Raw genomic sequence first — 59,006 nt, 5'->3', positions numbered from 1 at the left:
AGGGCACAACCCTGGTTTTGCTTGATCTCCTCTGCTTTCTTGAGGAGAGGAGTGTGGGCCCCGCATCTGTTTTCTCTCCTTACAGTAGAGGTGCTTTTGGGTTATTGCTGTGTGTCCCTCTGTACTGCCCTGGGGTCCCAGTATCCCTCCCTCTAGTCTGGTCTGTAAATTCTTATACCACAGCCCATGGGATTATCGGTGTTTGCCTAGAGCAGTGGTTTTCAACCAGGGGTACATGTATCTACCCCTTGGGGTACACAGAGCTCTTCAAGGGGGTATGTCAACTCATCTAGGTATTTGCCTAGTTTTACCACAGGCTACATAACAAGCACTAGCAAAGTACACACTAAAAATTCATACAGACAATGACTTGTTTATACTGTTCTGTGTTCTACACACTGAAATGCAAGTACAATATTTCTATTCCGGTCGATTGATTTTATAATTCCCTGATAAAAATGAGAAAGGCAGCAATTTTTCAGTAATACGGTGCTGTGACACTTTTGTATTTTTATGTCTGATTTTGTAAGCAAGTCATTTTAGAGAAGTGAAACTTGGGGGTACAGAAGACAAGTCAGACTCCTGAAAGGGGTACAGTAGTCTGGGAAGATTGAGAGCCACTGGCCTAGAGGCCGGTGAGGGTATGTCTACACAGCAAAAAAAACCCCATGGCTGGCTCCTGCCGGCTGCCTTTGGCTCTCATGGCTTGGGCTGTGGGGCTGTTTCACTGCTGTGTAGACTTCTGGGCTCTGGCTCTGGGACCCTCCCACCTCTAGGGTCCTGGAGTCTGGACTCCAGTCTCAGCCCAGATGTCTACAGAGCAATGAAACAGCCCTGCAAGCCTGAGTCAGGTGACACGAGCCAGGGATGGGTGTCTAGTTACTGTGTAGACATATCCAGAGTTTATTGCATGCACAATAATGGGCCTTTCTCAGTATTTATCCTGTGCTCATCCTACCCCTGCCCCACTGAGTCAGTCACCCAGGGAACAGCCAGTCACAGGGAAACATGAGTCACCCATACGTGACTGTGCAGAATTTGAGCAGGGGGGAGAATGGGAGACCCTGGTCTGGGGGACATGGGGGATCTGGGGGCACTCAGAGCCCCTGGCATGAGGGACGGGGCAGTTGCAAGGAGGCGTGTCTGTGCAATAGAGACGGGGAATGGGGGATGCACGGAGGTGTGGCCTTTGGTCGGTCTGGAGGGGAGGGAGTTAATTGGAGTCTTGCTTTGTTGTTTATATCGCAGCAGGATACAGCGATTGGCTTTTTTTAGTTTTTCTTTCTGCGGTTCCTGGCTCAGCTGACCTGCAGATGGTGGTTTGTTTGCATCGCTGCTCCTGCAAAGGCTCCTTTCCCACCGCAGCGGGTGAGTTTGCTGCGGGTGGAGACGCCCCGTTTTGCTGGACTGCGGTGCGGGAGGTGGTTGCGTCTCTTCCGCGGAGTTCAGGAGCTGAGGCTGCTTGCTGGGGGGAGGGCGCGCTCAGCGACCCGCGCTGCAAGGGCGGCTGCAGAGCGGGGGTGTCTGCAGCCCTGACTGTTGTGTTTTGCAGGTAGGAATTTGGGGCACTCAACATGCTCAGGAACATCTGCGGAAGCCACTGCCCTTCAGCCTGCGCTTGGTAGCGGGAAGATTCTGCGGGCTGCTGTTGACAGGGGCTAAAAGGGGGCAAATCGGAGGAGGGGGGTGACCGGGGTCTGAGCAGGGGGCGGAAATTGACTGGGGGGGGTCAAGCAGCTGGAGGCAGAGTTAGGAGAGGGGCTGAAAAGCAAAATTAGGGATGTGGGGGGAGCTGGAGTTAAGTCCAGGGCGAGGCACTGGCAGAGGGCAAAACCCTGGCACAATGAGGGCAAAGGGGGTAACAATTACCCCGGTGGGACTGAGACACCAGTGTTTGCAAAAAATAGGGTGGGAGGAGCAGAGGGATTTTTTTATTTTCCCCCCCCTCCCCCCAGACAGCACCTCTCAGCATCCACTTCCCAGGGCTGGGTTCTTCAAGGCACAGGCATCCCAGTGCCTGGTCAATGCAGCTCCTCTTTGATGGAAGCTACTGAGCTGCTGCAGCGGGAGACTTAATGCAGTGAAACAGGGCCTGCCCTACACCTTCCCCCCCAGGGGGCTGTACACCCCCTGCCCCAAATTTCCCCAACATGAACTCGCCTACTCTGCCTAGGGATCCAGCAGACTGAGCTGTGCTGCCCAAGTGATCAATTTTGGCTGGTGTTGGGAGTTTCTGTACTAAACATTTTTATTGTATTATAATTAATTTTTACATAAGAACGACCACATTGGGTCAGACCAATGGTCCATCTAGCCCAGTACTCTGTCTTCTGACAGGTGCTTCAAAGGGAATTAACAGAACAGGGCAATTATTGAGTGATCCATCCCCTGTTGTCTACTCCCAGCTTCGGGCAAGCAGAGGCTCTCAGAGCATGGTGTTGCATCCCTGCCCATCTTGGCTAATGTCCATCAATGGACATACCCTCCATGAACTGAATTTTTTTTCCAATCTTGTTCTAGTTTTGGCCTTCACAACAGCCCCTGGCAAAAAGTTCCACAGGCTGATGGTGTGTTGTGTGAAGAAGTACTTCCATTTGTTTGTTTTAAACGAGCTGCCTATTAATGTCATTGGGTGACCCCTAGTTCTTGTGTTATGTGAGGGAGCTTTTCGCTTTCTCCACACCCATCAAGATTTTATAGACCTCTATCATATTTCTCCCCCCTCCCTTAGTAGTCTTTTATCCAAGCTGGAAAGTCCCCCAATCTTTTTAATCTCTCCTCATATGGAAGCTGTTCCATACGCCTAATCATTTCAGTTCCCCTTCTTTGAATCTTTTCCAACTCCAGTATATCTTTTTTGAGATAGGGCGACCAGGACTGCACACAGAATTCAGGATGTGAGCATACCGTGGATTTATATAGTAAAAGTGGAGGAGCTTGGTTTGCCAGACTGATCAGCAAAGCCAATGCTGACAAACTATATGAAAAGGCTGCAAAACACCAATCCTCTGAACTGCATCAACATGCAGAAAGCCTTATAAGCCAGTCACCGTCAAAGCCAATTTTAGAAGTACTTAATGAGGCTGATAAGAATGCTGGACACACAACACAGTTTGTGTGACCAAACATGGCTGTCACATCATACTTCCTCTTTCAGCAAGAGATACCAGACACTACAAACTGGAGGCCGGTGTTAAGTGCACTGCCATTTGTTAATCCATAAGCTGGACACTGGTTCTGGCCAAGACCAGCAAATGCTCGCTGTCTTTCTGCAAGAAACTCAACTGACTGGGGTAGAAGCATGTGGTGAAACAGATTTTACAGTTGAAAAAGTGAAGAACTCTCACCACATTCGGAGAATGTGCATACGCGGCTGATGAATGCACTGATGCAAATGAGTCAAGTAGTAAATCACTGCCTGTGTCATCTTGATATCAGTGGTAGGTCAGTAGATGAATTTCTAGATCTTCAGATTATAAAAGACACATTGGCTGCACCTCTGAAACCCATGTCTTAGAGTTAAATGTTTGTAAATTGAACCCCAAAGAGATGGCTGCTTGTGCGGTTGATGGAGCTGCAAACTTCTCTGGAAGACGTAATGGAGCACAAGCTCTGCTCAGAGAAAAGTGTAACTCTGATCTCTCCAATACATACTGCAGAGGCCATCTACTCCAACTAGTAAAAGCTGCAGAATCTTCAAAAGGCATTTAAAAAGCTATACATTTAATGTCTTCATTATACTCTTTTTCAGCAAGAGTCTGAAAGGACTAAACGTCTTGGAAAACACAGATGATACATTGGGACAGAAGTTCAAAGTAGTCCAATCTGGGAAAATCCACTGGCTTTCTCATGAGGGATCCTTGGCTGTTGTCTTCAAATGACTGCAACCATTTTTATTGGCTTTGGAAAGTATCTACCGAGATGGGACAGATCTAAGTAGTGGGGCTCGTGAATTACTTTCTCTGCTAAATTCAGTGAAGACTATTGCCATTCTCTCTCTTTGAAGTCTACTGTTGAAACCACTTGGGTCATTACACAATGCCATCCAGGCATCTGCTGCAACAGCAGTAGATCTCTGTCCCACACTGGAAGCTACACTTGAATCAATCAGAGAGAGGTCCATTGAAAACGTACTGAAAGAAGCAAAGATGTCAGTTCAGAAGTTGACTAATTAGGGCACTTATATTAACTCCTTAAATGAAGAAGACAAGAAGTGTGTGTTAAGACAGCTGAAAAAGTGAAGTACACTGACTTGATTCTTACAGCTCTACAAGAACACCTTTTGGGTTCCATCGGCCTCTACATACCTTTTACAGATGCCTGTCTTACAAAACACCGACAATTGAGTGGAGTGAGGCTCTACCAGCAATGGGGCTGCCATGTGATCAGGACAGAATAGAGAATTTGAACACAGAGTGGAATTTCCTACAATGAACAAACATAGATTTGATTTCAACTTCTTCTTTATCATCACTAATGGGTCGATCCAATTTTTGTGCTATGTTTCCTGCAATGAAAGAAGCAGGAATTCATCTCTTTCTGCCATCAGTCACAACAGCTACAGCTGAACGTCCTTTTTCCTCATGGACTAGAATTTTGTGTTTTGAAAGAAGTCGCCTTCTGCCTGATCATGAGCATATCATGAGGGACTGGAAGTACCGGACACTTGAGAAGCCACCAAAAATGAATGCCCTGCATTTGAGAAGTTCATTATCAGAGTTGTGCAAAATTACAACAAAAACCAAGAAGGATGTGGACATAGTGCTTCACAGTGGGCTTGTATAGCCAACTTTAATTTGGGTGCTGATTTAAAAACGTGAGTTAAATCTAATAAAATGCTTGTGGAACATTTTTCAGGGTTTACTATGGTGCCATCGAGCCCACCTTTGCCCTAACAGTCTCATCCCTCATTGGTTCTCCCCTTGTATTTTTGAACACACACACACCCCCAATCTCAATTTCTGTGGAAAACACTGCAGTGAAATATTTGTTCTGTGCGATACTGGTTTATATCCCATTCTGTCAGCTGCAGGATTCAGCATCAATTATCCTCCCAATGTAAATAGCAGGGTAGGTTTGTTTATTCTGCTAGGCTGCTTCACTGGTTCGTTTGTTCACGGGAGAAGCCTGAACCTCTAAAGAGCTATTCACCTCCCCAAAAACCCCATGTCAGCTTTTCAGTAGAACTCTTTGCTGCCTCACTAAGGTTTGTCTGAGTTCGAGATCCTCAGTAGGAACAGTTCTAATCATCCTGCATCATGTTTTACAGAGAGGAGGAGAAGGTGGTGCATCTTCAAGCAGTGGTGGTAGGAGTGGTGTTTGTGCTGGTGGAAGCCAGGGGAAGCCCTTGGGCCACCAGGAGAACTGGGGAGTGAGTGTTTGGGGGAGGGAAAGGACTTTTTGGCCCTCTTCTCACCTCTACCACCACTAAGGCCTCTGCGTAATGGCAGCCATATTTTGACCCTGTAATATAATAGATAGAAACTCCTCCTGCCAGGAAAAAAGTCAGGTGAACATAGATGGCCCTCAGTCAGGGCAATAGGAAATCCAGAATACTTCTCTCTCCTTTCTACCCAGAGAATGGAATATAGTTGCATGGAGACAAACCCATCAGGCTCATCTAGGGTGACCAGATGTCCCAATTTTATAGGGACAGTCCAGATATTTGGGGCTTTTTCTTACATAGGTGCCTATTACCCCCACCCCCATCCCAACTTTTTCACACTTGCACTCTGGTCAGCCTAGGCTCATCTTTACCCTACAGATTTCAAGATCTCTTGCTGAACAAGCCTTTTCATCTCTAATGAGATATTACTCCAGGGGCTTGCAGGAATCTACAAAACCTTTGTCAATCAAGACAACAGGACAAGTGTGCATTGCTGCCTGGGTCTGCCTCCTGACCTGATGAACTGTAATGGTCAGAGATTGCACCAGCACAAAAGTATACTGAAGGTGAACCCTAAGGAATTAAGAGTTTAAATTATCCTCCACATGTCCTGTGTCCCACTAATATGAATCCAGGCAAAGTCGTTTGGAAGCTGGACACTTTATGCTTCCATCCCACACCACTGTCAAGTTTTAGCAAATTAGGACAAGTCAGCACATAACAACCCCTATGTATCAGTAACTGCTAGTGGTAACAATTTACTACCTCTCCCTGCTACAGGTAGCACATTCCTACAGAGAGCAGCTGGGGGGAGGAGGGGGGGAGTGGGCCAGTGTTCCAGGCATTATATGATCCTACTACACTTGTTATGGTGGGTAAACTGCTTGTCACTGCCCGCATGATTGTTTCCCTCTAGGGATTGTCTCCACGTGGAATAACTACTCTGGAATGACTGCTTCGGATTAGCTACTCCATGTGTGAACGCTTGGCTGTCACGTTCGAGAATCTACTTTCAAGGAAGGCAAGCCCTTCCTCCCTGCACCCCGCTCCCAAGGAAGCCACTCCTGGGCTCACTTTACTGCTTTCTTCCTTGCCTCTCCTCTGTACAGGTAGCTGTGGAGGGGGTGCTCTCCCCTTGCAGTCAGGGTCAGCATGGCACTAGGGGGTGCTGTGCTGCAGGGAGCAGGATAGCGGGTTCAGCAGGGGATGCTCTGCCTTGGCAGTCAGTGTTGGCCCCAATACCCTAGTGCAGCGCTAGGGGGCGCTGTGCTGCCGGGATCGGGGTAGGGTGCTCAGCAGCGGGTGCTGTGCCTTGGCAGTCAGTGTTGGCCCCAATGCCCTAGTGCAGCGCTAGGGGGCGCTGTGCTGCAGGGAGCGGGGTAGGGGGCTCAGCAGGGGGTGCTGTGCCTTGGCAGTCAGTGTTGGCCCCAATACCCTAGTGCAGCGCTAGGGGGCGCTGTGCTGCCGGGATCGGGGTAGGGGGCTCAGCAGGGGGTGCTGTGCCTTGGCAGTCAGTGTTGGCCCCAATGCCCTAGTGCAGCGCTAGGGGGCGCTGTGCTGTAGGGAGCGGGGTAGGGGGTTCAGCAGGGGGTGCTGTGCCTTGGCAGTCAGTGTTGGCCCCAATACCCTCGTGCAGCGCTAGGGGGCGCTGTGCTGCAGGGAGCGGGGTAGCGGGTTCAGCAGGGGATGCTCTGCCTTGGCAGTCAGTGTTGGCCCCAATACTCTAGTGCAGCGCTAGGGGGCGCTGTGCTGCAGGGAGCGGGGTAGGGGGTTCAGCAGGGGGTGCTCTGCCTTGGCAGTCAGTGTTGGCCCCAATACTCTAGTGCACCGCTAGGGGGCGCTGTGCTGCAGGGAGCGGGGTAGGGGGTTCAGCAGGGGGTGCTCTGCCTTGGCAGTCAGTGTTGGCCCCAATACCCTAGTGCAGCGCTAGGGGGCGCTGTGCTGCAGGAAGCGGAGTGGGGGTTCAGCAGGGGGTGCTGTGCCTTGGCAGTCAGTGTTGGCCCCAATGCCCTAGTGCAGCGCTAGGGGGCGCTGTGCTGCAGGGAGCGGGGTAGGGGGCTCAGCAGGGGGTGCTCTGCCTTGGCAGTCAGTTGGCCCCAATGCCCTAGTGCAGCGCTAGGGGGCGCTGTGCTGCAGGGAGCGGGGTAGGGGGTTCAGCAGGGGGTGCTGTGCCTTGGCAGTCAGTGTTGGCCCCAATGCCCTAGTGCAGCGCTAGGGGGCGCTGTGCTGCAGGGAACGGGGTAGGGGGTTCAGCAGGGGGTGCTCTGCCTTGGCAGTCAGTGTTGGCCCCAATACCCTAATGCAGTGCTAGGGGCGCTGTGCTGCAGGGAGCGGGGTAGGGGGCTCAGCAGGGAGTGTTTACACCTGGGGGTGTGGAACAGGTGCCCATGGGGTGGAAGGGACTTTCCCTGCTGTGTTCTGGTGCGCGCCTTTTCTTGGCCGGAACTGCCAGCAGAGCAGACTCCATCTTGGCCACAAAGATACCACAGCTACGTTAAATTGACTTTCAAAATTTATCTAGTTATGCTGAGACAAATACCTAATGTAGGTGACTGGGGGGGGCAGGGGGCCTCCCCCCCACACTTTTAAAAGTGGGAGGGCTATACTGACCCACTTACAGGCTGTAAGGGCGAGTGGCAGGGGGAAGGGCAGAGAGGAGCAAGTGGGGGGTGGGGTTTCGGGGAAGGGGCGGTGTGAGAATGGGGGCTTGGGGGAAGGGATGGGGCCGTATGAGATGGGGTGGTGCAAGGGTGGGGCTGTGGGGGATAGGATGGAGTCTTGGGGTAATTGGCAGTATGAGGGCAGGGGCTCAGGGAGAAGGGGTGGTGTGGGGGTGGAGCCTTGCACAGGGGGCAGGGCCAATGTTCAGGTGCCTGGGGCGGGGGTGCGGGGGCATTTAAGGTGCTTCTGCTGCTCCTGGTAGAGGCCCTAAAATGGTTTGTCTCCCTTGAGTGGGTTTTGTTTGAATTCCAGATTAAACCAGTTGAAGAGCATCTACATTAGGGATTCCCACTAGTATAATTAGAAGATCAGTGTTAAAACGGATTTAGTTACGCTGCTACAACTTCTCTAATATAGACAAGCCCCTAGATTAGCAATACAGCATATTCCGCTTCTTAGGAAGCCCCCGGTTGACGACTGAGAGTTGCCATTATCTGACGCCAGCTGAGAAGCGGAAGGCAGGGTTGTGGTGCTGTAGCCAGGAATCAGTAGGACGTGATTCCCTGCCTCCAGCCCCGCAAACGGTGGTGCTGGGGTCTGTGGGGTGCAGGGTTTTTTATTTGTTTGTTTTTGTTTTTTTAAAGCTCTCAATAATGCAAGTCTCTTGCCAATAGCCAGAGCAGTTATCTTGATAGTCAACTGGGCGGTATCAGTTCCAGGCAAAATGTTTCTATTAACTGTAAGTTGTGGTGAGAGTTGTTATTATTAAGCAGCATCTACAGTAAATGGAATCTCTGGCTGCTTGTGGTTTCCTTTTCTGTGTCACCTGCCTGAAGAGGAGAGGGGTATTCCAGCTACCCTGGTTCCCTGCATGGGAACCAGCTTCCTTGAAATCCCCCTTTAGTTGCATGTGGTCAGGAGCAGTTCTCTTCTTGTGGTGGGTGAACCGTGTATAATTACTGTCTATCCATTTTAGTTTCTGAATCCCTTTGAGGTCCGGTGGCAGGGGGGAGATCCAGGATTCTGAGGCAATGTGCGGTTGTTCATTACACTGCTAATGCCTCTGGATATGCGGACAGGGCTGGGGAAGGAATTGGGTGCAGAGAAAACCAGCCAACCCTTGAAAATTGGGACTATTTCTGTCTCTTGATTTCAGTTCGGTCCAGTAGCTGCCAAAGGCAGAGGATCTGGCACTGGGATCTCTGAAGTTGATTGCTGCCTCCAAATTGGACCCAATTGCAGCTAGAGAGGAACTGGTCAGAGCCCAGGGCCTGTACCCCAGCGTTCATCTGTCTTGGTGAGAGAAGAGAGGTGACAAAAGGTGTGGGTCCCATGGATTCGGAGCTGTCACCCGATGGAAGACAAGGTAACTGACGCTTGACTGAGCAGGAACAGCGTGAAGGCAACGTCTGTATGTAGGGTGTCCAGATGCCTGGTTTTTGACCGGAAAGTCCAGTTGAAAAGGGGACCTAACAGTGTCCAGTCCGATCTACTGACCGGACACACAAAGTCTGGTTATTGCTGGTGGAGGAAGTGCCGGGTCATTACCTGCACCAGCCCCTACTCAGCCGGGGTCACCTCCTACCTACTAGAGAGGGGAAGAGCAGTGAGCAATGGTGGGGGGGGGGAAGAAGAGCAAATTGGGATGGGGCCTCGGGGCAGGGGCGGGGCTTTGGGGGAAGAGGCGGGGCTTTGAGGGAAGAGGTGGGGCAGGGGTGGGCCCCCGGGGAAAAAGGAGAGTCAGGGGAGGTTCCAGCACTCCTGCTGGAGTGTCTGTTTTTCAAGTATTACAAAGTTGGCAACCCTACCGATACTGCCAGTTGGCATCAGGAGTCCCAGGTCCCAGGCTCCTACATGCAGGCCCCGCAGTTCGTACGCACAGCTGCTGTTTTCCAAGCGCAGACATGAGATGATGGTTGTGTAGCGGGAGCGCTCGCCTTTTGAGGGCTGGTGTAACCCAGGTCTGCTGGGTGTGGTGCTCTGTTGCCCTCTGATGGCACCTAGACCACCTAGAGATTAATGAGTCTGCTTCAGCCTTAGCTAAGAGGCAGGTGGCTTTTAGCTCAGGCACAAAGGCTCGTGGTCAGTGGTCCCAGGTTCAATCCCACCGGCTGACGGTTTGTGTTACACTTGGCTAGTGTTCCTATGACTGACTGGATTTGTTCTTTCTGTCTCTGCTTTATGCTACTGTAATAACCTAGAGACATTAACCCTTAGCTATCTGTTTATGACAGCTACGGACAAGTGAGTCAAGTTTGCCATCGCTGCACCTGTTTCACCCAGAATCCCACCCTGGGCATTGCTGAGACCAGCTGTGTGCTGGGGGGAGAGTGAGGACTGGATAGCTTGTTTATGCAAACACAAGTTTGTGTAGACCTGCAGCAAATGCACACCTGCTCCTGTGGCTTCATCCGCTGGGCCGTCTGAAATGCTTCTGTCTGGAATATTTTGACATTGGTCGAGCATTCTGTTCCGTGATTGAAGGGATTTCAAAGAAACCATTAACTGCTGCCCAAAACAGTTTTCACTGAACGGACACAGTCATTTATTCCAACAGCACAACGGCATCCTCCATCCAGGGGTCTGCACACCCCTTACAAACAGCCAGAAATTATCCTGACATTGAGGGTCCTATGGGTGTGGGAGAAGGGGAGGAAAATAATCTTTATTTTGCTGCACTTTTGGTGCCTTAGTTCCATCCAGCCAAAATAACAAACTTTAGAAATAGTCAGATAAGGAGCCTTAGGGAAGCTAAAAGGAAACGGGGCAGAAGGACAGTCTTGTGGCTAACGCCCTGGACCCACAATCATGAGCTCATGGTTATGTATTCATGCCTCTGCCTCTGACTCCCTGTGATCCAGGGCAAGCTGCCTCTCTCTCTGCCTCAGTTTCCCTAGCTGAGAAATGGTGACAACAATACTGCCTAGAGAGTGTGCAAATAACTTCCGTGGTGGCAGAGGGCCGCAGGCATTGGAGGGGAAGGGGCTGTGGAAGTGCAAAGTCAGTGACACCTAGGGATTAGCCAGAGCTTTCCTGCTGCCGTACGTAAACCTGGTTCCTTGTATTAAATGTTGAAGTACAGACCTTTGTGTGTCAGACTGCGAGGGGCTCCATACCAGGAGCACGTCCTCATCTCTCCAGCAGCATCAGTGCTTTACCATCTCTTCTCCACCTGGGAAGCCAGTTGTCATGGCAATGGGCCGGCTAATGGCAAGACAATGCTGGTGGTGCTGGATCCATCTGGTGCCACCGCCGCAGGCAACCTAAGGGACCTGAATGGGGTTTGCTCTCTTTCAGGTGATCTGCCTAACAGCAAACTCCAGAGAGCTGTCGGGTGGAAAGCGCCGCTGACCGTCAGCGTGGTAGTCCTAGTCATGATTGTTGCTGTTGCTCTGATACTTTTGCACGGTGAGTTGTCGGCCTTTGCTGCCTCGCATTGGGGAGGAGGCATGTGGGGGTCACATCTCCCCCACAGCTGAGGGGGACATGCCTGGGAAAGGCACCAGCAGCAAGCACTCCTGCCTGAGTCCCACTAGGTGGCGCCCCAGAGCAGGGAAGCGGGACTGGCCTGGCAGCCCAGTTCTCTGCTGTGGGGGGGCTGAGTGGGGACTCGCATCCCTCGCCAGCCAGCAGCTGCTGTTACAGCACATCTGGCCTGGCCTGCCTGGAGCTAAGGGAGACCGTTGGGGGTAATGGGGGGGAAGATAGTGGGGTCTGGGGTGTGCACAGGGGAGCCCAGGGAGGCAGCGGGGCAGGATCATCTGTGGGGGTCTGGGAGAGGCAGCAGGGGGCTGGGACAATGGGTAAAGGTCTGGGGAAGGCAGTAGGGGCCAGGGGCGATGGGGAGGGGTGTGGGTGAGGCATTGGGGCCAGGAGCACTGGGAGGGAGGCAGTGGGGGATGGGGGTGATGAGAGGGGTGGAGAACTGGCAGAGGCAGTGGGAGGCCAGGGCACCAAAATACAAGTTCGCCCAGCGTGCCGTTTTCCCTAAGGCCAACCCTGGCAGGGCTGGCCTAAAGGGTGGGCAACATGGGTGACTGCCCGGGGTGTGTTGGTCAAGAGGGAGTTGCTGGAGGGTGCCTGGGGCAGTCACCAGAAAAGTGACCCTGGCTGTGGTGGCAAGGGGGGTAGGCTGCCATTGTGCCTCCCCCCCCCCACATCAGCCGTTACCAATCAGGCCAGAAATTACAGATGTGGGTTGCTTACATCCACTGCCTGTGCTGGTGCCTTTTGTTGCCCACTCTAATATTATGACAGCACTGGCCTTTTAACAGAGATGCTGGCTTAAAACAGCTTTCAGGGTCCCCCCTACATTCTGAATTCTGGAGTACAGTTGTGGGGATCCACATGAAAGACCCCCTAAGCTTATTTCTACCAGCTTAGGTTAAAAACTTCCCCAAGGCACAAATCCTTCCTTGTCCTTGGTTGGTATATTGCTGCCACCACCAAGTGATTTACACAAAAATTCAGGGAAGGGTCACTTGGAATCCCTATCCCCCCAAGCCCCTTCACCCCCTTTTCTGAGGAGGCTGGAGAATAAATGACCAACCAATTGCCTTAGCAATGTGAGCACAGACCACCTGCAAGATCAAGGTGGAAAGTAACTTTTACAGGGTAATAAAAAGATTTAAAACACAGGGGATTCCCCCTGGGCTCAGCTTCACAGTTACAAAACCAGGAATGAAACTACTTCTGTACCATAGGGAAATTCACAAGCCAAAGCAAGAGATAACCTAACACATTTCCTTGCCCTACTCAGTTTCTGTAGTTTTAGATGGATTATATTTTTCAGGAGATTTTGTACCTGCTTGGCTTCTCCCTCCATCTGGAGAGGGAACAACACACAGAACAACAAAATAAATCCCCTCTCCCCTCCCCATTGGTCTTTCTGGTCAGGTGCCAACTAGGTTATTTGAACTGCTTAACCCTTTACAGGTAAAGCAATCCAGTACAGCTGCAAAGGAGGGATTTTATGCTTCTGAATGAGCTGGCATACATAAAGGTTGCTACCCTTCCCCCTATATTCATGACACAGCCCTTCTGGCAGAAAGCGTTTTTCCAGCTCGTGGGGACAGTCCCTCCATGGGAAGGCTGAGGAGACTCATGGGGTTGGATTTTAAAATGCTCAGGCCAGAAGTTCAGCACCCAGCGTGCCGAGCCCGTTTTGAAAATCCAGTGGCTTATTTTGCTGTCTAGAAGTTGAGAGCTTTGGAAATCTGGCCCTGAAAGCTTCTGAAACGTTCAGTAGCTGGGCAGAAGGGCTGTACAAAGAGGAAGGCTGGAAACAGTGTGTTAGACCACAGGACAAATCAACCCCAAGCAAACAACAAAAATGCCTTTAAACAGGCAGATCTGGGGTTGCACCTGGTACGTGACCTGTCTCAGTGTCAGTTGATTCATTGGCGCAGAAAGGTGCTACCCACGATACACGTTGATCAGCTTTCTATAGATTTCTCCCTTGAATTTAGAGAAAGCAAAGGGACACGTCTCTTATCACTGCTATTCTCTTAACTTCAGTGAAATCTCCACCCGAATCCAACCTGCCTCATGTCTCCACCCCAGTCCGTCTAAATGTAAGATTCCCTGCTCCCTGCTGCCTGGATGGCTGGGTCGGGTACAGAGGGAAATGCTACTATTTCTCTGAGGCCGAGGGGACCTGGGACTCCAGTCAGAGCTTCTGCTTTTCACTCAATGCCTCCCTGGCTGGGATCGACACCGAGAGAGACCTGGTAGGGAAAAACAAAAAATAAAACTGGTATAGGCACCAAGCAGCATGTTGGCATGATCTTGTCCCAGGGCCTCGGGGCAGAGGACGGGGCAGGGCCATGGTCTGGGCGCACCCAGCCTTCCCAAATGCAGGAGTCATGCGCTGCCCATGTCCTCCCGGTCCCATAAGTTAATGAAGGGAAGATCTGTGCACAGATCTCACCCAGCAGTTCAGAGGGTGGGAAGGAACTTTGGAAACAGAACGGGTGCAGAAAGAGGGTGGGGGAGGAAAGAGACGTTAGCATTTCGTTTTTAAGCAGTTGTTTCCAAAGTCCGTGGTATGGTGGCTCAGCCTTACCAGAGGAGACTCAAGGAGCTTGGCCTGTTTAACCTAACCAAACGAAGGCTGCAGGAAGATAGGATTTCTCTCTCTAAATACATCAGAGGGATAAACACCAGGGAGGGAGAGGAGTTAAGCTAAGTGTCAATAAAGACACAAGAACAAATGGATATAAACTGGCCATCAACAAGTTTAGGCTTGAAATTGAATGAAGGTTTCTAACCATCAGAGTGACGTTCTGGAACAGGCTTCCAAAGGGAGCAGTGCTGGCAAAAAACCTAAGTGGCTTCAAGACGGAGCTTGATCAGTTGATGGAGGGGATGGGATGATGGGACTGCCAACAATGGCGTGTGGCCGATCTGTGACTGCCAGTAGCAAATATCTCCAACGTTTGGAGCAGACACTGGATGGGGAGGGCTCTGAGTTACTACAGAGAATTCTTTCCCAGTGTCTGGCTGGTGGGTCTTGCCCACCCGCTCAGGGTCTAACTGGTCGCCAGAATTTTCCCCCAGGTCAGATTGGCAGAGACCCTGGGGGGGAGTTCACCTTGCTCTGCAGCACGGGGCATGGGTCACTTGCAGCTTTAAACTAGAGTAAATTGTGGATTCTCTGTAACTTAAGTCTTTAAATCATGATTTGAGGACTTCAATGACTCAGCCAGAGGTTAGGGGTCTGTTACAGGAGTGGGTGAGTGCGGTTCCGTGATGTGCTGGAGGTCTAGAAGATCATGATGGTCCCATCTGGTCTTAAAATCTGAGTCTTGCAGACAAATGACATCTGCCCCACTCCCCCAACAGATATCTTCACCAGTCCCCCACCAGATACCTGCCACTGTGCCCAACAGCAGTGAGTCAGCATGTTAACTGCATGTTGCTATTAAAACAATTAGCAGCAAAATCGTTAACGTTGAGTTAGACACCATTAGGTTTCAGAGTGAACACAAGTGGAGCTGAACTGTGCTGTTCATAGTAATGTGTGAGGCTTTCTGCAGATTCAGGTACCATCTATGGTAGGAAAGCAATTTGTTTTAGGCAGCAGGTCCCCTTGAAGCAGTGACTGAAAATAGTTTAACTGCTTCAACAGTATTACAGACTATAATGAATAATGTTTTTTGTTTGTTTGTTTTTAAAGAAGTTCATTATGCGATATAAAGGCGTCTCTGAGTTTTGGATTGGCCTGAAGCGAGAATCGGCGCAGCTCTGGGGATGGGTGAATGGCGAACAGTTCAACAACCTGTGAGTCCTTTTTCTAGCTAGTCACTTTGTTGGGATCCAAATGGGAAAAGGGCTGAATTTGGGCAGATCAGAAAAATGTGTTATTCCCCAAATAACGCTGATTACTTTTCTCCTTTGTGACATTTCCCCCCTAGTCTTTGGGGTTCGTCTCCATTGCTGACCTAGCAGATCAGTGGGCTGCTGCTTCCCCTCCAGCCCTCTAACTGGCAGCTTAGGTGGAAATGAGAGACCCATGGTACTTCCTGAAAAGTTCAGTGGGGATTTAAGCCCAGATTTTAAAGGTACTTAAGCATTACTCAGCATTTCAAAGCCTAAATAACGTAGGAACATAAGGCTGTTTTTCAAAAGTGCCTTAGGCACCTAAGTAACTTAGGCCATGCACTGTTGAGCAGAGAAGCAGTGCCTAAATACCTTTCACAATCTGGACCTTAACCCTTCCTCCTCCTCCCTAGAGGAAAAAAGGGTAGGAAGAGACGCTCCAGTGCCTATGCGGAGTCAATGCCAATGGCTGCTGGTGAAGAATCCCGCAGGACAATCAGTGAGGTGGCAGCTATGCTGCAGAAATAACCATGCTTGTAACCCAGCTATGTTAAAAGAGTTAGGTGTCTTGCATTGCCAGTGCAGACAGAAGACCGTTCCTTAACCCTACTGGAGATCAATCTTTGTCTTTTCCTTCCCACCCCTCTTGCCAGGAAGAGTTTGAGTGGAATTATTGGTGCAGGAAGGGGGCGATCCTGGGGGGTTTCACTGGATGGGCCCATCCGTGGGGGCACGTGCCTGGCCCCTGCCCGACTCTTATCACCAGGGCGTGTCTGTCACAGGTTTACGGTAAGAGGAGAAGGTGACTGTGCGTACCTGAGCGACGGCTTTGCCACTTCGTCATGGTGCTCCACGAAGCGCTACTGGATCTGCAGCAAACCCGACGGGATGCGAAGGGAGGACGCGATGCCGGGGGACTGAAGGGTGAAGGCTGGGAAAACACCTCAAGGCCCAGCTGCCTGACACTCCAAACAAACATCGCTTAATAAGATCCTCAGTAGAGCTTGACAGATTATTTTTGTTGTTGTAAATAAGCCTCTTTTCTAACCTGCTCTTTATTGTGGCCCCTGTATAACCTCTTCGTCCTGGTTGTGTAACTAAGACCCAGTCTACGCTTAAAACTCACTCCTGAATGCTGTAGCTAGGCCGATGTCACCCCTAGTGTAGACGCAGCTAAGTTGACCTAGCTACTGTCACTGGGATGGCGGTGTTCCTACAGTGATGGGAAACCCCCTTCCCCCACTGTAGGATGTGTCTGCTCTGGGGTTATGCCAGCGTAGTCTGCTGCCATGTCTGCATACTGTAGACATAGATTAAAACCCCTTCCCAGCTCCCCCTGCTGTTGTCTGTCAGGGTGCGTCTACACTGCAATGGGGTACGTGATTAAAGCAATGAAGTTGCAGCGGCACTGAGCTAGTCGTCCAGGTCTTTACCCAGGGTTCCAGCCTGTGTTGCTGTGGCATCATTGCTCCAGTACTAGCTCCATTAAAATGAGCATGGTTATGTCTACATGAATGGCCACCAAACCCTGTGATTGCAATGTGGACATACCCTCAGCTCTGCTGCGCCGGCCGAGCAGGAAGGCAGCACTGCTTTGAAGATAGATTGAGACAATCTTAAACGGCAACAGGCTAAGACAATCCACAGCAAGCAGGGATGTGAGTCAGCTGCACACAACATCCTCCCGAAGGAAGGAAGCTGCGGCAAGAGACAAGCAGCCAGGCTGTGAGTTTTCTTCGACTGTTGCAGAACCAGGCTCTGTTCACTCATGCTGTCTCCCAACCCTGGGCAACAAAGTTGTGAGTTAAGGCTAATGGGACAGGGATATGAACTCACCAATAGGCCCCTTGTTGAGGCTTCTTGTGATGCCTCCTGCATAGGGTCGACTGTGTTGCGTTGTCTCCCAAAAATGTGGTAGCTGCATCTTTGACGGAAAGTCTCCGTTGTGGAGCAAAGAAGATAATTAAGGAGGGCCAGAAAGGAGGCGCAGGTTCCAATGGAAATCAAAATGTCTGTATGTTTGAGAGTGTTATGGTCTTGCAGGGCTTATTGAGACTGTAAAGCGAAGGCCAGGCATGCGTGCATGCCAGAAGTTGATTACTAGCTAGGTGTACTAGCAGAAAAGTCACAGAGGCGCTGGCGTCCTGTGAAGAAGCTGTGGAGCTGCCCAGGAGAGGGGTTTACTTTGTGAGAAGGCATCGGGTTGTGTACTCTGTACTAGCAATAAGGAATTGTGGGTCGCTGTCACCGTTGCATCTCACCATATAAGAATTTGCTTACAGACTCATAGGCAGAGCGGATGCCTTTTAATCTCATTGAGTTATCTTTCAAGGCGAGTTCGAGGCAGAGAAGCCGAGGCATGTAGAACCCTTTCGATTGCACTTGACTTTCCCCGTGATCAAGTTTTTAATCAGTGAGCAAAACAAACCGCAAAATCTGATTCAGAGTAAGCAGGTTGGTTTCTTGACTTTGCTAAATAAACTCGTATATGGACAAAGGTCAATGTGTGCATAAAACTCGAAGACTTAAGAGTCTTTAGATGCTAGAAGGGTCATTTGCAAATGTTGCCTAAGAGTTCAATTCCCCTTGGACTCACTTGCCAGCTAAGTTACAAGTACTTTTGTAGAGGACAAGATGCATATTTTCCCCTAGTTTGAGGTGGCTGGGTATTTTCTAGCTGCATCATCTATTCATTCCATGGCGGTGGAATCTAAATAATTGAAATATATAAAGTCTCACAACTAATGAAAAATTAATCGAGTAATACCATGGAGTGTTCACTGTTCACCTATTTAATGATTTGCTGTTTACTTCTTTTGTTTTATAAAGTTTGCTATGACTTTGTCAGTCCTATAAGCTAACAGTCAAAAAAAGAGAACAAAACACTTCGTATTTTTTTTTCCTTCTGCTGTAATTTGCTCATAGTCATAGAGTTTAAGGCTAGAAGGAACATCTTGTTTAATTCAGTCTGTCTTCTCTTCCCTCATTCTAACTTAGAGACAACTGAAAATTTTCTGATGAAAAGTTTGTCAGAAAACAGGATTTGTTGAACATTAACTTTTCTTTTTGCAGAAACTTCATTTCCAATGACTTTATATTTTAGTTTTCTGAAGATTTTTTTTCCAATACAATTTCAGGTGGTTTTTAGAATTTTTGAAATTGTGCTATTTTTTGTGTTTCATCTCTCCACTTTCTGGCTGCTTTCCAACTTTAGCCACATGGAAAACTAAGAGCGTTTCTGAAAGTAATATGTTGTGTTCAATGAACATTTCAAAGTGAAAGTGTTCCTTAAAAAACTACCCTCCTACCCAGACGCATACAAACCCTTTCTCACTCACTGTCTCCCATGTGGAAGAAATTAGGAACAAGTAAAAACATGTAAGTGGGGAAAGAAGTTTTGCCCTTAAATTGTTCCATTAGGACGTTTTAAAATGTTTTTTGGGATTTTTTTTTCCTGTGGAAACTTTTGCAGGACAAAATGCTGCTTTTCCAGCTAGTTCTAGTCTGTATTGTTGTTGTTGCCTTTTATGTATCGGTTCATTTTTATTTTTCCCCCTGGCCTAGCACCATCTGATGGGCCGGAGCAGACATTGCAATGTCTAGGTTTGCTGCAGAGCACCCTAATCTTCTGCTGTGTAGCTAGAGTGGAGACCAGCCCTGGGAGAAAGGTGAGTCGGAAGCATATTGTATTTGACATGAGCTGGGTGACTCCTCCTCACTATCCCAGTGGGAAACACCTACTGCAAAGATTAAAATGGAGGGAGAAGCTAATATACTAATCAGCAGTACAAACTCAGTACAGGGATTATTGTATAGATTTAATGTATCTAACTCTGTGATTATTTGTACTTGTAATTAAAATAATTAATCAACACTCTGAGGCCTGTGTTCGTGAAGATCTGTCCTCTTACAGCCATGGCCTGCAAAGTGCAGCTCTGCGTCTGTTCCCTTCCCATGTGCGTTCGCATGCAGACAAGTTCATTCTGTGCGTGCACGTGCCCCTGCGGAGCGCTGTTTCTCTTGTGTATTTCTAAAGCGTCCCAGCACTGACAGAGCGCAGGGTGGCGTTTTCCCAGGCTCAGCGACGGCCCTCCACCTTTGAGAGCTTTACCCAAAGCCCGAACCTTAGTCTTGTGTGTCCCTTAATGAAACAGGGGATCCGCTAATGCCATTTATATCGGGACAGCTTCTCTCTGGCAAATCCATTTAAAGGAACCACTGCAGATTTCACTGCAAATCTGATTCTCCTTCCACACCCCACAGCTGTTTCCAGTGTCAGGGGCCGATAGTGAGACCCTGCAGAAAAACAGAGAGACTCACCAGTGGAGTCTAGATCTCTTGCCTAGCTCTAGAGCAGCGCTTGCTTGTTGTTTGTGAGCACTCGCAGTTTTTTTCCTGCAGGGTTCAGATACCTCAGTGAGCGTGAAATGAGCTGGTAGGAGAATGGGAGAGGAACAAACCACCTGTGATGGGGGTTAGTCGCGTGGCTGCATGCACGGCAGGAATGTGCATAGACACTGGGGGAAAGGGTGACTGCAAGTGTAACCCAGGCCTGCTGGGACCTGGGTTCAACAATAAGTAAATAAAAAGAGTTTTTGTGGTCCATTCAAAAGCAACTGGAGGTCCAGCTTTGGCCTGCAGTCCACCTATAGCCTACCCCTGCAGTAGATTCTCATGCACTAAACTTCAGAGGTCCCAGGTTCGATCCCACCCGCCAATGACGGGGCTCTGTCACCGTTACACAAGAGCCTCATCAGAATAGACTCTTGGGGGACGGGGATCTCTGCAAAACTGCCAAGAGGGTGGGAGAGGGTGGCCATGGTTACTGAATTACTTACCCACCCACTCTGCTGGGCTCAGGTGAAACACATGACACACCCAGAGTTAATGAGAACAGACTCTGCCCATCTCTCCTCCACAGCTTTGTTCCCTCTAGCGTCATCGGCTCCCCGAGTCCACCAGATTAATTATAAACAGTGTACTCGGCTTCTGTGTAGTGTCTCCCATCAGCCAGATTGTGCCTTACTAAACAGAGCCTCAAACTTTCTCTTTTTCTCTTTTTTTTTTTTGATAAGTTGCAAGCGTTTTTGACTCTTTAAACCGCAGCGTGAGGGAGAATTACAATCACTGAAGTGCCTAGGAGCCAGGATCAGATTGTACGAGGCGCTATATGTTAGTTACTAGGGGTATTACAGGAGCACCTATGAGCATAGGTGCCAACTTCTCCTGGCACCGGTAGGTGGTCACGCCCTCCCCCCTGCCCTGGCCTCACCCCAACTCCACCACTGCCACACCCCCTCCTGCCCTGCCCTGCCCCCATTCCAACCCTTCTCCAAAGTCTCTGCACTAACTCTGCCCCCTCACTGCCCCATTGGACTCCTTCCCCAAATCCCCACCCTGGCCCTGCCTCCTCTCCCCCTCCTCCCCTGAGCGTGCTGTGTTCCCGCTCCTCCCTCCCACCACTTGCTGGGAGGAGAAGTGGGGGCACCGCTCAGGGGCAGAGGTGGAGTTGGGGGGAAAGCCTGGCTACCACTGGGTGCAGAGCACCCACCAATTTTTCTCTATGGGTGCTCCAGAACTGGAGCACCCCTGGAGTTGGCACTTATACCTAATGAGCTCCAGTCTGGGAACAGGCCCTCGGTGCGCTAGGAGCTGTACAAACACAGAATAAAAAGAGAGCCCTTCCCCAAAGAGCTTCCAATCTAAGTATAAGAACAGATGGCGACAGACTGGGGAATACAAGGGAACAGTGGGATGAGGGTCAGTGGATGACATGGCAGGGTGCATGGAGTGAGACCCCCATTCCAGCTGGAGAGGCTGCAATCACTGTCTTTGTGGCTCACCTTGAAAATACGGACCTTAACATGTGCCCCCTGGGATGAAAGTGACCTTCGCGAACCAGCCCAGCAGAGCTTTGCATTTGGCCCCACGAACAGCTACAAGATCAAGTTACAAGGTGATTCCAGACTTAAATTCAAAACAGGAAATACTCACCCTGTTTGATTTAACAGGGAACCATCCACCCACGTCCAGTTTCCCTTGGAGGTTGTCAGGTGCAGTCCAATCCAAATGGAGTATTTCCCCTCCGTGATAGTTTTTATGAATGCCTGTAAAGTGTAGGCCAAGTACACTGATAAATGTAACTGTCCGTAATTCACAAGGGGCCAGAACCTCGAAAGAATTTAGGCTTCTTCAGTTGATTTGAAATAAATGGATATAAGGAGTCAAAATTACCTTCAAGGATCCAGCCTTAAATTTTGATGTTCTGGGCACAAAAGAAAGCGAAGTATCTGACATGCAAGACCCTAGATACTGGAGCTATATATATATATATATGTATTTTGTAATGAGCTGCCAGCATGGTTCCAGAATAACCGATTACCATAATGTGAGTGACTCAAGTGAGGTGATCGCTTACCCGGTCCAGGGTTAGGACGCTCACTGTGACTCAGGATGGCTGGGTTCCATTGCTTGCTCCCCCAGACTCTCAGAGTGATCTTGGGGCAAGTCCCGCTGTGCCTCAGTTTCCCCAGATGTACAATGGGGAAACTGAGGCACTAAGGGACTTGCCCATCTGTCTGTCAGGGCTGATACTGCCCCATCTCATAGGGTGTTGAGATTAGAGTGGGAGGTTCAGATACTACAGCAATGGGAGGGGTGGGGGTTAGAAGAGCACTGCGTTTTGATAGGTCAAACTCGACAACTCTCCAGCTGAAGTTCCCACACCCTGCTATTGACTTTACCATCTCACGCTGGTCCTGGCTCATGAGCATTTGAGAGCTCTTCGCCGAGCAGTCCTCACGACTCTCGTTCCACTTTTTGCTCTCTTTGGAAAGCCAGTAGCACTTGTCCCCATGCAGCAGCCAGTTCAGGGCACAGAGTCTGCACCCGGGAGGCCCTGGAAGGGGAAATGTCAAGAGATGAATTTACTGAACCTAAAGACTCAACAAAACTGTGCAAATGGTTTTGGAGCCTCCCGGCTAAATATGGTAAGCAGGGACTTTTCTCACTTGTAGAATTTCATCTGCTTAGAGAAAAGCCAGAATTGGAAGAGCTGGGGGCTGTGGGTCCAGATAGAGGGACACCAGCGGAGCTGTGGGATGGGGGGATCCCAGGGCTGGGCTCGCAGGGGCTGCGAGTCAGGAGTGAGGGGCACTGGCTGAGCTGTGGGGTGAGGAGAGCCCAGGGCTGGGACAGCAGGAGACTGTGGGTCCAGACTGAGGGGCACCAGCAGATCTTGGTGGGGGTGAAAGGGTGACAGGGACCCAGATGCAAATTAAGGTCTCCTGGAGCCCTGGGCCAGAGCAAGGGGGAGGCCCTGCTGCCAGAAATGTGGTCCTTCCCCACCCCTTCCTCCACGCCCCTGCACCCATTCCATGCCTGGCCCTGCCTCGTTCCCCCTGTTCCCCAGGGCCCCACCCCGCATTCTGTCCTGCCCCTCCCCCTGCCTGCTCCTTTTTGCCTCTTCTCCCCCTCTGTGGGGCTGCGACCAGAGAAGCTCTGTACCCGAAATCCTCCAGCCCCAGGGCTGCAGCCGGGGGGTGGGGGAGGAGGAGATTTTTCTGTGGCCCTCAAATTGGCTGGAGCCTCTTGGCATGGGTCCCCTGGGTCTGTGTGGTAATCCACCACTGCAGGGCCCCCACCCTGACACCTCCCAGCTGTGTGAACTCCCCCCACCAGAAGCCTTTGCTCAGTAAACCCTGCTCAGAGCAGTGGGTCAAATGCCCCCAAACGTCCTTCTCCTGGAGTTAGGGGAGGGGAAACAGTCTCTCAGCCTTCTCTCCCCTATCCTCAGCTGCCTGGGATCTCAGCTGCTACAGGAATTGTGGGGAAGGGGAACCACACCCACCCTGACCTACCCTGCTTCTCTAACCAGTTCCCTTTCCCGCTCCACTCCAGCAGAGAGAAGGGGAAGCCAGCTGCCTGTGTGGGAGGATCTGCTGGCCTTTGAGATGATGGTGCGCATGTAGCCATGTCTCCTGTGCAAGGCAGGCTGGAGACCTTCCTCAGCCCTGTAACAGCTGCTTGAGCTGAAGCACGGGGTGGGGCTGTTCATTTTTCAGACGAGGTTCAGAAGGGCAGTGAAGGAGCCCGAAATGGCCCAGATCAGCCGTATCGGCATTAAGGGGAGCTCTCCCACAGAAACCTAGATGTTGTGGGACCACGTGAGGCTGCTCTCGGCTTGACCCAAGTCCCGGATCTGCGAGCAGCACCCATGATTTGGGCCACAGGGAGCTCTTCTGCCGACAGAGCCGGGCGGGCGGAGGGGAGTTGCGTTTACCTGCCGAGCTGTTCTGGGGGGAGTCGCACAGACGCCGTCTTAGGTGAGACGCCAAGCTGGAGTTGCAGTCTGTACCGTTTCCATTCTTCCTGGTGACCCAGTCACTCTCGGGGGCCACGGAGCCTCCGCCGGTCTCTGCTTTACTGCAGGGGCCCTGAAAAACTTCATAGCAGCATCGGTGTGAATGACTTAGGGTTGGAATGGTGAGAACACGGGGTTGTAACGGCCCAGGGATCTCAAACGCAAATCACCACGAGGGCCATATGAGGACGAGTACGTTAGCCCGAGGGCTGCATCACTGAAACCTTTTCATACAACGATACAAATGTATAGTCAAAAATGAAGAGTAGTAAAGTATGCTATTAAAAATCAGTGTGTTAACTTGTTAAACACTGTAATGTGAAGAGGAGTTTTCATAAAATATAAACACCTGTAACTATTCCTTATGTGGTCAGTAACACTGATGATCTACACTAACAGTCTATCAACACAGCTGCAATGGCAGGAACTTTTTAAAGTAACTATTCATGCAAAATACGTTGCCACTTTTAACAAACATTCTTCCCAGCTACTCACAGCAAAGGATCAGACATGCTGAACTTCATACCTCAGTGGGCTCGGCTAATCCGTGAGGCTCCACCCTTGTCCCACCTCTTCCCACCCCTTCCCTGCCCCCATTCCAAACCCTTCCCCAAACTCCCTGCCCCAACTCCGCCCCCTCCCTGCCTGTATTCCGACCCCTTCTTCAAATCCCCGCCCCGGCCTAGCCTCTTCTCCGCCTCCTCCCCTGAGCTTGCCGTGTCACCGCTCCTCCCCTCTCCCTCCTGGAAAGTCCTAAGTACCGCCAAACAGCTGTTTGACGGCGGGAAGCGTTGGGAGGTAGGAAAAGCAGCGGGGATGTGACTCGTTCGGGGGGGGTGGAGGGAGCTTGGCTACCAGTGGAGTTGGTGCCTATGGTGGACCACAGGAAATAACTCCGTGGGCCGCGTATTTGAGACCCCTGAAATAGACTATTTGCAATGGTCTATTGACCGGTAGGAATGAGGGGGTAGATAGATGGCTGGGTACGGGAATGGACAGATAGATAAGGTGGTACGGGAGGGAGTGGATGGGTAGATAGATATGGTGGTGTGTTGGGGTGGATAACTAGATGGCTGTGCAGGGGGATGGATAGATCAGGAGATGTGGGAGGGGTGGATGGATAGATAGGTGGCTGTGTCGGGAGATGGATAGATAGGTAAGACAGTGGGGGATGGATGGATAGATAAGGTAAAGCAGTGTGTGGGTGATAGGGTGGTGATAGATAATGGTGGAGGGACAGCTAGACAAGGTGGTGTGGGGGGATAGATTGTTAGATAAGGCAGCATCTAGGGTGTTGGATAGCTAGAGAAGGCAGTGTGGGGGAATAGATAGTCAGATAAGGTGACATGCACTGGGACAGATAGATAAGTCTGTGTGGGGATTAATTCATTACAAACATTCAGGTCCATCCCGCGTTAGCAAAGGGAAAGTTATCCGGAATGGGTCACTTGAGTGGCATACGTCAATGTTATCTTGTTCATGTGACATGTCCTGCCTGGGTGAAGTACCGAGTCATCCTTTAGCAACTGGAACAGAATCCTAAGTTGAGTTCTTGCCCCATGGTTAGAGTGTTAGCCTGGGACCTGGGAGACTTCCCTGCTCTGCCACAGGCTTCCTATGTGACCTTGGTCAGGTCATTTTGTCTCATTGGCCTCAGTTTCCCCATCTGTAGAAGGGGGTAATAGCTCTGCCTCACAGAGGATTAATTTGTTCAATCTTGCGTGGTGCTCAGGTACTCGGGCAATGTTGGCCTGAGGTAGAGCGGCACTGTGGAGAAACATGAGAATGTTGGATACCTCGCCGTATCCCCAAACAAGTGGATGGGTGGCCTTGAGCTACTCACCCCAGATGCTCAGGGCCGTCATAGCTCCCAGCAGAATGACATTTGCAGCCCAGCTGACCCTCAGAGCCATCTGATGCCAGTGGGGGAAGTGATGGCATTCTGTAAGAGTGATGGCATGCTGACTAGGCATTCTCTTCTAGGGGTTAAGTGAGCTAATAATAATTATAAAAGGGGCTGGGGCTTAGTTAGCTCCTGCTGGTTCAGTCTGTCTTAACAAACCCTCCCAACTGGGGCAGGTCTCCCCTTATTGCAATAACAGAGACCAGTTTGTTAGACAGAAATATGCCATTCTTAGGAGCCCCCCTGGGACTGTCTTGCCAGAATGTTGCATTGTAATTTCTGGAACGATAGAACTGATGAAGACTATGAATTTTCAACAAAAACAAAACATTCCCCCCCACCCTAAAAAAAATCACCAAAAACTGAAATATTTCAATTTGGAAATGTTTTATTTCGTTGTGGGAGCTGTAGTTCAGGTTCCTAACCTTCTCATTCTCCTCTATATACCAGGCTCCTGGTTGGACTACAGCTCCCATGATGCCTTGTTGTCTTCTCTGTTGCTTGGGGAGATGTGCATCACAGTCCCTGGCCCTAGTGCATCATGGGAGATGTAGTCCAGCTGGGGAGCCCGGCCCATAGAAGAGACTGGGGACAAAAGAAACTACACTGCAACTCCCATGTGGCACCAGGGCAAGGAGTTTTATTTTCAGGCATTCTGTTTTTTTAAACAAAGAACCTGACACACATTTTCTGCAGAAAGCAAATGTTGTTTGCAAACAACGAATTATCTAGCTGAAAACTTCCCATTGAAAACTGATTGAACAGACAAATTTCAACCAGTCCTCCCTGTGAATTAGTAGCACACAGGCTTACGCTTCTTACACCTTCATTGTCTACTATGACTCTGGATGGTCTCACCATCCAGCTAAATAATGGATTCATTTGTACTCCTGCTATGATTCACGTCTCAATATCTGCCACCCACATTTTTTCCTGCCTTACCAGGCCAGCGTATATTCTTATCATACATACAAGAATGTGTGAAATCTTGTGACGCAGGTACCAGCTTGCAGCCCTGACTGGTAGCGGTCCAGTCGCCTGTGGAAGAAAGGGAGAAATGCACAGGCACTAGCTGGCCTCACTGCAGTCTTCATTCTCATTGTGCTATCTCAGCCTGTGACCTACATGAAGCTCAGCACAATGCCTGAAGTGTGAAGTGAGATCTCTGTGGGGAAAGGTTACAGAGATGAACGGCCAGCTGTCACTGAGCTGAATTCGTTGCTGGTTTATTGTGTCAGTTTAGTTTGGTGTCAACCTTGATGGGAACCCTGGGTGAATACTGTTACCAAAAAAAAGCAACCGTTACTCTCGGATGTATTAACTGGAGCGTTGCAAGCAAGACGCGAGAAGCGATGGTTCTGCTCTACTCAGCACTGATAAGACCTCAGCTGCAGAATCGTGTCCAGTTTTGGGCGTCACGCTTCGGGAAAGATGTGGACAACTTGGAGAAAGTGCAATGGACAGTAACAAAAATGAGTAGAGAAAACACGACCTACGAGGGAAACCTAAACAAACCCAATTTTTTTTTTCAGTCTCGAGAAGAGAAGACTAAGTGAGGCCATGACAGATTTCAGCTACATAAAAGAGTTTTGTGAAGAGGAGGGTGATAAATTGTCCTCTTTAACCATTGAGGATAGACCAAGAAGCAATGGGCTTAAACCGTAGCAAGGGAGGTTTAGATTAGACATTAGGGGAAATGTCCGAGCTGTCAGAGTGGTTAAGCACCAAGAACAGAGGGAGGTGAGGTTGTACAATCTCCATCATTGGAGATTTTTGAGGACAGGTTAGACAAACACCTGTCAGGGATGGTCTGGAAAATACGTAGTTCTGCCTCAGTGCAAGGGACTGGACTATATGATGTATCATGGCCCCTTCTGGTCCTACATTTCTATGAAATTCTCAAGTCAGTGGGAGTTCTGCTATTGACTTCAGTGGGGCCAGGATGACACGGTCAGCCGTGGGCCAGGGTTAAGGCCATGCAAAGTGAACGCTACTCCACTTGGGGTTGGCGGGAATGAGAGCTTTAAAGGGCCATGCTACCCCTAAAGTGAGGGACAGTGGCTGAACAGGAGCGGATGATTCAATGTTGCATCTGGTAGAGCCCTGGTGTGAAATTAATTTGCCCCCTAGCAGCCTTCAGCTGGGGAGAAGAGACAATAAGGTGGGGTCGATTCTGCCATCCTGGAGGGGGATGGGAATTTCCACACACCCCCCCCCCCCCCACTTACCACAGGGGGTTTAGCTGCTACAGGCAGAGCTGTGTCATAATGCCCTGCACTGCGGAGGTTTGTGGGACTGACCCAGTGTTTATGTGACAGATGCACTTTGATCGCTGGTCACACACAAGAGAAGAGTGATTTCTCTCTATCCTATGCAGAACTGAACACCTCTAGTAGGAGACACTGGAATCATTATCCCTCATCTCCTCTTGCCCCCGAACCCCAGCAGATCTTCTGTGGCTTCCTGCCAGAATCGAATCCCAGCTACCCTAGGGCAAATACAGAGTAAAGCAGTTAACTGAGGGGAGTCACTCCAGATTTACAGCAGAGTCACTGAGACCAGAATCCATCCCTGACTCCAGTGCCTGCAGTGAACGTCGCTCCAGGTTAACAAAGACCAGACTCCAGCCCTGAATCTATTGATGTCAGTGGGGTCGCTCCAGATTTACACAAGAGTCATCAAGGTCAGAATCCGGCACTGAGAGCTCACTCTGGATTTGCATCGGTCTAACGGAGATCAGCACCTGGCCTTAATTCTACTTCTGTTAATTATTCAATATCTGTGTTATAGTCGTTCCTAGCAGCTCCCTTGCACTGTACGCACATGGTAAAAGAAGAGCAGCTAAGATTTTGCCATCTCATTTACGAGAAGATGTTACAGGGGAACGAATCAACAAGACCACTCAAGGCTCCCGCTAGAGTAACCGAGAGCTGAATGAATAAAACACTGAAATCCTGGTCCTCCCAGATTCTTCCTGCTAATTACCACTCATCCTTCCCCAGACATGCCCATTGCAGCTCTCTCTCTGCTTCTCTATTTGTCCCCATCAGCTCCACACACAAATCCCAGAGTGACACCTGTACAATTCCCTTCTTTAACCAAGAATCCTTAGAGGCCCTGTCACACAACTCGCCTTCCTTCAGATCGGTGTGTAAGATCATAAGCTGCCATGAAGGGTTCTGAGACACCTCACCATTCAGGAGGTTCTCAGAGCACGCTCTATTGTGTTAAAGGATTACAGATCCCAGTTCAGACCCATGGGCCAGTGCTCCACATGACACTGAGCACTGGCAAGGTGCTGTACAAGCTCCCTTAAAACTCCCCACGCTGCAGCATGCATTAGAAATACAGCATCACGCCCATCGTAAGAACATAGGTGGTAAAATCCACTTACTCAGGTGGTGAGGAGGTTGGGGTCGGATGGTGAGGGACGAATCTCCACGGATGTTTAAATCAGCATAGACTATTTCCCCAGCCATGGCTAGTTCAACTGGAGACGAGCGCACGCCCAGAGGCTGGGGATCTGAGAAAGGGGCAGCTGCTTCTTTATATGTGAACTGCGGCAGGTGACTCAGCCAACATCAGGAAGTGGTATCAGGCAGAGGCTGCTCAGTGTGTTTTTTTTCCCTCTTCCTTACTGAAGGCGAACGAAGACACTGACTCCATATTCTGCTGTAGGGTGATTATGTTGCAGAGCCAGAATTTTTGGGGTGAAAGCATATTATGATGTTCATGGCATATCCAGAGACAAATTAGATGAAAAACATAAAATATTCTTGATGGAAGATGGCAACGTAACAGAACTTTAATGCTTAGATTTTAAAATGATGACACATAAGAACCCCAAAACAGTGAGAGACAAAACAGGCTGCTCCCTAAGGCAGCGAGGCACAACTCAACTCTACCTTTTTCAAGGTCAGCGCTTTGCAGACTGACTACTGAGACCCATATTGCAGGCTTCCCTACACAGCGCCTTAGCCTGCCAGCAGGACTAGGAACCCCCCTGAAAATTTTAAGTGATAGTGTAACCCACACAACTTCTGGGTGTGGTGTTCTGTCCCATCTAGTGACACCGACACCACTTAAGAGAGAGCTAAAGTGAGTCAGTTTTAGCTAACAGCCAGCAGGCTTTTAGCTCAAGCACTAGGCTCCAGAGGTCCCAGGTTCGATCCTGCCCACCGACCACCGGGGTATGTTGGTGTTACAACAGCATATAATGTTTTGCAGTTTTTGATACCGCACATATCGTGGCTTTTCCTGCACTAGAAAGAAGCTGCTGCCTTTTGTGTGGGAAGCAGCAGCTGTGAGCACTCAAGGGCTGAACCACACAGCGGGCAAAGCTGGGAAATGGTTTGACAATCATGCTGTGCCTAGCATTCATAAGGTGTCAGCTGGCTGCGGCCATCTTGAATCTAGGCACCTCCAGCCCTGTCCACCACAACTGTAAGAGTGACATACGCTTGGCTTGATGTCTGCGGTGATCATGGCTGAGTTCCCCTTTGTGGTCTCTAACAAGGCTACTCGGCAGGAGGCTGTGAAGATATGGGTGCATCTCCTTTAAGCAGGCTGCTAGGTGAGCAGACGGGGGGAGTTTCCAGAGAGAAAAGCCCCTCTGGGCAGCACAGCATGCCTTCAACGAGGCAGGTGTTCCTCCAGAGCCCTGCCTTGGTCAATGTGCACCTTCAAAGGCCGTGAAAGTTTTGGGGAAGCTGAAAATGGGGCTAAAGAAAGATCCAGTTTCTTTCAAGTTTTCCAAATCTTTAAGAAGCTGCAAGGAGACAGTTAGCCCCAAACTCCTTGGCAGCCCTTAAACTGCTAGGGGAAATCCAGTCCAGAAGCCCCCTCTTTCCAGCCGATCATCCTATATCACCTTCCCCAACAGCCCCTCTTCCATCCTTTGTCTTCGGTCCCAGGCGAACAGGTCACCTGGGCCCTCTCTCTTCCGGGCCTCTGTCTCTTCCATCTTTTTTTCCCCACTGTCTGAAACTGGCTGGTCAGGTCACTAAGGGTCTTCTCGCCACAGCCCTTTGTCCTCCCACTGGCCAGAACTGGCTGCCTTCCCAAACAAGGTGGGCCTCTTGGTCACCAACACGACGACTGAGGCCTGGTTTAGGCTCCAACATCATTCAGGGATGTGAAAAATTGAAGGCCTGGGCGCCACCGTTAGGTTGACCTAACCGTCGGTGTGGATGCCGCTAAGTGGACAGAAAAATTCTTCCATCAACCTAGCTACTGCATCTATGGTGTGTGAGCTTCTATTGGTGTGGGAAGCGTCTACACTGCAGTGGCACAACATCAGCACTGTAGCTGTGGCTTCGTAGCGGCTGTAGTGTAGACATATCTAGAGAGAGCTGGAACAGCAGTGGGAGCCAGGAGCAATGGAAGCACCCTAAAAAGGGGGAGGGGGGGCCACAGGCATCCAAACCATGGCCCAGCCCCCAAGCATCACCCCCTCCAAGGCCCTGTTCTTGCACTGCCCCGTCTCCCCAAACCCCTGCCCTCACACCACCCATTCCTCCCTAGGCCACACACTCACACTGTCCCTTTCCCCAAGGTGCCACCTCTTCCCCCATGATCACTCCCCCTGCTTGCTCCTATCCGCCCCCTCCCCTGTCACTTGCCCTTTCAGCCAGTAAAATGGAGGGGGGCATGGCTCCCTGCCCCCCTCATCCCATTCCAGTGCCCGTGGTAGGGGCTGAAAGTCAGGATTGAGGGCACCAGCAGAGCTGTGCGGAGGTTGGCCAGAGCTGGGATAGGAGGGAGCTGTGGTTTGGGAGAGAGGGGCCTCCACAGAGCTGAGGGGCGGAAAGGAGGGGAAGGCCAGGATTGGGATAGCAGAGGGCTGTGGGTCAGGGCTGATGTGCAGCAGCTAATCTATATGTACGGGACAAGCCTAACCAGCTTTCCATTCCCTTGGGCATTGAGCCTGCGGTTTTTAAAGGACCTCTAGGAAGACGAGGCCTGGTCCACACTAGGAAATTAGATCGGTGTAAAGACCTCACTCGGTGGAGTGAAAAATCCACACTCGTGAGTCACACAGTTCAAGTGACCTGACCCCCTCCTGTCGGCATATTCAGCGTTGTCACTGAAGCGCTGCAGGGGTGCTGCTGAAGTGTTTCGTGCATAGACAAGCCCTTAAGCCAGAAGTGGGCAAATTATGGCCCGCGGGCCATGTCCGGCCTGTGGGACCATCCTGCCCGGCCCTTGAGCTCCTGGCCTGGGATGCTAGCCCCCAGCCCCTCTCCTGCTGTCCCCCCTCCCCTGCAGCCATGCTGCCACGCAGGCAGCACGGCTTGCACCTGCCCACCTCCTAGGCTTTCCAATAAGCCAGTCCTGCTGTTCTGAGTGGCACGGTAAGGGGGTGGGGCGCAGGGGGGTTGGATAAGGGGCGGAAGGTCCCGGCGGGCAGTCAGTGGACAGGGAGCACTTGGACGAGGTCCTGGGGGCGGATGGCAGTCGGACACAGGGAGCAGGGGTGGGTAGGACCCCCCAGGCCAGATCCATGGACGTTAGACTTTGAAGAGCTAGGCCCCAGTCCCTGGCTTCTGACCCTCAGCCGAAAATGAGCCCGTGGCCTGCAGCAGTAACGGCGATTTCCTTAGCTAGCAGCGCTGAGGCCAGAGAGATTATTTTTAGAGCGGCCGCCTGGACACTGCTACCAGGCCTGTTTCTGTGCTGGTGTTCATTGGGCAACTCAACGGGAAATCGTACCCTCACAAGCTTCAACAAGCTGATCAAATCCCACCTCACACTGGGCCTGACTTTATGCCTCGTTTCCTGTGCAGTGCAAAACCAACGGTGTGTTTGCTGCTTTCGAAATGGGTCCTGCTTTCCGATGCCACTTGGGAAGCAGTAGCTGCCAGGAGAGCACTAGGATACACGGGGCAGTGGCAGTTATCACAGTCGTAGAGTTTAAAGCCATAAGGGACCACCAGCCCATCTGCTCTTCCCACCTGTGTATCACAGGCCACCAACACCACCCAGCACCTCGCACACCAAACCCAGTAACCGAAATGAGACCAACACATTACAGCCCCCCAGGAGACTAGACTGTTGTGTGCCACAGGAAGAGAACAGGAGGGACCCAGGTGTCCCCATGCCCAGGACCCCAGTGGCAGGGAAACAATGAAGTGAGACACACCCAGATAATCCCCGCAAGTGACCCACACCCTCTGCATATATGAATAAAACCACATTTAAACACAACCTGCAGGAAGCAGCTAAGGCCGAAGGAATCCTAGGATATGCCCATCCAAGAGAGAGTTAGGCTGGCAGGGTGGCGGGGCTGGTTTCCTTACATGAGCGCTATCATCTATGATTTAACTTTCTTTTCAGACCAGGCAATATAACGTTGCCTCTTTTGGGCCAAGCAGTTTGCCAATATTTGCAGTCTCTGAAGCAGCTGGCACTAGCCACTGTTGGAGACAGCAAAGAATCCTGTGGCACCTTATAGACTAACAGACGTTTTGGAGCATGAGCTTTCGTGGGTGAATACCCACTTCCTCAGATGCATGTTGGAGACAGGAGCAACAGGTCCCTCACCAACACTCAAACCTTGGCCCTGCTCCCATGCCACCCCTTCTCCCTGAAGTCACGCCCCCACACTGCTCCTTCACCCTGAAGCTCCATCCCTGTACCACCCCTTCCCCCAAGGCCTTGCCCCTGCTCCCTCCTCTCTACCCCCTCTGATCCCCGTCGCTCACCCCTGTGGCCAGTAAGAAGTGAGAGGGCATAACTCTTCCACTTTTAAAAGTGATGGGGCCATGGCCTCCTGTTAGGGTGACCAGATGTCCCAATTTTATTGGAACAGTCCTGATATTTGGGGCTTTTTTCTTACCTAGACACCTATTACCTCCCACCCCCGTCCCAATTTTTCACACTTGCTATCTGGTCACCCTACTTCCTGCTCCTTCTGCCTCCCATTCCGGCGCCCCTGGTTGGAGAGAACATGCTGGACTAGAGGGATCTCAGGTCTGATCCACTCTGGGAATTGCTACTGTCCTTCTGGTCGATTAAAATCTTTGTGGTGTTGTTGGGAGGGATGGGAGGAGACCTGATCCCACATAAATTAAGGGTTGGTTACCAGTACACATCTCACATCATGCAGGAGATCTGGATATAAATTGAGAGTGGTCCCACTGCAATCAGTGGAGTCCGATCTGGATTCTGATCTCAACAACCCCAGTGTAAATCCAGAGTGACTCCAGTGAAGCCAGTGGGGCTGGATTCTGATCTCAACAACTCCAGGATAAATCCAGAGTGACTCCAGTGGAATGGTTCTGAATATGCTCCATTGTGAGACCAGCATTCAGCTCATTGAAGGCGATTACTCTGGATTTACACCAGTCTAGTGGAAAGCAGAATTTGGCCCGTTTCGGGCTCAGCCAGCTGCTGATACTGGAGGCAGGAACGCTATAGAGTTTCTGTTTCTTTTACACGCTGGGGAAATCCCCATGCACTTGCTCTGGCCAGGGTCCTGCTCATCAGGGGTTTCCCAGCCCGTGTTTCCCCTTGGAAAGGTGACGTTAACCCCTGCCTCACCAGTGACCCCATCACCTTACCTTACATTTCACAGCACTGATCAGCTCCCGGGGTCCAGTCTGTTGCTTTGCTCTCCCAACGCGAGCAGGCCCCAGTATAGGAAGGGGAGAAAGGGCACATGTAGGTGTCCCTTAAACTAAAGGCACGGTGCCTGGGCAGGCGCTCACGGGTGGGGAGCATGTGCCTGATTAACTGATGGGCCTGCTACCTGCAGAGATGGGCTGTACCCTGGAACTCCTGCAATTAACCAGCTTGACCAGCGGGTGTCCTTGAAATCCAGGAATAACTCCTGGTTTCTGTAACCGCCCCCAGCCTCTGGCAGCTGGCCGAGCCTGAGACATTAGCCATGAAGTGCTTGTGTACTTCAGGGGGACCAGCCCCCACCAAGCCTCCTGCCCCAGCTCTTCCAGTGGTCACAGTCCCATCTGCCCTTATGCCCATCTTCTGCCCTGCATGCAGATCTGGGCTCGAAGTCCCTCCGCTGGCTCAGGGCCATCTTCTAATGCCAGCTGGGTTGGACTCTTCAAAGTAACCAGCTGCAGACCGAATTTCGATCTATGAATCCCTGCGACAGCTGTGCTCATCTGGGACAACGCAACTCACAGAGAGCGCTGGGGGCAAAGCATGCTCCGTCAAGGGGATCTGGCTGTGGAACAATCTTCCAGAGGAGACTGGACCCTGCCAGCATCTGCCCATCTTCAGGAGACGCTGGAAAGCTACTCCACCATAAGTGAGGCTCAGAATTTGAACACCCCGTTTATTCCCAATGCCCTACAAAAAGACCCTCCCTCAAGCAGGGTTCTGATCTCATCAAGAGAGAAGAGCCAGAGACACTGTGAAATCCACTAGGGACTTTGCAGTTGATTTTTTACAGAAGGTGCCCAGATACCATGGTGATGGGCAGCAGGATGCAACTCACCGGGCATGTCTACACTGCAATAAGGAACCAGCTGCACCGAGTCTCTCAGCCCAAGTCAGCTGACTCGGGCTCATGGGGTTGGGGCTGCATGGCTATAAACTGCAATGTAGACATTCAGGCTCAAGCCAGAATCTGAGATCCTGCCCCCATCCTGGGGTCTGGGAGCCCAAGCTCCAGCCCCAGCCCGAACGTTTACACTGCAGTGTTATAGCCTGGCAGCTCAAGTCACCTGACCCGGGCCATTCATGGCCGTGCCACAGGTCTTTTATGGCGGGGTAGCCATACCCTCAAACGACCAGACCTGCAGAGTGCCAGCAAAGGAGGAGGTGGGGTTGTTAGGCTGAGGACAAGGAGTGGGTAGGTTTTTCTCTCTCACCCTCTAACCTTAACTCTGTCCCTTTTCACCCCTCTGGGAGATCACAGCATCGTACCAGCCTCTGCCAGCCAGTAGCAATACCCACCAGATCAATATTACTGCCCAGTTAACAACTCTGGGTCCTAGGGTGTAGCTCAGGAGTGGGGATGGCGAGCAGTGCGGGGCACAGAGAGAATGACAGGTCTATTAGGGGAGGAGTGAATTCTGTTATAATCCTGCACCATTCCCAAGGGAGCAGCGTTAAAATTGGTGTGGCAGTTTCTCCGTTCACTTTGCATTTCCTGATTTTCCCCAAAGTTCGCATGTTAGGAATTCTGTTCTTCCATTGCAGATGGGCCCAAGGAGCACAGGGCAGTGGTGAGGCTTCACCCTTAACTCCATCTTCATGATTTTTGTGCATATGAGTCTTAATGTCTATTTACAGTGCATACATGAATTTAATGCCTTTCCCCATCTGCCTAATTATAGCACAGCCTTAAATTTCTCCAGCTCTTTCCCTGGCAACAGCTGATTTCCAGGAAGCTGGCAACAGAGAAAGGTGAGTCAGGCTCTGGCACTGAGTTAACGTCTGTTTATGAGAAACTACTGGAGAGAAAATAGACTCTGTCCAGGATCAGCGTGACAGAAGGCTAACTTGGCAGCCCAGTGCTGTTCAGCTTTCTCTGTCCACCTCCCTCTTCACTATGGATCCCCGAATGTGGTTTGTTTAGCTAGCAAAGAAAAATAGAAAGTTTAAGGGGGTGGGGAGATAGTGTCCCGGGTAAACAAAGGAGACAAAGAGGGTGCATGAGTTGGGCAGAAATCCGTTTGCTGTAAGTGTCTGTGGCTGTCAAAAGCCTCTTGTGTCAGGTGGACAGTGATCCCAAAGATCACGACAAGGGAGAAACCCATCTCTTTGCACCACTGCCTTCCCAGCAATGAGGGGATTTTCTCTTGACTCAGCAGATGCACGTTATCTCAGGGGCTCCCCTACTGCAGGCTCCGGGGAAAGTTGGTTCACTCTAGCACTGCCACTGAAGAGGAGAGATGTCAAAGGGACATCTCCTCTGGCCACTACTGCTGCTCTTGATAGTAACCACCCAAGGGAAGCCAGTCATCACCTCAGGTAAGTGACCTACCACTTCAGGAAGGATTTTTCTCCCCAGCAGGCAAACCAAGGGGCCTGACCTCACCCTGCCTGCTTGGAGAACACAGTTGCAGTACCCAGCTGAGCATAGGGAACCTTAACCTCCAGCCCTCCAGGGCTCATTTTAGGCAGCCGAGCCCAGAGCCACCTCCACCCCCTTGAGGAAACAGAGGAAGGTCGCTCCTATCCTAACCCTACTCCAGTTGGTGAGGAGATAAATGTGGCAGGGAGGCAGAGATGGATTTGAGAGGGACCTGGCTGGAATCAGTGGGAGAGTCAGGGTAGGGGAGGATGGATGATGTGAGGGAGGCAGGAGGGCTGAGAGAATGGGTGAAAGGGGAGCTGGAAGGATTTGGGGAGGCAAAAGGAGACAGGTTCTGAAGGCAGGCCGGGGATGGAGGGGAGTTTCTGACAGGAGGGGCAGTGGGTATGGATGGATTTTTAAGAGCCTGAGGGGGCCATGGCTAGATTAGGGGGTCCCGAGAAGAGAGCTAAAGGGGTATGGATGGATTTCAGGAGTCCCGAGAGTAGGGCTAGGTGGCATGGATAGATTTTAGGATGGTAACATGGATGGATATTTGGGGGGATTATGGACCGGGCGAAGGGGCCTGGATGGATATGTGAGGGTCAGGCTGAAAGGAAGGGGTGTGTGGATGGTTATTTGGGGGGCTGACAGGACGGGGAGGATGTGTTCCTGGATTGTGTATCTACTAGCTCTTTGGGCCAAGGACTGTCTTACTGGCATATGCATGTACAGCGCCTAGCACTGTGGGGTCCCAATCCCTGATTAGGCTTCTAAACTCTACCACAACAGATGCTGTTTGCGACCCAAACAGCAGGCCAGATGCTTAGTGACTCTGGAACAGAGACATTCGAAAGGGAATTTAATAACATCGAAGGGCTTCTGCGCAGCACAGAGCCAAAGAGAGGGGAGCCGGAAAATCCCCAACTGGGAGGTGTGATTTTCAAAGACTGTTTGGGGGTAGCAAGGAGCCATGGTGGAATACTGGGGGAAACCCAGCATGAGAGAAGTTAGAGATGGTTGGATTTTTGGGGGGGGGAGTGGTAGAAAAGGGTTTTCAATGGAAAAATAGCTTTTCGACCCATATAAAAAATATCTACAATAAAAGAATTGTACCACTCAAAATTCTGTGCTTTTTGACAACAGAAGATTTATACGGAATTGATTCAACATGACAAATATTCAGTTTGATTCATGGAGTTGAAATGATTTTTTGTTTGTTTGTTTCCTTTATTAGTGGGTTCCTTTTTGCCCCCTTTTCATGTGTGTGTGTGTGGAGGGAGGAGGGGGGGGTGGATAAAGAGAGGAGGAAGAAAATAGAAAAAGGAAAAAAATCCCCCCCTCCAAAAATGAAAATAAAAACATTTGTTTTGATTCGATTCATTTGATTTAAATGGAATAATAGGTTTTGGTCTGAAATGAGTCGAAATTAAATTTTGGTGAGAATTAGAGATAGTCCAAAATAATGTGTCATGAAGTTTTTTTAAAACAGAACAATGTTTTTTCAAACTATATGAAAATTTTCTAGACAAATGTTTGTACCATTCAGATTTTGACAAATTGGAAAATGTATTTTGAATTGATTAGGTTTTTTTCTTATGTTTTTGGTATTTATTTTTCCTTGATCTCCACTTTTCCAGAGGAAAAAAAAAGAGAGGGAGGAGAGAAAAGGGGAAAATAGCCCTCAAAAATGAAAATCTTTATTTGTTATTGTTGTTTTGATTCCATTTGATTCAAACTGAAACTAATTTTTTTGATTCGTTAAGATTCCATTTGATTCAAACTGAAACTAATGTTTTGGTTTAGCTACATTCTAAATGGATTTTTTCTTTTGATGGAAAAAAATCGGAACAAATGCAATGAGAAATTTTCAAGTGAAAATATAGTGATAGCCTGAAAGAGCTCAAGCTTTTTAGCTTAACAAAGAGAAGGCTTAGGGGTGACCTGATTACTGTCTGTAAGTATCTACAAAGGCACAAATATTTAATAACGGGCTCGTCAGTCAAACAGAGAAAGATAGAACGCGATCCAATGGCTGGAAGTGGAAGCTAGACAGATTCAGGCTGGAAATAAGGTGTAAATTTTCAAAGAGTGCAAGTAATTAACCGTCGGAACAATTTGTGGTGGAGTCTCAATTACTGACAATTTTTAACTCAAAATTGGATGCTTTTCTAAAAGCTCTGCTCTAGGAATTATTTTGGGCCGGTCTCTGGCCTGGGTTATCCAGGCGGTCAGACTAGATGGTCACAGTAGTTCCTTCTGGCCTTGGCATCTATGAAGCACACATTTTTGGCATAAAGAATCCCTGGTGTTGGCCACCTAGTGGAAAGGTTCGGTTTGGAAACCCAGAAATTCTGGCCAAGAGATATAGGACGCGATCAGCGGCTCTGATTTTGCTGCATGGGAGAATATGGCCCTTGACAGTTTTCATGCCGTATCGTTCTAGAAACCCCAGACCAGCTTCCCTCAACCTCACGCAGCCTCCACCTCATCAGCACATACAAATCTAGCTGCAAGCCCACATCCGACCTACTGGTCAGGGTGATTAACCAATAGCACAAACTCCTAAAGCAAAGTGGTGTCTTCTCCAATGTCTCAGTGCCTTCAGCTCCAGCCTGGATGTCTCGCTGGAAGACGCTGGAAGACACAAGTTTCTGGGTTCAGAACTGGGGGGACTAGGTGAAATTCTCTGTCCTGTAAGATACAGAGATCGGACTAGAGGATCTAACGATCCCGTCTCTGGCCTTGAAATCTACTCATCAAACCCCAAGCTCGACCCACCATCTCTGCCGTGCCATGTGCTCTCCGCTACCCCTATAATCAGCTTGGTTTTTAACCCTTGCAGTTCCCATGGTTTGTTGGAAGGTATCCTGGTCCACGACCGTAGGAAGCTCTGTGCGCATCCCCCTTCACACCGTCGAGACGTCCTTTCATGTGTACCGCCTCGATGGCTCTGCCTCCCGTTGAGAGGAGATCCTGGTCTCCCTCGATGGGATCTCGCAGCCTCCCCGTATCCCTTTCCCCGAGAAGATCTCCGTGTCCAGCAGAGGCTTTGAAGTGCAGCACACGAGCAGAGGAGTGGAAGGCAGCTACCAGGTGGTCTCCATGGTCACGGGGAAGTGTGAGGCTCACATTGACCTGGCAGTGTTGGGTGAGTCCTGTGCTCCCCCCTCCCCAGTCTCCTAGTAATGCCACTCAGTGCAGGACCTGTATAGAGCGTGTGCATGGGCCCAAGCAGCTCAGGGGATTGTTCTTTCCCTCTCTAGCCTGTGGAGGGCTCACGGGCAGGGCCGGTGCAACCATTTAGGCGACCTAGGCGGTCGCTGAGGGTGCTAGGATTTGGGAGGCGGCATTTTCTTCAGCAGCGACCGCGGCGGCCGGATCTTTGGCCACCCTAGTCAGTGCCGGCATTTAGGCGGAGGGAGCTGGGGCAGCAGAGTGCAGGAAGGGCCGCCTGCAGCAAGTAAGGGGCGGGCGGGGGAAACTCCCCGCCCCAGCTCACCCCTGCCCCATCTCCTCCCCGAGCACGGGTGGCTGCTTCACTTCTCCCACCTCCCAGGCTTGCAGCGCCTAAGCTGATTAGCGCTGCAAGCCTGGGAGGTGGGAGAAATGAAGCAACGACGGCGTGCTCGGGTGGAGGCGGAGCAGGGGTGAGCTGGGGTGGGGGGGGAGCCTCAGGGCAGAGGGTGAGGCGTGAGGAGCTGCCGCGGGGGGGGGGGGGGCCTCAGGGTGGAGAGGGGGAGCTGCTGTGGGGGGGAGCTCAGGGTGGGGGCTCGGGGACGGGGGAGGGTGCAAGGTGCCGCCTAGGGCGTGAAACATCCTTGCACTGGCCCTGCTCACAGGGAGCATAGCAGCTGTGTCCCTGGCTGGACAAACGTAGCTGGAAATGGCTAATCTGTGTTGCACATTCTAGGTTTGTTTCTAAAGGCACAGCTGGCTGCAGAATCTAAGGACGGGGGAGGGTTAAAGAAATAACCAGGTCCTTCCAGCATGAGGCCAGACACAGAAGACCAGAGAGCCCACACCCCCACAGAGGAGCAATAAGGGAATCATCTCAGCAGGCTAGAGCCAGCCCTGGGGAAGGGTCAGCATCACGGGGGGAGGCTGTGCCCCAAATCCCCACTCTCATCTCTTACCCCCTTCTCATTTCAGAGCCCACTCCATCTCCACCTGTCCGAGGAGCCCCGCCTCAGGGAGAGGGAGACCTCAGCGAGAATGAAAAGGGAGGTAAGTCAGTGTAAATGCAGCCGATGTTAGACCGTGGGTAGAGACGAGACCTGGGCATCAGGACTCCTGGGTTCCGTCCACAGCTCCAGGAAGGGAGTGAGATCTAATGGGTTGGGAGTGGGTTTGAGGGGCTAGGATTCAGGACTCCTGGCTTCTAACCCCAGCTCTAGGAGAAGAGTGGGATCTATTGGGTTCGTGGGTGGGAGTCAAGACTCCTCTTTCTATTCCCAGTGGTAAGAGAAGGGAAAGGTCTAATGGGCTGGGGGACTGAGATTCAGGACTCCTGGGTTCTATCATAGGCTCTGGGAGGGGAGTGAGATGTAATGGGTTGTGGGTGGGGGAAGATACTCAGGACTCCTGGGTTCCATTCCCAGGTCTGGGGGGGTAGTGGGATCTTTCCTGCCAAAAGTTTTAGTTTTGCCAAATCTGCCTTTTTCCAACAGAAAAATGTTTTGGTGAAAAATTCCAACCAGTTCCCAGGGACAGAGTTAAGGTGAAGTTGCTGGGTTAGCATGTACCTTAATTGTATGTACTGGTTTCTAGAGGTTTAAGCTTAGCAGCTCTCCATGTGCTGGAAGGGCATGAGGCAGCACTGGGCAACCCTTAACTCTCCATTAACAACGTTTTGGAGGCAGTTCATTTGTATTGCAGCAACGCTGAGGAGATCCCCATTATGGCCCAGGACTCCAGTGCGCTAGGTGCTGTGCAAACACAGAACAAAAAGATGGCGCCTGCCCCAGTGAGCTTACAATCTAAGAACCTCTTCGCAACTCTCCTCTTTCATTTCAGGGCCTTTGAGTGATGCTGCCAGGATGGCGCTGGTGGTGGCTGGAGTGATTGGACTGCAATTCCTTCTCTTGCTGCTGGCTGCGTATATGACACTCTCTCTGTGTGTATAAAAAAAGGGAGCAGCCCAACGGCGCTGAGTGAAACTGAATCCCTGAGTGGCTACAGATCAGGAGACCGAGTCAACAACTCCTTTGCCAAGCTATCCTGTGACAAGGGATACTGGCTCTTTAGGACAGAGGACGGACATTTTGGGGGTCATATTACTTATAAAACCTCTAAGGGTGGTGAAATTTCCATTCTTAGAGGTTTTTAAGGCCCAGTTTGACAAAGTCCTAGCTGGGATGATTTAGCTGGGGTTGGTCCTGTTTTGAGCAGGGGGTTGGACTGGATGACCTTCTGAGGTCTCTTCCAACCATAATCTTCTATGATTCTATGATTCATTCCAGGGATTGAGCTGCAAAGAAATGGAAGAAAAGAGATCCACCCTAGAGAAATGGATCCCAGGATGTAGTGCTCTGGGAGAGAACCTAGGCTGTCGACTGTGCCTAGAATGGGGTGGGGGGCAAAGGCCATCCTCTTCCATCAGGCAGAAGGAATCCTGGGAAAGGTAGTCCCAAAGGCATGCTGGGGTTTGTAGGCCTCCACAGCAGGGAATGCTGGGAACCAGGGCCAGTATATAAAGAGCCACTTCCTTCATAATGAGGGTGGTAGTGGATGTATGTAGTTGTGGTTGTTCAATAGACGTTTGGAATCTGCGAGCTGCTTTGAAAATTTCAGCCTTCCTCCTGTGGGGTGTTGAGTTAACTGCCCATATGTGGGCATCTGATGCTGTTAAGTGCTTATTCTTGTTTGACTGCACGTCTAATTGTTAGGGCACTTATGGCTTTTTCTATTTGTTTTTATACTTTAATTTATATCCAAATACAAATAAATATTCCTTTACAACAGCCAAGGCTCCTGTTGACTCCTGCCATTAATCTACAATTGGAGGGAGAATAACCACGATCTGAGGACTTCAATCACTCAGACATAGGTCAGGGGTTTGTTACAGGAGTGGGTGGGTGAGATTCTGTGGCCTGCACTGTGCAGGAGGTCAGACTAGATGATCATAATGGTCCCTTCTGACCTTAAAGTCTATGAGTCTATAATGTAGACATTCCAAAGGGAAATGAGGGACATGCAGGTACCTTCATCCTTTTCAAGGCCCAGCTATTTGCCATTTATCCACATACCTTGCCCTTCACTGAAGCCAGGAACCGAAGACTGCAACCTCATCAGGCCAAAGTTCTGATGATCAGGCCATTTGCTGTCTTTTATGCACCCACTGGAAGGGAATATAGGAACAGCATGATCTAGTGGGTAGGGGCATTGGCATGCACTTCAGGAAGCTGTAGGTTCTAGTCCTGACTCCTAACTGTCTAAGGCCTACCCATTCTTTCCCCTGTTTCCCAGCACCCTCAGGAAGGAAATCCAGTAGCTAGGGCATGGGATTGGTAATCAAGTCACATATGTTCTATTCCCAGCTCCGACAGGATGCTGCCAAGGTGTGTGACCTTGGGCACGGTGCTTCTCTGCTCTGGGCCTCTGTTTCGCCTAGCCTTGACTCTTGTCAATGGTAAGCTTTTGGGGCAGGGACTGTCTCTCCCTGTGTGTCTGTGCAGCGCCCGGCACAACGGGGCCCTGATCTCAGCTGGGGCAGGGACTGTCTCTCCCTGTGTGTCTGTGCAGCGCCCAGCACAACGGGTTCTTGATCTCAGCTGGGGCAGGGACTGTCTCTCCCTGTGTGTCTGTGCAGGACCCGGCACAACGGGGCCCTGATCTCAGCTGGGGCAGGGACTGTCTCTCCCTGTGTGTCTATGCAGCGCCCGGCACAATGGGGCCCTGATCTCAGCTGGGGCAGGGACTGTCTCTCCCTGTGTGTCTATGCAGTGCCCAGCACAACAGGGCCCTGATCTCAGCTGGAGCAGGGACTGTCTCTCCCTGTGTGTCTGTGCAGCACCCAGCACAATGGGGCCCTGATCTCAGCTGGGGCAGGGACTGTCTCTCCCTGTGTGTCTGTTCATTACCCAGCACAATGGGGCCCTGATCTCAGCTGGGGCAGGGACTGTCTCTCCCTGTGTGTCTGTGCAGCGCCTGGCACTATGGGGCCCTGATCTCAGCTTCCATGTGCTACTGTAATACACATAATAATGAAGCCATCTGTATCATGCATCAGTCTCTGGAAGATCAATTTCACACGGAGAACGTTTCTGTTGCTCATCGGCAATGCAGACACACGGGGTCTTGACTGACTAAAACATGAATTTTAAAAATATTTGCTACTTTGAAACCAGAAAATGTTCAATTAAAAAAAAAAACCTGATGGAAATCATTCAAAAAAACCCCAAAATGATGAAATCCTGAAAAATTGCCCTTTTTAAGCACTAACTTGGCTCAGGCTGATACGCAATGGAAAGCCAATATCCTCAGTGCAGGTGCAGCCCTGAATTGGGTCTTACTTTGTTAGCTGATGTTTTCCCACAAGCAGAACGGTGCAGGGTGAAGGGGTCTCACAGATGCTGCCTCTGGGATGAGAACCTGCCCAAGGCTGGGAGGCAGGGAAAAATGAATGGGAGAGAGCTGCTGTCTAGGGCTTTTCATCTGTAGATCGCAAGGCGCTTTACAGGAGGCCAGTATCATTATCCTCATTTGTCAGATGGGGAAACTGAGGCACGAGGCGGGTACATTGACTTGCCCAAGGTCAACCAGCGGACCCATGACAGAGCTGGGAATAGAGCCCAGGTCTCCGGATCCAAAGGCTCGTGGTATTGGAGCTCATTGGAAGCACATGCTGCCGTCCCGCTCAGCTGCTGGGGGAGGGGCCATGACAGGAGGGGGCGTGGCCAGAGTACTCTGCACTCCAGGCTGTGAAGTTGCTGTTAGTTACAGCACCCCTGAGGGTGCTCTAACTTATCCTGGGATATGCGCCAGCCCCCAGAGCAGCCCAGAGGTGCAAGGGCAGCTAAGACCAGCACAAGCAGCTTGCATCTCTCTTATTCTTAGATAGCCAGAGGCTGGTTTGGTCCCTTTCACAGCCCAGGGCCGTCCTCACTTGCAGCCCTTCTGGGGCATCCCTGGGGAGGAGCAAAATCACCACAGCTCCTTCCACTTCCAGCCTTCTCTGCTCCAGCCACCCATCCCTGCTGTACCCCATGGCCATGCCCCCTACTAGCCCTACCATCCTCCAGCCCTTAAGCCTGCTCCTCCAAATCCCCCATAGTCATGTCCTTCCCTCTTCCATCCTGCCCCACTCTGTGTGCTGGAGAATTCCTCGGAGGTCTGGGCTTACTAGTGGACCAGTACAGCTGATGCCTAGATGTTGCAGAGCAACAGGGAGCCCATCCCTAGGGAGGGATGGGGGCCAGTCTATATCCCACAGCAGGAGCACGTGGGGAGGGAATACAGGGGAACACTGCCCCGCACTCCAGCTGCTGGCTGAGAGATGCAGGACCTGGAGACTCATTGTTGAAGACACCCCGGGGGAATAGAATCCGCCGGGGGCGAGGATGCTGCATGCTCCTGTGACACAGAGCAGTGCTTCTCAAGGACCAAGGACCGGTCCGTGGACTGGTGCCAGTCCCCGAGATCTCCCTGACACAGTTTAGGAAGGCAGCAAGCCGGTGCCTGGTATCAAAAAGATTGAGAACCACTGATGGAGCCTCCCTTTCAGAGCAGGGTTTGTGGGGAGGAAGTGGAAGGGGCTGTGATGACACATTGCATCAGCCATTGGGCAGCTGGGAACATGACACTGGCTAAAAAGAAATTGACTAGTCCAGAGTCACACCCTTCTGCAGCTCAGAGGGGATGATGCTCTCTCTACACCTCCAAACGGGGCAAGCTGGGGCTTGTACACTCTGATCTGGCCAAGAGGAGTCTCAGCTGGTTTATTTTTCAGCATGTAGAGGATTATCGGGGAATTGTTGATCCGCCAGCCAGGTGAGTATTTGCATCAGCAATGAGCCAGATCCCCAGCTGGTGCAGACAGACCCAAGTGGGGCTACACCTGATTGACACAGCAGCTGGGGATCTGCACCTGCTGACTCTCCTGGAGCTGGGGAGATGGAATTTTTATGATGCCACTGAACGTGCTGTGTATATGAAGAGGACAATGGGAGGGGGGAAATGTACGTTAAACCCGCCCTGATGCTACATCTCAGATTCTGGACCCAATGGGAAGCAGGAAGGAGGCCAGGCTGGTGCCTCTGCCTGGAATTGGCACCGTGAGTCTGACCCAGTGACACCCAGCCGGAGAGGCACTGAAGATGCTGGGACCAGGCTGCAGGGAGCCATAGAGATAACATTCATCTCCTTCCTTTCTGCACCCCACGTTCTCTATTTACCATTCCTCTTAGGGACCCCATTTCAAACTGGGGTTGGGAAGGGTGGCCTTGCAGTGAGGGCACTGGCCTAGGGACCTGGGTTCAAATACCCCCTGTGCCAGCAACTCCCTGGGTGACCTTGGGCAAAGTAACTTAAGCGCTGCATGGCCCAGGTCTTCCCCCTCCCTTCTAGGAAATAATCCTGCCTTTGTCTGTCTGTGCCAGGGTGTCCAGATGTCCTGCTTTTATAGGGACAGTCCTGATATCTGGGGCTTTGTCTTATAAAAGTGCCTATTATCCCCCACCCCCGTCCCGAGTTTTCACACTTGCTATCTGGTCACCCTAATCTATGCCCCAGTCCTCCAAACAATTATGCCGTTTACACTAGCTAGAGATCTGACCCCATGGACTCCTATGGAGCAATGGCTGATTAAGACCAGCTAGCAGGCCTCTTGAAATCATGGTTCGGCAATCACGGATGTTAGGGGTCTTAGTCTGTAAACTCTTCAGGTCCAGCTATACAAACCCTTGCCCAATGGGGCCCCAGCCCTAGCTGCAACATCATAATATAAATAATAATGAATGGGCAACTGTACTGCTGCTCCGTCATGTCAGCACTCAAAGGGTTACGTTTCTGGGCTGCCTTCCAAGAAGTTTTCCCCTTTAAATCCGCCTCCTGCTGCATTATGGGAACCAAATTGTCTCTTTCAAGCCAAAAGAGGATCTAGCTGGGGGCCTACCAGGGGCATGGCTAGGGTAGGGTTTCTGAGGTCCTGGCGCCGCTGTGTGGACACTTGGGGTCACTGATTGAAAAGGCTTTTCTAAACCAAAGGGCCCTGATCTCAGCAGGGGCTTCTACACACCGGTGTTAGGCAGATAATAATGCCCTGTATCGCTAAACCGATGGCCTGTTTCTATGGGGAGTTTGTCTCCTGGCCGGTGCAGTGAAGCCTACGTTCATCACAATGTGCACCAAAAGGCAAAGTAAAGGAAAAGCTCGGGTAATGAGCAAATCTACTTCACGACCTGATGTAGCAGGACAGAACCAGCATCTCAGTCAAATCAAGCTGTGGCCGTAGTGGCAATTCTGCTGATCACCCAGAAACGCTTCACCCTTTTTCATGCTGACCCCTAGTCCACCGGACTGAGGTTGTGCTGGGCACGCATGGACTGTACTTGCCAACAAGTTAGCCCCGTCCACACAGAATTCTGACCATTAGCAGGAACCGGAGGAGACTGGCAGATTCTGTGCTAGATGCTCTTCACATACTAGGGTGACTCTTCTGACTGCAGTCCATCACTGGCGATTTTTAAATCAAGACTGGGTGTTTTTCTAAAACGCTCTAGTCAAACAGGAATTAGGTCCTACAGCCTGAGAGATGCAGGACATCAGACTAGATGATCCTGGTAGCCCACTCTGGCCTGATAATCTATGAATCTATAACATTTTAGATACTCAGCGTTGCCAGTTCATGAATTAATTGTGCAATATTTGGTGTGTTTCTTAAAACCCCAACTCCTGGAGTCATGTTACTCCTCAAAAATCTCAACTCTCATTTGAAAAAAGAAAGTAATTTTCTGGCCCTTATGATTGAAGAGAAAAGCTTGAAGATGAAACCCCTAAATGTTCCAACACCCAAAGGCAAATAAACAGACCTAAACGTTATTGTTTTTTAAGTCTCCCCCTCTCAGTGCCTGCTAGTTCCCACAAAAGTTATGAGCGTGATGCGGGAATACTGCTGGTGCGCTCGGACACCTGCCTGTCATGCTGACCAATAGTGTCGCATTGTTTCCTCGTGCTCCCGTCTGTCTGTCTGTCTGTATCCATCAGTTGTCATTTGTCTTATACTCTTTGGGGCAGGGATCATCTTTTGATCTGTGTTTGTGCAGCGCCTAACACAACTGGCCCTCTTCCATGACTGGGGGGATGTGTACACAGCAAACAAAAAAGAGCAGCTCCAATGAGTCACAGAGCCCAGATCAACTGACTCATGCATGCATTACTGGCTAAAAATAGCCGTGCAAGCCTTTGGGGTCAGGAAAGAATCTGGGCTCTGAGACCCCAGGTTGTCACAGCCTGAGCCCAAACATACACACTGCTATTTTTAGCCCCGGGATTGGAGCACCGTGAAGCCGGGCTCTGAGACTTACAGCCATGGGTCTTTTTTTGCAGTGTAGAAAATACTCTGGGGCTCCTAGGTGCTTGTCATGGTATAATTCCCCACTCTGAACCTTAGCGTCCAAAAGATGGGGTACCAGCATGAATTCCTCTAAGCTCAATTACCAGCTTAGAACCTGTAGCGCTGCCACCAACCAGGAATTCCAGTGCCTGGTACACTCTGGTCCCCCCAAAACCTTGCCTGGGGACCCCCAAGACCCAGTCCCTCTGGATCTTAACACAAGGAAAGTAAACCCTTTCCCTCACCATTGCCTCTCCCAGGCTTCCCCTCCCTGGGTTACCCTGGAAGATCACTGTGATTCAAACTCCTTGAATCTTAAAACAGAGAGGAAAATTCACCTTCCCCCTCCTCCTTCTCTCTCCCCCTCCCAGACTCTCCCTGAGAGAGAAAGTAATCCTAACACAGAGAGAAAATAACCTTTTTCTCCCTCTTCCCTCCTTTCTCCCCACCAATTCCCTGGTGGATCCAGACCCCGTCCCCTGGGGTCTCACCAGAATAAAAAAACAATCAGGTTCTTAAACAAGAAAAGCTTTTAATTAAAGAAAGAAAAAAACAGTAAAAATTATCTGTGTAAATTTAAGATGGAATATGTTACAGGGTCTTTCAGCTATAGACACTGGGAACACCCTCCCAGCCTAAGTATACAAGTACAAATTAATATCCTTTCAGCAAAATACAAATTTGAACTCCTTCCAGCCAAATACACATTTGCAAATAAAGAAAAGAAACATAAGCCTAACTCGCTTTATCTACCTAGTACTCACTATTCTGAGCGCATAAGAGCCTGTATCAGAGGGATTGGAGGGAAACCTGATTGCACGTCTGGTCACTCTCAGAACCCAGAGAGAACAACAACCAAACACTAACAGCACACACAAAAACCTCCCTCCCTCAAGATTTGAAAGTATCCTGTCCCCTGACTGGTGCTCTGATCAGGTGACAGCCAGGCTCACTGATCTTGTTAACCCTTTACAGGCAAAAGAGACATGAAGTACTCCTGTTCTATTAACCCTTAACTATCTGTTTATGACAGTGCTACCATAACACACCTAATGTACAGTATCCAACACAACGGGGGTGTGATCCATGACTGGGGCTTCTAGAGGCTACCATAATAGACCTAATAATGTGCCATTGCATGATGCGGGTCCTGATTCATGACTAGGGCTCTTAGGTGCTACGGGACAATAGATAATTAATAATATCCGGGACAAAGGCGCCGACTTTGTGATTTTCCGGGGGGTGCTCAACCCCCGCTCCGCCCCAGGCCAAGCCCCCCACTGCACCCTCTCCCCCAAACCTCACCTCCACCCTGCTTCTTCCTGCCCCGCCCCACCTTTCCTGCCCTCTTCTGCCCCCTCCACCGAGCACTTCCTGCACACCATGGAACAGCTGATCATCAGCAGGCGGAGGCACTGGGGGAGGCCCTGACCTGCAGGGCTGCCGGTGAGTGCTGAGCACCCACTATTTTTTCCCATGGGTGCTCCAGCCCCGAAGCACCCATGGATTTGGTGTCTATGATCCAGGAGGTCATAAAGGTTCCCTCTGGGCCTTGAAATCTACAAATCTATTAAATCATTCTCTGGAACACCCCAGGACAGCAGCAGACTATGCCAGATCCAGGAGGCCCTCCTATTCCAGGAGCATTCAATTCATTCACAAACACATCTTAAAGCCTAAAGCTCAGACTCCTCTGTGCTTCACCGATAAAGCTCGATCCAGTCTTCCAGGAAGCCAAAGCTGTTTCTGGTCCTGATCTTCAAGGTGCTCCGTGGCCTGGGCCCAGGATCTCCAAATGGGTCTACACCTCTAGGGTGAAAACCCTGGGGCATAACTCTGGTCTTCCGGCCCAATTAGACTCTAAAATAAGGGGAAAGCTCATTCATTCAGGAGACAGAATTGTCTCCAGACTGCTGTGAATTCTCCCAGGAACAAAGGATCTTCCCAAACCACCCCACCTTCTGCTCTAAGGGCAGGGAGCACTTTGAGCAGCCTTCTCTAAATTAAATACATGACCCCAGTGCACCCAGTTTTCCCCCTGGGGACAGGTTGAAAGAACAAACATGTGTGACGGATGTTAGTCACGTTGCTTAATGCACGACTGGAAGGTGCTCAGATGCTATCGTGATGAGCATGGTATAAGAGCCTATATGGAATAGAACAGAATCTCTAGTCCCACGTATTGCTGAAACCCATGGTCCCCTCACGCCTCCAGATGCATGTGAACTGGCAGATTTTGTTTTAAGCAGGAGGGATTTATTTTTAGAGCAGCTCTGAATTCTCTGTCTTTAGGTCTGTTTGTCTGATGGAAAATCTGCACTGCAGAAGCCGCAGAGAAAATGAAATGCTGCCCTGACCAGCAATTGAGTTCATTGTTTCTTTTCCTGTGTGATCTCATAGACTCATAGACTCATAGGTCAGAAGGGACCAATCTGATCATCTAGTCTGACCTCCTGCACAAGGCAGGCCACAGAACCCAACCCATCCAATTTTATAACAACCCCTATCCCAGGACGGAGTTATTGAAATCCTCAAAAGTGGTTTGAAGACCTCAAGCTGCAGAGAAACCACCAGCAAGCGACCCGTGCCCCACGCTGCAGGGGAAGGCGAAAAACCTCCAGGGCACCTGCCAATCCGCCCTGGAGGAAAATTCCTTCCCGACCCCAAATATGGTGATCAGCTAAACCCTGAGCATGTGGGCAAGCGTCACCAGCCAGCACCCAAGAAGGAATTCTCTGCAGCAACTCAGCACCCATCCCACCCACATCTCCCCGCAGACCACTGAACAGACCTGTCTGGTGGTAATTCAAGATCAATTGCCCAAATTAACGATCCTATCATAACATCCCCTCCATATACTTATCAAGCTTTGTCTTAAAGCCAGGAAAGTCTTTTGCCCCTACTACTTCCCTCGGAAGGCTATTCCAGAACTTCACTCCCCTAATGGTCAGAAACCTTCATCTAATTTCAAGTCTAAACTTCCTAATATCCAGTTTATACCCATTCGTCCTCGTGCCTACATTAGTACTAAACTTAAATAATTCCTCTCCCTCCCTAACGTTAACCCCCTTGATATATTTATATAGAGCGAGCATATCCCCCCTCAGCCTTCTCCTGGCCAGGCTAAACAAGCCAAGCTCTTTGAGTCTCCTTTCATAATGCAGTTTTTCCATTCCTCGGATCATCCTTGTAGCCCGTCTCTGGACCTGTTCCAGAGCTGTGGTTCTGCCTGCTTGCAAAAAGTGTCAAAAAAGTGCTCTGGTTTCAGAAAGACTTTGCAAAGGGCCCCCTGCACTCTGCATACTCTTGATAAACAGAACCATTGTGGTATAGGCCAAGGATGTTGTTGTGGGAGAGAAATCTACATAGGGCCTCAGAATGGGACAATGAGTGAGAAAAAGGGGTGAGAGGGCTTCATCGGAGGACATGTGAGAGATAACTGGAGGACCCACGGGGATTATTAAGACCTAGAAACTACAGACCCAAGTTTAAGGCTCCAGTTTCCAGAGTCATGTGATTACAGCAGAATCTCAGCCTTCATTTAAAAAAAAAAAAGTAGATCTCTAACTCACACGGTTGGGAAGAAAAGCTTGAAAAGTTGACCTGAGTGATGTCCACAAGAGCCTGAGATAATTGCTCTGAGAGGAACTGCCGCATGTGTAACCAATGCTGCAATGTCTGCCTGAACCTGCAGACAGCCTGAGACAATTGGTCTGAAAGGAGGGGGGTCTGCACCGAGTTTAACACTGCCTTAGTCTTCAAAAAAGCCTCTGCTAATCGCTCTGAATGGGGGAAGTGCCTCCAGTGTAACCGATGCAGGGATACCTGTCTGAGTTTCCAAAGAGCCTGAGTCAATCGCTCTCAAGGAGGAACTGCCCTGATTTAACCGATGCAGTGACTTAGTGAAATAAACAGGTGCTGTGGAAACAGATTGCAGGCTTTGGCTATTTTTCACCTGTGCCTTTTCACTGATGAGGCTGGGGTTACGTTTATTTTTTTAAAATCAGCCTTATAATCGTCCTGCATCTGAAAGAGCTGAGATCTCCAGCCTCATATTCATATGTCCATAGGACTATATCACCTGGGCCAGATTCTCAGCCCTCTATTTGGCCCCTTCTTGTCACTGCAACAGCACAAAGGGTCCATCAAGTTGCCCTCACCGTGCAGCTGAGAATACCTTGGCATGGGGGAGCCAGTGGCTGGCATAGAGGAAGAACGGGCTAGCAATGAAGTTGTTCGTGTAGAACTTCAGCAATCAGTGTCCAAATCCCTGCTCTAACACCTGTGTCCTGTGTAAGCTTGGGTGAGTCACTTAGCCTCTCTGTGTCTTCGTTCCCAATCTGTAAAATAGAGATTACGGCATCATCCTACATCACAGGGGTGTTATGAAGAGAAATACAATAGAGATTGTGAGATACTCATAAAGTACCATAGGCAGAGTGGGCATAGATGTCTCTATTCCCTTTGGCACAGAGGATGATAGAGGGGCTGTGGAGATGTGGCCAGAGAGCTGCTGCATTCTGGTGATTCCCAGCTGATATAATGGCTCCTTGGATCCCATTCATTGCCTGGTTTGAGGCTTTACCAGAACATAAGAATGGCCATATTGGATCAGACCAAAGGTCCACCTAGCCCAGTTTCCTGTCTTCCGACAGTGGCCAATGCCAAGTGCCCCAGACGGAATGAACAGAACAGGTCATCATCAAGTGATCCATCCCCTGTCGCTCATTCCCAGCTTCTGGAAAACAGAGGCTAGGGACACCATTCCTGTCCATCCTGGCTAATAGCCAATGATGGACCTATCTTCCATGAATTTATCTAGTTCTTTTTTGAACCCTGTTATAGTCTTGGCCTTCACAACATCCTCTGGCAAAGAGTTCCACAGGTTAACTGTGCGTTGTGTGAAGAAATACTTCCTTTTGTTTGTTTGTTTTAAACCTGCTGCCTATTAATACCATTGGGTGACCCCTGGTTCCTGCACTAGAGAAATGCCCTGATTTCAGGCATGCCTGTAGCTGGCCCAATGCAAACCACTCGGGAAGGCAGGCTCTGAGGACATAAAGTATGAAGGTAGCCTGTTGCTGTTCTTGCCCCACTGCCTAAGGTCTAGAGCTTGTTGGAAACAATAACTGCTTTTCACAGAAGATTTTTTTAAAAAATATTTTTTCCAGAAAAAAAGTTTAAAAAAAAGTTAAAGTTTTTGTACCATCCCCACTTTCTCTGCTTTCTCCCCCTCTCTTTTCCCTCCTATTCCGGAGGCAAAAAGGGTAAAAAGGTAAAATAAGAGAGAGAAAGGGGAGGGAAAAAAGCAGAAAAACACTTTTTTTGGTCAAATAACTGCAAATGTTTTCAAAGAAATGAACATTTCCCATGAAGATTTGCAACGAGGGAAAAACAAGCCATTTTCTGTTCAAAAAAGTTTCTGAATGAAAAACAGCAGCACTGACTACATCCATCACCAGGGCGCCACTCAGCTGGACCTGAGAATGGGGCCAAATATTTCCACTTACGCATCTAAATTTCCTGTGTGGTCTCACAGTCCCGAGAAGCTGCCAGGACTTTGCGTAAAGGCTGCCGCTGGTCAGTTTCACTCTTGTGGGCACATTTTTGGTCTCATTTTGGTCTTTTTGCTTGACGATACAGTTCTGTTGCATTTGGGGAGGATGGAGGACGACGAGGGTTACACGGTATTGAACCTCCGACCAACCAAGGGAAACTCAGCCAGTCCGTCTCCAGATGGGAGCCAAGGTATTAACAAAGAATATCGTTAGTTTGAGGCATACCGCCTTTGAGATTGGGGTTTTTAAGCCAGAGGTTTCAAGGAGGGGATGAGCAGAAAGCATTTTCCCTGGGTATGAGGCCATGTGGTCTAGTGGGTACGCGATCTGGGTTCTAATCCTGGTTCTGAGACCTTGGGCATCTCTTCTTCCTTTACCACCATTTGTCTGTCTTGTCTATTTATTTTATAAGCTCTTTGGGGCAGAGATGGTCTCTTACCAAGAATGTATACAGTGTGCAGCACAATTAGGGCCCCAATTTCAGTCGGAACCTCTTGGTGTAATTATATTACTAACATAACATACAGCTGTTAGTGATGACGGAGTTTAGTGTCACTGGCTGTGTGGACAATACTCTGGAGTAGAGAGAGACCCAGTCTGAAAAATTGGTACTTGAATCTGGACTCTGGTATTGCCGGTGCTAGATGTGCAGTTATTATACTGGTCTGAGGGCTTCCTCTTCTCAGGCAGGTTAGGTTTGCAGAGTTCCAGTATTTCCCGCTGAAGTAATTTTGCAGACTATTGTTTAAAACCTCAGTTTAAATTACAGTCTCGCCGCCAACCGCTGGACCTGACAATAGTATTTCTTCTTCTTCTTCTTGTGTCTTTGTTTTACAGTATTGCCGAGAGAGGCCATCCATGATCAGGACCTTTATGCGCTCGGACATATAACCAGAAACAGTCTCTCCCCTAAAGAATTTACAGCCTAAAGGGAGGATTCTTTTCCCTCTCCAGATGGGGAGAAATGAGACATAGGAGAGTCTACCCAATTCCAATCCCATGCTCATCACCGCAGTATCTGAGATTGAGCGAAGTTGCCCAGAGTGAGACAAGGAATCAGTGGCCCTGGCCCAGCAAGGAATTAAACTCCAGTCCACAGTGTTTTAACCACAAGCCCAGGCATCCTCTGGCAACGCGCTGATTGGCTGCAGCGGGAATTTTGGAATTAAGATTCAGGGCTGATAACATTTGCTTCTGCCCTAGCGTCTTTCCGATTCAGAGCCCTTTGCTGGAGTGAATAAACTAATGATGATGTTTCACTAAATCTTTCATCCTCCAGAGGTTCCTCTGAGTCCCCATTGTTACGGAATCGCTCTAGGAGCTTTGGGGGCCTGCTGTATCATTCTGACGTTAGCAGGGATTGCACTAGGCATCTGGGGTAAGTGTCCAGGGTCCCAACCATTTTTTAAAATCTATCAAATGCAGTCTGTTTTAGATAGATTTCTAGAGTGCTATCACCTTCGCTAAGTAACAGTCTAACTAGATTTGGCAGATTTCAATTGATTTTTATAATTTTGAGGGATAATATCAATGTTTATTTTTAAATATTTTAAAAAATTTTTCTCAAGTTAAAATTTCACAGTTGTGAAAAATTATGGTATTAAGCTTTTCGTATTTGTATCTATTTAAATGTTCACAGTTGTGGGAAATTATAGGGTGGCAGGACAACAGTGGGGTCAGTCAATAATTATTTAATGACAGCAGACATTGTGATTCTAAAAGTTAAAGCTTTATAACAGTTCACACAGAAATTGTTAGTATCACATATCAAAATATACAAGTAAAATTAGATTATTATCCATAAATAGTTTTTCATTAGTTTGTGTGTATTTGGTGAAGTCAAAATTTACCGATAAAAGTCAAATTCTTCCAAGCCTATGTACTACAATTTTTTCTCTAACTCAATTAATTGTACTGGGCATTGCACAGATACACAGTGAGACAGACCCTGCCCCAGCTGAGATCAGGGCCCCAGTGTGCCAGGCTCTGCACAGACAAACGCAGAAAAACAGTCCCTGCCCCGAACAATTCACCATCTCGATAGACAAGATAAACAACGGAAGGCCCTGTACTCCCACATCACAGGTGGTAAACTGAGGCACAGGTGGCACACAAAGATGCAATGACCTGCCCACAGTCACAGACTGAGTCTGGGGCAGAACTGGGAATTGAAGCCATACCTCCATCCATGACCTTAACCACAAGAACCACCCTACCTCTGTCAAACACTCATCGACTTCATTGGAAATGTTGCCTGAATATGAGCCACAAACCACCCTTCCTTTCTTTTTGTCCCACCAGCTTTATCCACTCCAAATATCCAAAAGGAAAACCCAGGACACTAGCCCTTGACAGTTTCAATTTGAAATGTAGGCTGGAGCTAGCAATCATCCAAGGCAGGAGAACCATAGATTCCCCCCCACTAAAATATTTAATGTCTGGTCTTTTCCCTCTGCCTTTCTGCCTAACTGACCCCGATCCACATTGTCTGATGCTTTATTACAGTCAGACACTGTCAGGCAATTTCCTAACCCCAAATCTGCTGGATGCTGTTAAGTTTTCCAGGGTCATGAAGACTGTCTTTAAGCAGCACAGAACGTATCCCTGGAGGAGCTGGTGTCTCACTTGAGGCAGCGTCTGTGTGAGTCAGCACCCAGCAGTGCTGCAGGTAACCTCACCTCCTTCGGACACTGGGTTGCTATGCCCATTTCACATCACCAGGAAGAAATGTCTGCACATCAGGGTCATCAGTGGGGTTTGAACCCCAGGTCCCATAGCACAGACTTCTACTGGGTGAGCTAAAGGAGTAACTCCAATAGCTGGCAATAGTAGAAAGTTAGGATCAGACCTATTTAAAATATTCATTCATGATCTGGAAAAAAGGTAAACAGTGAGGAGGCAAAATTTGCAAATGGTACAAAACTACTAAAGATAGTTAGGACCCAGGCAGACTGCAAAGAGCTACATAAGGATCTCTCAAAACTGTGTGACTGGGCAACAAAATGGCAGATGAAATTCAATGTTGGTAAATGCAAAGTAATGCCCATTGGGAAACATAATCCCAACTATACATGCAAAATGATGGGGTCTAAATTAGCTGCTACCACTCAAGAAAGAAATCTTGGAGTCATTGTGGATAGTTCTCTGAAAACATCCACTCAATGTGCAGCGGCAGTCAAAAAAAGCAAACAGAATGCTGGGAATAATTAAGAAAGGGATAGATAATAGGACAGAAAATATCATCCTGCTTCTATATAAATCCATGGTACGCCCACATCTTGAATACTGCGTGCAGATGTGGTCACCCCATCTCAAAAAAGATATATTGGAATTGGAAAAGATTCACAAAAGGGCAACAGAAATTATTAGGAGTATCAGTATGGAACAGATTCCGTATGAGGAGAGATTAATAAGACTGGGACTTTTCAGCTTGGAAAAGAGACGAATAAGAGGAGATATGATTGAGGTCTATAAAATCATGACTGGTGTAGAGAAAGTAGATAAAGAAGCGTTGTTTACTCCTTCTCACAACACAAGTATCAGGGGTCACCCAATGAAATTAATAGGGAGCAGGTTTAAAACAAACAAAAGGAAGTATTTCTTCACACAATGTACAGTCAACCTGTGGAACTCCTAGCCAGAGGATGTTTTGAAGGCCAAGATCATAGCAGGGTTCAAAAAAGAACTAGATAAATTCATAGAGGATAAGTCCATCAATGGCTGTTAACCAGGATGGGCAGGGATGGTGTCCCAAGCCTCTGTTTTCCAGAAGCTGGGAATGAGCAACAGGGGATGGATCACTTGATGATTACCTGTTCTGTTCATTTCCTCTGCGGCACCTGGCATTGGCCACTGTCGGAAGACAGGAGACTGGGCTAGGTGGATCTTTGGTCTGATCCAATATGGTCACTCTTATGTTCTTATGTTAAAATTATTCTCCTTTCTGTGGACTAGCTACTGGAGGGGGATGTGGCACACACTTTGCTAGCATAAAGTAACTGGTTTCCACTGGGAGCTTTAAAGTTCAAACCAACTCCTTGGAATACTTCTGTTAACGTTTGGCTGCGTCTAGATTTGGTGCCTACCCTGATTGGAGAGGTGGAAAGGTGGCATGTCTAGCAGAAATACGCCATAGGCCCATAATTGTATCTTTCTCCACCAGCCCCCATCATTTCTGTTTGGTGCGGCCTTACTGTTAAGAGTAATAACACATTCTTGGGGCCAGTTTTGTGGGTCAGCTGCGACATCTAGCGGTCACTCAGGGTACTTCTCAGTCTTTACTCACATTTTTCCAGTTTTTAGCTAGTTCCTGACCAGAAGCCACCTGCTATCCCAGCCCTGCATTCTCCCCCTCCTCCAACTCTGCCAATGCCCTTCAGTCCCAAACTGCAGATCCCTGCTCTCCCAGCCTGAGCTTCCCCCCAGAATCCTCAATTCCGCTGATAAAGTCCCTGCTTTTCTGTCTCTTTCCAGATGGTTCTGGGTGCAAAGTCTGCCCCCGGGACTGACTGCCCCACAGGGACAAATGCTATTGGGTCTCTAAAGAGAGTAAGTTCTGGAGCGAGAGCTTTAAAGACTGTGAAATGAGGACGTCTCAGATGCTGGTGATCCAGGACAGGGAGGAGATGGTAAAGAAACGAAGCTGGGGGTTTAACTTTGCCTGGGGAGGTTTTGTTTATGGTTTACTGGGGATGTTGCTAACACAGCGGATAAGGGTGAATTTCAGAGGTGGAATATTTGGTTTAACAAGCTGGGCTAGACTGTTCCATGTCGCCAAACATCCTCAATGGAAAATTCCATGCACCTGATCCCCTGCTGGTTTAAATCTGTGTCTCTCCACTGCAGGCAGTACAGACAGCCCTACTGAGGAAGGGGCTTGTAGGTAAGTGGGAGGGACAGAGGACGTGGTCTTGCTCCAGGCTGTTGGTCTCAAGAACCACAGGAAAATTTCACTGACTCTTCCCCCCTACATGCTCCTGCTTCCACTCTCAGGAGTGAGTATGGCCTTCTGGCCTATCCTTGTGCCTTCCTCTATAAGAGGGCTCAGCAATGGGGATTTGTCAGAGTTATAGTGGTGTGGATTCCAGCATATGATGCTGTGTAAAAGTCACTGCTCCACCACTACATCTTTCCAGTCCCATGGGGCTCTCAACAAGATGGGGTTCCCATGGGTCATGAGGAGAACACAAGAAACCAGAGAATTATATTCACCCTGATGCATCTGTTTCACACTTTGTAGGAGTTCATACAGAACATTACTCAAGGGACAAACCTTGTT

The 59,006-nt window shown here is 49.8% G+C and overlaps 2 protein-coding genes across 5 annotated transcripts; one reads left to right on the top strand and one right to left on the bottom strand.

Annotated features, from left to right (window-relative positions):
* Positions 1 to 1,150: 1,150 nt before the first annotated feature.
* On the top strand, positions 1,151 to 19,247 carry LOC127032334 (C-type lectin domain family 2 member D-like). Of its 4 annotated transcripts, none has more exons than XM_050919547.1 (6): positions 1,151 to 1,368; positions 9,204 to 9,413; positions 11,345 to 11,455; positions 13,565 to 13,776; positions 15,225 to 15,328; positions 16,150 to 19,247. In XM_050919547.1, exons 2-6 carry the CDS (start codon positions 9,380 to 9,382, stop codon positions 16,286 to 16,288), a joined length of 600 nt encoding a protein of 199 aa, XP_050775504.1. In that variant the 5' UTR covers positions 1,151 to 1,368; positions 9,204 to 9,379; the 3' UTR covers positions 16,289 to 19,247. The 4 variants fall into 4 exon arrangements, with proteins under 4 accessions (XP_050775504.1, XP_050775505.1, XP_050775507.1 ...); XM_050919548.1 differs by lacking the exon at positions 1,151 to 1,368 and adding an exon at positions 1,384 to 1,552; XM_050919550.1 differs by lacking the exon at positions 1,151 to 1,368 and adding an exon at positions 6,409 to 6,495.
* A 72-nt stretch (positions 19,248 to 19,319) lies between these two features.
* Positions 19,320 to 29,138, bottom strand: LOC127032322 (killer cell lectin-like receptor subfamily F member 1). Its single transcript, XM_050919533.1, has 6 exons — positions 29,027 to 29,138; positions 25,573 to 25,671; positions 23,649 to 23,810; positions 22,111 to 22,265; positions 21,362 to 21,474; positions 19,320 to 19,663 (listed from the first exon to the last, which is right to left on the bottom strand). The coding sequence occupies exons 1-6, from the start codon at positions 29,109 to 29,111 to the stop codon at positions 19,540 to 19,542; spliced, it is 738 nt and encodes a 245-aa protein (XP_050775490.1). The 5' UTR covers positions 29,112 to 29,138; the 3' UTR covers positions 19,320 to 19,539.
* Positions 29,139 to 59,006: the final 29,868 nt, after the last annotated feature.

This window comes from Gopherus flavomarginatus, chromosome 12, assembly GCF_025201925.1.
Source record: "Gopherus flavomarginatus isolate rGopFla2 chromosome 12, rGopFla2.mat.asm, whole genome shotgun sequence".
Lineage (NCBI taxonomy): Eukaryota > Metazoa > Chordata > Testudines > Testudinidae > Gopherus > Gopherus flavomarginatus.
Note: the sequence above shows the minus strand (reverse complement) of the source record. Positions and strands in the feature narration are given on the sequence as shown.

Bases quoted from the DNA above. Each gene is read 5' to 3' on its own strand.
- LOC127032334 (XM_050919547.1), top strand. From the start codon at position 9,380: ATGGATTCGGAGCTGTCACCCGATGGAAGACAAG. The intron at 9,414-11,344 runs GTAACTGACGCT...GCTCTCTTTCAG, and splicing joins GTCACCCGATGGAAGACAAG to GTGATCTGCCTAACAGCAAA. The intron at 15,329-16,149 runs GTGAGTCCTTTT...TGTCTGTCACAG, and splicing joins GGCGAACAGTTCAACAACCT to GTTTACGGTAAGAGGAGAAG.
- LOC127032322 (XM_050919533.1), bottom strand. From the start codon at position 29,111: ATGGCTGGGGAAATAGTCTATGCTGATTTAAACATCCGTGGAGATTCG. The intron at 25,672-29,026 runs GTAAGTGGATTT...TCACTCTTACAG, and splicing joins CCAACCTCCTCACCACCTGA to AATGCCATCACTTCCCCCAC. The intron at 19,664-21,361 runs GTGAGTATTTCC...GTTTTTCTGCAG, and splicing joins TCCCTGTTAAATCAAACAGG to GGTCTCACTATCGGCCCCTG.